The 72,089-nt window shown below is 37.4% G+C and overlaps 1 protein-coding gene across 1 annotated transcript; it reads right to left on the bottom strand.

The window, feature by feature from the left end:
• Positions 1-43,197: 43,197 nt before the first annotated feature.
• Positions 43,198-46,078, bottom strand: LOC141617250 (uncharacterized). The gene is made up of 3 exons (XM_074434435.1): positions 45,762-46,078; positions 44,609-45,612; positions 43,198-43,844 (listed from the first exon to the last, which is right to left on the bottom strand). Exons 2-3 carry the CDS (start codon positions 45,420-45,422, stop codon positions 43,213-43,215), a joined length of 1,446 nt encoding a protein of 481 aa, XP_074290536.1. The 5' UTR covers positions 45,423-45,612; positions 45,762-46,078; the 3' UTR covers positions 43,198-43,212.
• Positions 46,079-72,089: the final 26,011 nt, after the last annotated feature.

Below are 72,089 nucleotides of genomic sequence, written 5' to 3'. Positions count from 1 at the left end.
TGGGCATGTTCATACATATTATAATGCTGCATTTTATTTATGATTGTCATAATTTTATTTTATGTAATTTTTGAATTATGTAATTTTACTTAGTATGGCCTTAGTTTTAATTGATATTAACCGAAATGTATGGGAATATCGATTTGGTTGTAATTTATTGTGATCTCGTATCACCGTTTTGTAATTTAATAGATTTATTTTATTTTTAATTTCAAATGTATAATAGGAAATTATGTAATTTGTTATGTAATTTAATTATTCCGAAGTTCCTTGAAGACGGTGTCACTCAAGGAAGACGATACATAAAGACGGTGTTACCTCGAGATGTGTGCCTAAACCGAAGTTCAAGGGACCAATGGAGTTGGTTTCCGAATATGTAATAGTTAATTAGATTTTCTATTTTTAGGAAGGCCATACTAGGATTTAAATTTATGCTTTGCATTTTATTTATATGTCGCATGCATCGCTAAATCGCCATAACTAAAACATGCATCATCTTTTAATCGAGTTTATCGACCGTGTCAATTACAATTATCGCAGTTCACCGCTTTAGTTCACTTAAAACGTGATAGATAATAAATTGACATGACCTCTCGCTAAAATAAACAATTGAGACTTAGTCTTACCAAAAATTAGAAACCATGAAGTACCAGTTTCGCAAGGGAGTTGAGCCGGCTTTATCGTAAGACAAACCTTGTTACGTTGGTGAAGTGGGTGATAAATGTCTATCCACCGAATTCATGTTGATGAGGGTTTCATCGGCCACACCGTGCCCAAGTTAATGTGGGTTTGGATCATGGACACATTTATTCGAAATTTGGATTGAACTCAACAAAAGTTTTTCGATAAGGGTTTCACGGCCACACCGTGCCCTTGTTGAATATGTTTTGGGCTAAAGATAAATGTTAATGTAATATTATCGACCAAGAGTTCTAAAAGTAGAATCGATTAAAGCGTTAATCCACCGAGTTATATTGATAAGGGTTTTATCGGCCACATCGTGCCCAAGTTAATATGAATTTGGATCTTGGAATCATTTATCATAGTTGGGTAGAGGTCACTATGTAAATGATATACTTGTTTACAAGTATTATTATAACGATGAATGTGTTAGTTTTCATTATTCCGTTATCATTTTGTTCTATTTCTTTACCACAATTCATATACGATATCATTTCGTTTTTTATTCAAATCTCCATTATAACATCGTAACTAAAGACAAATATGAATTTGCTTCTAAAACCTCAAATGAACCATTGCTTAGGATCTCTTGTAAAGAGTATAGATTAAAGTTATTCATTATCAAACAGGTTTTTGAATCTTGACTAACACATCTACTTACAATGGATTGTCTTTCATATACTTAATTGAATTAAGTACTTTGAAATGATAAATTGTTTTGGTAATTAGATTTGTTGGAATTCGTAATTGACCAAAATATCGCAACCACTTCAATGAAAGTTTTAAGACTAAAACGAACAAATGAAGAGTAATCTTCATAAATTCAATTTTGCTTCTCAAAGCAAAGACTCATTGAAATGAGTGGGAGCATTCTCTTAAACCGTTAAGATGAGGACGAGGTTCAAGAAGTAAAGATTATAATGAAATTGATACAAGGTAATGTTAAAGGTAAAGTTGTTGAGAATGACGATACTAAACCTATCAATCACGACCGATAAAGTTTCCATTGTCTTAAATGTTGGACACTAGAAAGGAAACTACCCCAAATTATTGAAGCATCAACAAATTAGTTGTGGGACATCTAATAGGATCTTCCTCTTTAAATGTTTATATGATTGACATAAATTTTGCTGGCACCTTTTTCGTCAATATTAGAAACCGATGGTGGTTTTCATCATTGTATGCGATACATAGGATGATTAGAATATGACGACTAGCAACAATCATGTTGAGAGATAGAGTCATTGTGTAATCAATCTAGTTTTGGGTTTATAGTTGTACTTAATTATGACTATTAAGTGCATAAACTCTAAATAAGAATATAAACCTGTTAAGATACCAAGAGGTTTCACTTTTGTGGCCCTACACACCACAATTTGATGTATGGCTAGCCCATTATCAAGGTGATTATATTCTAAACCAAACTAGAATGATATATCATGAAGATGATGCAAGACTCAAATTGGTAACCTAAGATTAAACCTTAGATTCTAGAATGATGAACGCAAAGAGTTATCGAGTACTCTTGAAACCATTGACAATTGAGATTGCGCATGGTTTCCGACAAAACCATAATCAAAACACATTAGGATGGTTAAGATACCATTGTGGCTATGTTATTTAAGAAATAGATTTCTGGAATCGTTCTAGGAAATAAAGAGCAATGAGAGAAATTTATAACGGAAATTGAGTACACTTGCAATCATGAGATGTGCAAGAGGATGAGTCCCGCACACTGTGAAAACAGTGGAAGCTATTCTTAGGCTAGAGGACCTATGTCTTGATTGGATCTCGACACGTACTCAGAAAGTTTTGTGATGCAAATGTATACATTACAAAGGAAAACGAATATGTAGTAAGGTTGAGTAAGGTACAAGAAGTTGATAAAACCTACTAACCAAAGCCTTTTCATAGTCATGTCATTTCAATTGAATTGAAATGAACAACTACATACAAGATCAAATTAGATTATAGAACATGAGATAGTAATCAGGCATTGACTATTCATATGTGATAATCGCATTTGTCGTTCGAGTTTTTACTTTAAAAAAAACTCATTTTATACTTTGTTACATTCAAACGGGTTGTAGAGACAACATTGAACCCCATTAAAGTGAACACGGATTAGCATTGTATTCGCCCATAGTCACTTGTATGAGGTGACGTCTCGAAGTGACTAGAGTGTGATGCGATTGATGGCAAGTTCAAGTGCCATAGAGTCATGTGAGATGACTAGTCGATCACATAGGCAGACTGTTAGGAACACTTTGTCGGGCAGTGACCGCTTATAGAGTTCTGGCAAATTTATAAAGCCTGGTCGTGGCGAGAGCTATTATAGTATTCTAATGAGTCGATTCTTTTGACTAAAGACTGTTCGCCTAAGATGGCACAGTTTCAGATTAACTTTGATTTGTGTTTCTACGACCTTCGTAAATGGGGTCAAATGAGCATATTTTGGGTTATGATGGTTGTGGCTAGTCGAAGGGAATAAGTGCGATAGGAATTGTCCACCCCTTTGTCAGGATTAAAATAATATCTCAGGGCCACTCGAGGAGTAATGAACTGGAAATGCGTGGCCACGCTCGGAAGGTATCCATGGTGGATAAATTCCGGTCAATCAGTTATTCTCCAGATCGAGGAAACCACTCTCGATATGATCACTTGCAAGTACGACCCGAAAGACACCTTGCATTGAGTGGGAGATAGTAATAGGACAAGAGAATTGGTGACGCATACTTGTCGAGGACAAGTGGGAGATTGTTGGGAAATGTGTCCTCAACAATAGTGCGATCACATGATTTAAATATCATTATTAAATCTCATACCAAGAATACGAAAGGGATGATACATTACATATATAATCAATTGGTCCACACATATCGGTAATGATTGGCTGGCTAGAGTTTGACATTACTGGCGTGCGACGGTGGTGATCAGTTGATCCCTTGAGGTCACACCTAAAGGACGATTCCCTTAATTGAAAAGGTTAATTAATTGTATACCGATACAGATTAATTAATTCCTTAAAATTGAACAAATTATTATCATAAGAGAGAAAAGTGACATCTTATTATAATGTGATTAAATGAGATTTTATTTAGTAATTTAAGAAGTTATATTACTAATATTAATCGGTGTTTGCGAAACACGCGAGATGAGAATGATAAGTTAGTTATAATTACAAGATATTGTGAATTATACTAACTAGTAATTAAATGACCATTTTATGAGAAAGTAATTTTATATTACTAGTCAATTGTTAAATGTGATTTATTTAATTTGTAAATGATATTTAATTTGTTAAATATGCATTTTAAATTAAAACATGACATAAGACATGTCACATGTCTCATGACATACAATTGTACAATTGACAAAAATAAAATGGACTCCATATTACACTACATAAACCGAAATTGGTGGACAAAGCTTAAGAAATTTTGTCTTGTTCATTTGTCTTATTCATTTGTCTATGACACTTGATAATGACTTGACCATGACAAAGCCTTACACCTATTTGTCTTGTGAAGACAAAAAGAAAAATAATTATGGTCTATGGACACTTGAGGCCACCGGTTTTGTGAGGTAAAATAAGAGAGGATTTTTCCTCTATTATTCATTTTTACATTTTTTATGAAAATACCTCTCTCTCTCTCTCTATCTCTCTCTCTCTTGTTCTTCATAAAAATCCCTTTTATGAATCTAATTTGTTCATATCAATTACTAATATTACTAGTAGTAGTATATGAGTTTTGGTAATCAATTTTAAGGTAAACCACATTACAAATATCTAGTACATATTAGTTTGTGGAATTAAGGGATAGTTTTGGGTGCAACTAATTGGAGGGCTTCTATTTTGAGGTCATGTATGTTCATCCAATATTGGAAAGCTCAAGAACTAACAAGAAGGAGATCTTGTTGTTGCCCATTTGACCGAAATTTATTTGGTGAGAAATTGATTTTCTTATCTCTTTTATTTTAGTTTGCATGCATAAGATCTAGAATTTATTTTATGACTAAATAAATTTGAAACATATAAGAATATGTTGTATAATGAGATATATATTTCTAACATATTTGCATTATAGTTCGAGTCGAGCATCGCTAATCGATAAATTAGTCCTTCTCGTTTCGTCAAACATGTAAGTCTAAGGGTGTAAATCTCTCTTTTATTATTGTTCTTTACTTTTTGTATCATTATTGTTTATGTCGAAAATACCTCTTAAAACCGATTTCTAAAACCGTACTTTAAAATCTCTTTTTTGCGGATTTCCAGAAGACAGGCCGTCGAGAAAGGACGCAGCAACTGCTGCGCCTCTTCGAAGGAGCGCAGTGCCTGCTGCGCCTCTTCGTGAGGCTGCCGCAGTTCCTGCTTCCTTTCTTCTTCCTTCGTCCTCTGTAATTCGTTCATGTTTATTTGTTTCGTTTGTTTCCTGTTAATTCTTTGACATAATAGCTTATCATCTCACATGTATATTAATCATCATCATTAACATGTTTAATTCGTCATTAAATTCGACTTAAATCCCTTATAATCTCATATTTGCGGGTTTTCGTCATTAAATTCAATCCGGGTTGTAGGAATTCGGTTTGTTCATATCGGATTTCTGGAATTCGATCCTTGATATATTTTCCACTTGTTATTCATGATATTCGTCATTAATTTGTCATTAATTCATCATGTTTAGTCTATTTTGTTCACTCATGTCATTAATCAATCATTCTTCCATGTAAATAATCCGTTTGCATCCGTCTCATCCATGTTTTGTTGCTTTTATGACTATCAACCACATGTAAATAACCTGATAATCACTTTCGTCTGAGTAAGTATCATAATCAATCCTTAAATTAACCAATTAATATTAACGATTTGCAGTTCCGGCTTCACAGCCAGAACTCACCCTTGGAACAGACGCAGTGCCTGCTGCGCCTCTTCCAGAGGGCGCAGTCCTGCTGCGCCTGTTCCAGGTTGAGTTCTGTCTCTGAACTCTGTTGTTGCCTGACCTAGTTTAATTAGCTTACGTATAATTAACTATTAATCGTATTATCACCTTCTGATTTGTTCGTTATTTCTCTCTTTTATTCGTTTTCTCAAATTATCCGTTTTAAAGGTATTTTCGACATAAATCGCTTAATCCATTGTAATTATTGTAATTTTATTTTATTGTATTTATCATATTTCTTGTATCATTTGTATGCCTTCACATATAATCAATTTAAATCCTACTTCGACATTAATTGTATGTTAAATTACGTGTCCACCGACTTAGTCTAATTCTCACATGTTAGGATTAAAACTTGGATGTTGCATTGCATGCATATAATCGACGATATATCGAGTATAGACAATTTCCCTAATCATTAGTAGAGGCCGTTATCGAGGCGGGCGGCATTAGGTGTTCGATCAAAAGAGCTTCCTAATACGTACCCTCACCCCTTACTCCAGATCTCTGTGAACATCCGTGTTCATTGGCATCCACGAGAGTCATTCTAGACATAGAATGCTAAGGGTAACGATTGCTTGGTGTTCATGTCTCTACTTTGTGTCTTGACATGGCACGAGGTATTCGAACGGTTCCAATTTTCCATAAAAATTGGTGGCGACTCCAACAAAATGCAAACGCTTGTTGTCTTCTTCCCAAGCGCCCCCGTGGGCCCCTGCTGTCCACAGGAAGAACAGGATGATCCCGTCGAGGATCGACTACCATGGGATCTTTTTCAAGCTTTAAATAATAAAGATTGGGATTGGCTCACCCGACCCTATACCATAGCGGAAATCGAGAGTGTAATACATAATATGGGCTCGTTGAAAACTCCTGGACCAGACAGATTTCAAGCGCTTTTCTATCAGAAAAATTGAAGTTTAATCTCACAATCCCTGTGTGAGATGGTAATCAAAGCTCTTGAAGGAAAAGGCCTCCCCGAAGGCCTTAACGATACTCACTTGGTCCTAATTCCCAAGGTAACGAATCCCGAAACAATTTCTCAATTTAGGCCTATTGGATTATGTAATGTCTCTTACAAAATTATTAGTAAGATTCTAGCCAATCGAGTTAAGAATGTTTTGCCCCACTTAATATCTGAAACTCAAAGCGGATTTGTACTGGGCCGACAAATTACCGATAATATTGTGGTGTTTCAAGAAGCGATCCATTCTATGCGTAAGAAGACGGGCCGAGTTGGTTTTATGGCTATAAAAATTGACCTCGAAAAAGCCTATGGTCGTCTAAGGTGGTCGTTCATTAGGGATACCTTACAAGATATGCAATTCCGAATTCTTTTAGTGGATGTCATTATGGAATGTGTGACTTCTACACGATTACAAGTCCTCTGGAATGGGGAAGCGACAGAGCAATTTACCCCAACTAGAGGGGTTAGACAAGGGGATCCTCTTTCATCCTATCTCTTTGTCATGTACCTCGAAAAATTACAACAAGCTATAGATGTCGAAGTTTGCAATAAAAACTGGCGACCAATCACACTGGGACGAAATGGACCATCGATAACTAACTTGTTTTTCGCAGACGATATGGTTATCTTTGCTGAAGCTACAGAGGAGCAAGCTCTAGTAATTCGTCATGTTATCGATAATTTTTGCGCTGTATCCGGTGAAAAAGTCAGTGCATCAAAATCAAGGGTGTTTTTCTCAAAGAATACGGATGAGACTACTAGACAAGTAGTCGGTCAGGCCTTGGGATTCGATGAAACTGACGAGCTTGGGACATATCTCGGAATGCCTACTATAAATGGTAGGGTTACCCGACATACTTTCGCACATCTAGAAGAGAAAGTACATAAAAGACTATCAGGGTGGGCTACTAAACGACTTTCTCTTGCGGGCAGAGAGACACTAGTCAAATCAACCCTAACTACTCTGGCTAATTACAGTATGCAGACAGCTAAGCTTCCACGAACAGTTTGTGACAATATTGACAGGAAAGCTAGGCGTTTTTTATGGGGTGGTACAGATGACAAGAAAACTATTCATTTGGTCAATTGGGAAACTATCCAAAACCCAAAATCCCGAGGAGGACTCGGAATAACTTCAGCACGGCAGGCCAATGCCGCCTTTCTCACGAAGCTCGGCTGGAGGGTCATCGCGGAACCGCATAGTCTATGGTCCCGAGTTTTACGAGCCAAGTACTGTAATAACAGGTGCGATATTGATATATTTCAACCTAAAACTAACATGTCAAATGTATGGGCCGGCATCTCGTCACAAGCTAAGACAATTGTTAAAGGATCGGCAACAGCTGTGGGCAACGGTCGGCGTACCCTTTTTTGGGATCACGCGTGGGTGGATGGAATTTGTCTAGCTGACCACGCTATCACTCCTATTCCCAAGTCTAGCTTGTCATCAACCGTAAGCGATATGTGGATCGAAAATCACGGATGGAATTGGGACTTATTCTCTAATTATCTCCCTGGAAATATTCTTCAAAAAATCGCCTCTATCTCGCTCATTCCCGACCCCGACTAGGATGACCAGCTTTATTGGCGCGGAACGAACTCGGGTAAATTCTCACTTAATTCTGCTCTTGGTTACCTTCAAGAATCTGATCTCGCTATGTCGGTAGAGACCTCTTGCTGGAAGACTATTTGGAAATTACCCGTACAACAACGTCTTAAAATGTTTTTATGGTTGGCCGCTCATGATAGAATTATGGTTAATGTGAATCGGGTTAAGAGAAATCTAAGTGATAATCCTACTTGCCCGAGATGCGAGGATGCGGAAGAAACAACTGAGCATTTGCTTCGAAGCTGCCAAGTTACACGATCAATTTGGTCGCTTATTGGACTCGATCTTAATAACGCTTTTTTCTATAATTCTTCGTTTAATGACTGGCTCCTCCGCAATGCTAGTAATGACGTCGAGGTTAGTATTCCTGACTGGCCCATTTATTTTGCAGTCACTTGTTGGTGGATTTGGCGATGGCGTAATAATATTGTTTTTGGTCGTGAGAATGAGAACCTGATACATCCCCACATTTTCTTATATCAACAATTTGAAGTTACTAAAGAAGCCTTCGACAAATTCGATATTCTAATTCCAACGCCCCGGTCTCGCCATATGGAATTGTTTATTCGTTGGACTCCGCCACCACACGGATGGGTGATGCTTAACACGGATGGTGCTTCTAGAGGCAATTCGGGTCCAGCAGGTGGAGGTGGTATTTTCAGGGATCCGACTGGGAATTTTATTTCGGCTTTTTTCTTGTCTTGTGGGAATTGCTCTTCCATGAAGGCGGAGTTGATAGCTCTTCTTACTGGGTTAGAACGGGCTAAGGAATTACGCATCCCAAGGCTATTAGTACATATGGATAATTCACCTTGTGTGGAGATTATTAATGGAGATCAAATGATAAGTAATAGTCTTCAGTTCATAATCAAGCGATGCAAGGAACTTATGAATGACCCTTCGTGGTCCGTCAAGTTGGAGCACATCTACAGAGAAGGAAATAAAGCAGCCGATTTGCTGGCTAATCGAGGGATAAAAACTAGTACTATTCCTACTTATTTAGATACTCCGTTTAATAGTCTTCGTTCTATTCTTAGGGATGATGTTTTCGGAGTTACTACTCCTCGTATTGTAACGATTAATTGATTTTAGGGGCTTTGCCCCTCATGAGCACCGAAAAAAAAAAATTTAACTCTATCTTTAATTTATTTTTTTTATTTTTTTGAATTCTTTTTAGTTAAAATTATTTTGCATTAATCCCTTTGGCTTTCTCTTCTCTTCTCATTCAATAAAATACTCTTCACATATACTCCCTTCATACCACACCAAAGGTAAGAGTTATTTGATCACACTTGCCGATGCACATTTTGCAACATGAATATCTTTAGTTATACATTATTAAAAATTATAAAAATTTGATATTTTTATTGCATTCATGACGATGAATCAAACAAGATTTCACATGACTATATTTTGTCTTATAAATTAAGAATAATATCAAAGATTCCGCACGACCATGAATAGTGCCAAAAGCAAATGTTACCTTTGGTGTGGTATGGAGGGAGTAATAGAGAAATGAGAATAAATTTATGTCTCGAAGGAGTATTTATTAATGGTTTTTTTTTTTTGCAAAAAAACCTCTAAGGATTTTAATTTATATCACAAATGTCAGTCCCGGCGACAGTAGCAAATTCTGCCGGCAAATCAGACAACCAAAAACGTCTACCAATAACCCATGGCCTAGCATGAGCTAAAGAATGAGCTAACATATTCAACTTCCTACTAACATGCTTAAAAACAATTAAATCAAACGACAAACAAATCAGCCTAATCTCATTATAAAGCACAAACAACTCGCTTCTACCATAGCGCTTCTTCGTCAGATCTTCAACAACTTCAAGAGAATCACTTTCGACAATCACACGCCTCGGCCCCATTCTCCTAGCTTCTTTAAGGCCCAGCAAAATAGCCTCAGCTTCAGCCATAGCCACCTCAGTACATGCTTCCCTCTACACCACACACGCCCATTCCACCACACCCTTCGAGTTCCGGCTTACAGCCCCCAATCCCACGCCCACACCTACCATGACACCCGCATCTGTATTAACCTTAGATACTCCATCCCGTGGCCTCTCCCACCGACTACGCCGAGCTTCCCCTACCAATATTGGACCTGCCGTATCCCGAAGGCTATCCATCTCCCAAACTAGCTCCCAAATCCTACTCACAATCTTCCCAATAACCCATCTCTCAACTTCAAATACAAACTTATTACGCTTTTCCCATAACACCCAACAAGTTGTTAAGAAAATCACCCGCTCCTTCTCCCCCAACACTCTCAACCCCAGTTCAACCCACTCCCTCACACTCACACTTCCCCCGCCATCACCTACCTCCAGACCTACTTCCTCCCAAACCTCATCACCCCAACCACACCCCTTAATAGCATGGAATCACGTCTCCGTACAATGGCACCAAGAGCAGCTATCATCCCCGTGTCCCAGTCGTCGTGCTAAATTTGCCCTTACAGGGAGAGCATCATGACAAAGCTGCCACATAAAAGCCTTGATCCTCGGAATGACAGGCACACGCCATATCGACTTCCACAACCATCTTTCCTTAGTAAAATCCGACTGCTCAACATCCGACCCACTATCCCCCATAAGCAATTTATACCCGGACTTCACCGAATATACCCCACTTCTCTCCCCATCCCAACACCAAACATCATCTCCATCCTCCTCACTCAGCCGGATACTTAAAATTCTACTTACTTCAAATGGCAGAAATAACTCAGAAACTTTAGATGCATCCCAACGACGCTCACCCACAACCATCAAATCCGCCACCCTCAAGTCGATCTCACTATCTCCACGCGGGGAAATGACACACCGCGACCTCATTGCTGGAATCCACGGCTCAGTCCATATCCTCGTACCCATGCCCGACCCTATCCTGCGCCTAATACCAAGCCCCATAACCTCCTTCGACCCATGTATACTCCTCCATGTATAACTCGGATTAATTCCAACCTCAGCCTCCATAAAAGAACAATCCGGGAAATACTTACCCTTTAACACACGGCCCATCAAACTACCATCATCACATAACAACCGCCATGCCTGCTTAGCTAATAAAGCTTTATTAAAACTCTCATAATCCCGAAAACCCAATCCACCCCTAACCTTCGGCCGGCACAAAGTTTCCCAAGCCACCCATGACATCTTACGCTTCCCATTACTCGATCCCCACCAAAACTTCGACACAAGAGAACGCAACTCATCACAAAAGTTAGCCGGTAAGCTAAAAACACTCATTGCATAAGTAGGAATAGATTGGGCAACCGCCTTTATCAAAGTTTCCCTACCCGCTCGGCTGAAAAGCATACCTCACCACCCTTGCAACTTATTGTTTAGTCTGTCCCGAATAATTTTGGTAAGAACCTGTTTCGAATGACCAATCACAGTAGGCAACCCCAAATACTTATCATACACAGCCACTTCCCTCACACCAAGAGCCGCCCCCACTCCCACTCGCCTACTATCCGTCGTTCCTCCACTAAAAGTCACAGTAGTCTTCTCCTTGCTGACCAACTGACCAGAAGCAACTTCATACCTCTGAAGAATATCCATCACGTAAGTAGCCTAAGTTATTTTGTATTATTTATTAATTTGAGGTGTTTTGCTAATGTTGGAGACTTTTTAATCGCTCGAAAAAACTTTTCTTTAATAATATAAACAGATAGATAGATATTGATGGACGATCAAAGTTATGAAAATTTAACCACAATACTATATTTGAAGCAGTTGTAAAAAAACTTCAATTTTGACCTTCTTCTATAAATATAGAGAGAGAAATTCCCGCTTAACCCAATTTTCAAATGCTAGAAACAACCACTGGTCTCCCCCCAGAGAACAATACCCTTTGCAATCCCCGGACTCCCATCGATACCATCTCCGATGTTAATGGTGCATCAAATCAGGGGATAACATCAAAAAATGCTAAAAGGAAAACTATGCATCTGCATGAATTCCTTGTTGGTTCATCGATTCCGATAGTGGTTAACTCTCCCCAAACCCAGGACGCTAGCGCCAAACAATTGGAGAAAGCCAAGGCTCTGACTCTGTCTTTCAGGGAAGCGGTACAACGTTTCGGATCTGAATATAATTCTATTGAAGATCTCTTAATCGATGAGAATGAGGACGATTCAGAAGATGATGCAAAGGAAGATAGCGAAGAGGAAGACAAATTATGCCCTCGTATAAGCCTAACTGAGAAGGAAAAAGCGATAATCCGCAAACCATGGAGACACTCCCTCATTATTAAGATGTTTGATAAGAAGATTGGGTACCTTTCGCTTATGCGAAAATTGCAATCCAAGTGGTGCATCAAAGGCAAACTAACATTTACTGACCTTACGGGATCATACTATGTCGCTCGATTTTCATCGAAACCAGATTATGAATTCGTGATCACCCAAGGTCCTTGGATGATTGATGATCATTATTTAACTATTAGAATATGGGTTCCAAACTTCGTCCCGTCTGACGATAACATCAAGTATTTAACAGCTTGGGTTAGAATTCCAAACCTCCTTGTGGAATACTTCAATGAAACGTTCTTGAAAAAGATAGGGTCAAAAATAGGCAAGGTTATTCGAATAGACAAGAATACGGCATCCGCCGAGCGAGGCCAATTTACCCGGTTAAGCGTTGAAGTGGACATCTCTAAACCACTTCTATCAAAATTCAGAATGTACGGAAAAGTCTATCGCATACAGTACGAAGGATTGAAAATGATATGCTTTAAGAGTGGTAAATTAGGGCATAATTCTGAGGCGTGTGAGAAAGACGGTTCTAAAGACAATACTATGGATCATGATGGTCAGAGCAAGAATGCGGAGTATTCGAATCCAAATTCTAACTCTATTGAAGATGGCCTTCGACCCGAAGAACATGATGATTTCGGGGATTGGATGATGGTCAAAAAACACCACGATGAAAACAAGCTACGAGCTCCGGTAACAACCTTCGACCTCCACCAATGGTGAGTCTCCGATCTTCAATTTCGCAACAACGAAGAATCAGGGATCGAGATTTGATATTCTGTCCAATAATACTGATTCTACAAGATCTTCTATCTTGGGACTCAATAATATCAATTATTCTCCAAATAATCGAGAGAATATCCCGGTACAATCAATGCCCATTATTACGCCCCCAAATAATACCTCTATAAATCACAATAATACTAATATTTCCTTACCTTTATTCAAAGATTCCAATTTGGATATCAATCACAAGAAATCTCAAAATTATAGGAAAAATTTACAAAATAAAAAATCTTACCAAAAGAAATCAATTACTATTCCTTCCCAAAATCCAATAGATCTTGCACTCCGTAATATTACCAACACCATCTCTAATGAATCCTCTCCCATTAATCAAACTCCCAGTCATATTTTCGAGTCACCATTAGTCACCTCTATTGATCAAGAAACCATTTTCATCTCGTTAAACAACTATATAAATGTCGATACTACCACCAGCCTTGCTTCACGCGCGCTTCCCCCAACCAACGTGGCTACCAGACCACCCTCGAGCTGCGTGGATTCCTTCCACCTTTTTGACACCCCATACTCCAAGTGCCTTACCAGGACCACTCAGGTATATGAACGTCACCATCTCGGTTACCCGAATCAATGATATTCATCAGACAATAAAGAAACATACTTAAATAGTAAATAATGTTTAACGTGATTACATGCCAAAAACCAAAACTGATAAAGAGATACAAGTTCTCCAAAACTGTCTACTATCAAAAGACTATAAGACTATCAGACACAGCGGAAGACTTCTAAACTGCATCGTGGTGACTCCTCCCAGTTATCCCATACGCATCATATCATACCTGCTCAATAACTGCTCACCAACCCCGAATGGATCACCACAGTTTTTAAAACATTTAAACGGGGTCAGTACTGATTACGTAAAACAAACACCATAAAGGAACAATATCACAAACAGCTCAAACAGTTCAAACAAATCTCCAGTCTCCATCTCCAATCTCCACACAACTGACTACACACTAAAGTGTGTAGCCCTGCCAGAGTACCCATCGCAACAAGTACTCCACGCCGCCAGTGGGGGACCGCAGCCGTACCCACTAAATCCCCGCTCATCTCCATCGAGCAATAAACCCAAGTTCATTAATGTGAACATCCCCTCTGTGACGGGTTCCACAGAGGGCGAATCAAGGGCGTGAAGCCACTCCCGCAAGTGACTCCACTCAGCCAGGGACGCGCCCCGAAGAACACAGACAGTTACACAATCAATCAACAATATACAGCCAACAACCGTCAAAATCAACCAACAATATAATTAACCAATAACCACAACAACAATCACCACACATTATGTAGCCAATACTGAGTAGGGAAACCCTACCTGGAAAAGCAATCACCACAGACGGTCTAGCAGCTAATCAAAATCGTTCTTCAATGAAATCACCTCCTATCAAACATGCAATCATACAATCACCATCTAATAAACACAATACTCCCAAACCCCCCAATTTACCCAATTAGGGTTTTAACCAAACTCAATGAAACCACATAAAAACTATACAAGGATCTTACCCTCGACACGACGAACTCAACGGTGTAAAGAACGTGACGATCCGACAACCTTAGCCTTTGGGATTTGATAGTAACGCGACGACGGGGACAACGTAACTTCTTTTCTCTTGGAAGGGTTCTTAGAAAAAGTAAAAGTGATGAATAAAGTGACGGAAACCTTTAAATATGAGTCACGCGTTATTAACAAATCTCGTCAAAAACAACCCGTAAAAGTAACTTACTCGATCGAGTAAGTAAGTTACTCGATCGAGTGCCCCTTACTCGATCGAGTGCCACACATACTCGATCGAGTACCCATCAGAAAGACTACTGTTTCGTATAAAAACATACTTACTCGACAGAGTAAGCCCCACTCGATAGAGTACCCATAGACATATAAAACCGTAGTATTACAGCCTTCCCTCCTTAAAAGGAACTTCGTCCCCGAAGTTCAACTCATACTCAAAAACAAACAAACATACTAACTCGATCAAGACACAACAACGCAACTAAGAACTCAAAACAAAACTCCAACCTACCAAACATAAACTCGTAACACCAACTCCACCAACTATTCCTACCTCCACGACATGGCTCACGATATCGTATCAACTCCATTATATCTCTCTCGACACTAACTCCATACACTACCAACTACCGTCCACAAACGCTGCTAGCTTCGTAATATATCATCCACTAGCAAATCTAATATCAAGACACTCACAAACATCAAACGGAATGTTACATTCTACCACCCTTAAAAGGAACTTCGTCCTCGAAGTTTACTCCCACTCAACATCATCATCCAACTGTCAACGCTATCAAACTCATAAACATCCTCGCCCAACTGTCAACACTATCAAAGAATTCTCACACTTCTGGACATCACACTACTACAAGCACGGCCATGACCTTTAGCAAAATCAACCACAACACAAATCAATCTTTTATTCTACATCAAGACTCAAACTTCCAATTCTACTACAACATGTACAACCATTAAACTTTTTTTGTCGCATCCTACTCCTCTTAAGATAAATGTTACGTCCTCGTAACTCTCTAATACTAAATCCTTTGTCATACTTCCCAAATCCTCATCACCATCGCATGTGAAAGGTAACCGCCTATAATCTAAACACTCACCATTCCTATATCCTTGGTTCTCTTACTTAAACAGCTCTCGTACCTCAATTCATCCGGCACACCACCTAACCTATACCACAAAATCCTTAGCTTAACCAAAATTTTAATTCTTCCACATTACCGCAACACGACAAACCTCTCTATATAAACTATATAAAACTCCTATGGCCAAACGCCTAACTCACGATCCACACTTGTTACGTACACTCACACTAGATCCTCAAGTTCTTTTCTTTCATTACCGCCAAACCCATACATAACTTAACATGACACTAATTCCCAACACCCTACACTCACTGTCCCAAAATCTTATTATGAACCACCTGCAGCGTCCAGATCAGTACAACACATGTTTCACCAATCATTTACCATGAATATGTCTATTGCCTCATCTTAAAACAAGATCAAAATTATTGTAACAACCTCTCACAACTGTGTGCCATCAACAGAAAATCACTATACCATGACAACAACAGAAACATTCATAACTCTCTTCCATACCATACTCTACCCTCACTCCCAAACTGAAACTGGTAAGAAACATCAATAAACAAAACAACCGTCTATCTGTACAAATCGAGACTCACAGGAAGCATCAGCAAACAACACAACAATCTATGTATAACTGGTATGTACTTTTGAGAACTCGTATCATAATCATCCCGCCAACTCCACCACAACCGATGACAGCATCACAACACCTTCACCAACAGCCGCACCGCAGCGCGAAAATACCCGCATCAGAACACGAAGTATCGTGCCTGGATCACCACCCGAGGCACAACAATCACATCGATAAACATCACAAACACATACAATTCCCATAAACACTGACTCAGTATAACCTTCCGGACAAGAAAACTTACTCAAAACTGCTTTACTAGATCATAACACAACATATTATACGGAATAAATAGGTAATAACCTCATGAATATCATCCCCTTACCATATCACGGAATAACATATATCATGAATACATACAAGTATAACCAGTCATGCCAGATCACTCAAATTATTACCTTTTTAGTCATCATTCCACTAGGTTACTGCATCCAACATATATTACAGAACATTCAGATAACAGCTTTATAACTATCACACTATACCACTTCTCGTGAGGTCAGAACCTCACACAAACATTTATATACATATTAGACCCGTTATGACATCCAACCAGTCAATCCTGATCATGTAAGTTACCACTCGATAAAGGTTACCTGTCGCCCGAGCTTAACTCATTGCCCCTCATAACACATTCTCCCGTTCGCACAACAATCATTTCCTGCCAAACGTAACCATAACATTAATACTTAACTACTAGCAACCGCCTCCTATAACCATATCTTATGCTCCCTCACAACCATACACATCAATCATGTCTCTACAAAATCAACCTCTTTAGAATGGTCATCTTTCCTATTTATCATCACCCTTAACCACTAGTGACAACACCTCAATACTACCATTGTTTGGACATCAAGCCTCTTACACTCATCTCTAAACATCACAGTTTCTTTCCTATCTTTGGTTAACATCCCAAATAACGAACATCAAACCCATCAACCAAATTACCTCAACATTATTTCCAAATCCATACTTGATTGTATCGTCACCCAACTCAACACCAAGATCTCATATCGTGCAAATTATTTACTCGGCTTCTTACTTTCCTTAATTCCCGAAACTCATGACTAATCATGTTGTCCTTAAACTTCTATATAACTGTTAACTCAAATCCTCATGATAGTATCATACATCTCGACGATTCCTTACTTTTATATTACATAACTCCGGTGAACATTTTCCTAGTTTTACTCCCCTCATTCTTTTCTTTTTACACTCTACAAAATCAATTAACCATTCAACTCTTTATTACTTCTACCTAACTCTTTAGTACTCCGGTTACCTTCTCATTGCTCCAAAACTCACATCTCATTATTTCATATCAGTATCCAGACCATCTCAGGCTATCACTCACACTAATCACCAATCACCTTTTTTTTTCATCTAGAATCCCAAAACTCATTTTATATCGTTACTTGCCCAAGGAAACCACACATTAGTTTCAACTTTTGATAATACAAATTCCCAAACTCACTCACTATCTGCAAATCCACATCGCGACATGTCTCCATTAAGTTCACTATATACCACTCTTCTCTATCCCTCTACAACGATCTTTCATTACATACATTCTTAACCAACACAATCTAACCATCTCCCTCCATAATTCTTTACACATCTCAAGTTTCCACTATCCAATCCTTCCTTTCAATCTTTTCATTCTCACGTTCCTTAGACTCACATCATCCCTTGCCCACCTTCACTTACTTTTACATTACTCAACACACAATCATATCACTCATCTAATCTCACAAAACATGCTTCATGCCTCAATAAACCTTACCAATTTTCCTTTTTCTTTTTCCACTATATACTACAATCACATATAACTCATGTCCTCCCACCGAACTCATACTCACCACAGGTGCCACTCCTTACGTCATAAGATTGGGAAACTTACGCATCAGGACCAACATATACGTGAAATAACGCATAAAGAAGCAAAATAACACCTTTGAATTAAACATAATAGGCAACGAAGTCAAAAGATCAGCATATGACCCGGAACAGGGGTCACTAGATCGAGTACAGGCCACTCGATCGAGTGAGTGACTTACTCGATCGAGTAGGTGAAGGTCAGAAGTACGTAAAACAAATTACCAGGGCTACTCGATCGAGTAACCGAGTAAGTATTACTCGATCGAGTAACAAGAGGTGCACTCGATCGAATGAGGGTCACTCGATCGAGTACCCTACGCATTTCTCATCACTGTCCAGTTTTCGTAAAATAGTCATAACTCACTCGTTTCTTGGTCGTTTTGGGCGTGTGACCTATCGTTAGAATCGTAACAGAACAAGCTATCACCTCCAATTAGAATCACATCAAAATCATATATACATATCAAGTTACAACAGTTTAAAGATAACCTCTCTATAATCGAAAACACAACTACTTGATTTTACTTCCAAACAACTTAAACGACAACAAGGTAAACAAAAACAACTCAATACTCATAAGACCAGTATCCTTAACCACATGTTACTATCTTCAAAAAAACCAAGCAACAACATCCATAGTACACATACATCATTCAACTTACCAAGCATGTATTACTTACATGTTTTTATTCTATAAGTTTACGTAAACAAAATCACAAATATATAACATCAAGTCTCCTATTCACATGTTACTAGAATAACAACATTATAAAATCTCTTCCATCATACAACATGCTTTATCAGAAATCATATTATCATACAACGATTATTCATCTTTTTCCACCAATTCATCCATCATACCATATATTTATCCACCATATTCGTTCAACATATTCACCCAACACATGTTCAATTCACACTCCCAACTTTCTATACTCTTACACAAAATGACAACAACAACATATATACTTACGCATTGCTTTATATATATAAACAAAACAATTTTCTTTTCATAATTCTAACATGCCACATTATATATATATATATATATATATATATATATATATATATATATATATATATATATATATATATATATATATATATATCAATCATTATACTTTCATGATTTACAATCAACCAACATACAATTAACGTCATCATCATCTTTCAACTCAGATCTCCCATCCTCCACATGCATCCATCAATTCATACAACATACTACTAAATAGATACACAAAGCACACGATAAGCACATAACGATCCCGACACATACCTCATGGTGACCGGTTCAAAATTGTAGGGCGAGTTCGCGACTTTAGGACGTCTCCCAAGCCTTTGCATTAGCTCCTACAACTTCTACCCCGGGTTCATTTTATTTTGACTCCCTATGTTCATTAGGTTCATTGGTTACAGGTTTCAGGATCGTCGCTTTGATACCACTTTGTGACACCCCAATACTCCAAATGCCTTACCAGGACCACTCAGGTATAAGAACGTCACCATCTCGGTTACCTGAGGCAATGATATTCATCAGACAATAAAGAAACATACTTAAATAGTAAATAACGTTTAACGTGATTACATGCCAAAAACCAAAACTGATAAAGAGATACAAGTTCTCCAAAACTGTCTACTTTCAAAAGACTATAAGACTATCAGACACAGCGGAAGACTTCTAAACTGCATCGTGGTGACTCCTCCCAGTTATCCCATACGCATCATATCATACCTGCTCAATAACTGCTCACCATCCCCGAATGGATCACCACAGTTTTTAAAACATTTAAACGGGGTCAGTACTGATTACATAAAACAAACACCATAAAGGAACAATATCACAAATAGCTCAAACAGCTCAAACAAATCTCCAATCTCCATCTCCAATCTCTACACAACTGACTACACACTAAAGTGTGTAGCCCTGCCAGAGTACCCATCGCAACAAGTACTCCACGCCACCAGTGGGGGACCGCAGCCGTACCCACCAAATCCCCGCTCATCTCCATCGAGCGATAAACCCAAGTTCATTAATGTGCACATCCCCTCTGTGACGGGTTCCACAGAGGGCGAATCAAGGGCGTGAAGCCACTCCCGCAAGTGACTCCACTCAGCCAGGGACGCGCCCCGAAGAACACAGACAGTTACACAATCAATCAACAATATACAGCCAACAACCGTCAAAATCAACCAACAATATAATTAACCAATAATCACAACAATAATCACCACACATTATGTAGCCAATACTGAGTAGGGAAACCCTACCTGGAAAATCAATCACCACAGACGGTCTAGCAGCTAATCAAAATCAGTCTTCAATGAAATCACCTCCTATCAAACATGCAATCATACAATCACCATCTAATAAACACAATACTCCCAAAACCCCCAATTTACCCAATTAGGGTTTTAACCAAACTCAATGAAACCACATAAAAACTATACAAGGATCTTACCCTCGACACGACGAACTCAACGGTGTAAAGAACGTGACGATCCGACAACCTTAGCGTTTGGGATTTGATAGTAATGCGACGACGGGGACAACGTAACTTCTTTTCTCTTTGAAGGGTTTTTAGAAAAAGTAAAAGTGATGAATAAAGTGACGGAAACCTTTAAATATGAATCACGCGTTATTAACAAATACCGTCAAAAACAACCCGTAAAAGTAACTTACTCGATCGAGTAAGTAAGTTACTCGATCGAGTGCCCCTGACTCGATCTATTGCCACACATACTCGATCGAGTATCCATCAGAAAGACTACTGTTTCGTATAAAAACATACTTACTCGACAGAGTAAGCCCCACTTGATAGAGTACCCATAGATATAGAAAACCGTAGTATTACAACCTCGGACTTCAAATTCTTGACCCAGACGGAGATGACATTGCCATCCTTGGGGATATTAATCCCGGAATCACCAGTGATGGACCTCGGCTTTGACCTAATACCAACAGGACCGATGTCTCTACAAGTAGAGATGTCGATTCCATGGAACATTAGTGAAGTACTCTCTCTCGTAAGTAGAGCTTATATAGCATCGCTACCTTTCATACCTTGTTATATGGCTGAACGGATTCCTAATTTATGTCCTAATTTACCACCGATAACCTGTATGGTGTGGAATATACAAGGCACCAAAAGTAAGAATAAGATTAATGCTTTGAAAGATGTGGCCAGAACCTATAAGCCCTCTGTACTTGTTTTAGTGGAAACTCATATGGATGGTGTCCATGCCGAAAAAATCCGCAATATCATCGGTTATTCTGGTCATTCTTGAGTCGATGCGATAGCTTTTAGTGGTGGTATTTGGTTATATTGGAGAGGTGAACTTGTTACGTAAACAACAATTAAAGAGCATCATCAATTTGTGACAGTCGAAGTCTCACGTAACGATCAAGTTCCATGGTTCTTTTCCGTTGTTTACGCTAGTCCGGATCCTACTCAAAGACGAGCTCTATGGGTTGAATTAGAAGTATTCGCTCGTGCAAATAATCATCCATGGATGATTGCGGGTGACTTTAATAAAACCAGATCCCTAGCAGAAAGACATGGTGGGGATGCTAATATGGAAATACGATGCCAGAATTTCGATAATTGGATTAATAATTGCGAGCTCTTGGAATTAGAATTCTCAGGCCCGTCCCACACTTGGGCCAGAGGGAATTTAGTCACAACGAGGCAAAGTGCTAGACTCGATCGAGCTTTATGTAACGGAGAAAGGGGAACAATATTTGAAGATGCCAGTGTCAAACATCTTCCGACCATTCAATTAGATCACTGTCCCCTCCTTATAGCTCCGAATGGTTCAGACCGTTCATATTTCAAGCCGCTTGGATGACTCACGAGCAATTTAACTCCTTTATCACCGATCATTGGCCGAAGGTAGGTAGCTTTCCTAATCGGCTGAAGGGGGTGTCAAATCTTCTACAGGTCTGGAATAAGAATGTATTTGGAGATATCTTTCGAAGGAAGCGAATTCTCTTAGCCCGCATAGAAGTTTGCCAAAAACAATTAGCCATAGCGCGGGAACGTCGTCTAATTAAATTAGAATCACAACTTCGTAAGGAACTTGAGGAAGTATTGGAACAGGAAGAGCTATATTGGTACCAAAAAGCACAAGTTGAATTTATTAGAGATGGGAATCGCAATACGTCGTATTTCCATGTCGGTACTTTGGTGCGTAGATGGCGCAATAAAATCCGATCATTGCGAAATAATGAAGGAGCATGGGTTGAGAATGACGATGAAGTGAAGGAATTGGTTATTAATTATTTTCGAAATCTCTATACTGATGACCTACCCGAAGACCATGCAGCTGATATCCCCTACGACTTGTTCCAGAAATTCACTAATTCCGACTTTGGTTGGCTCACTAGACCGTTCTCGCTGGTAGAAATAGAATGAATTATTCATAATATGGGCTCTTTAAAGGCACCAGGACCAGACGGATTCCAAGCTCTATTTTACTAAAAGCATTGGGAAATTGTCAAGGACTCTCTTTTCCTATGGTTTTGAACGCTCTTGAAGGTAAAGAATTCTCTGAAGGTTTGAATGATACTCATATCGTAGTTATTGCAAAAGTTGAAACCCCGGAATACATATCCTAATTCCTTCCAATCAGCCTTTGCAATGTGCCTTATAAAATCATTAGCAAAGTTCTCGCCAACCGCATAAAAAAAGTCCTACCTCATTTGATTTCTGAAACACAAAGTGGCTTCGTTCCGGGCCGCCAAATTACAGATAATATGGTTATTTTTCAAGAGGCAATTCATAAAATGCGCAATAAGAAAGGTCGGAAATCTTATATGGCAATTAAAATCGACCTGGAAAAGGCATACGACCGGCTGAAATGGAGCTTTATCCGTAGTACAATGACAGATATGTGTTTTTCTATTCTCCTAAGGGACACGGTCATGGAGTGTGTAACTTCTACGAGAAAATATAGAGCTTGTGATATGCTTATAAGGGATTCCACCCACCACTTAGTAACAAGGCCTTGTGCTTTTGGGCTTAAGTGAGGACAAGTAATGGGCCCAAAAGTACATATCACATCTTATTGGGGTTGTGTTACGACCGTGGTGGGTCGGGTTGTTATAAATGGTATCAGAGCAACCTTGCGACCGTGTGGTGAGCCTGTGGTCGGGAGTACCCGGGTCACACACCTAGTGGGGGAAGATTCTGGGCTTGGTTGCGGTCAGCCTCCGGGAACAACGAGGACGTTGTGTTATTTAAGTGGGGGGGAGGGGTTTGTAACACCCCAAGAGATGATTGCAAGTAATTTGTCCCACATCGGGAAAATATAGAGCTTGTGATATGCTTATAAGGGCTTCCACCCACCACATAGTAACAAGGCCTTGTACTTTTGGGCTTAAGTGAGGACAAGTAATGGGCCCAAAAGTACATATCCCATCTTATTGGGGTTGTGTTACGGCCGTGGTGGGTCGGGTTGTTATATAACCACCACAAAGCACCAACAATCCTAATTTAATTAATTAGATAAATAAAAATCGACAGACCCTAATTTCATCTTTAACAAATAAATAAAATTTGGTTGATTAATTAAAACTAAACAAATAATATTAATAATTTATAACAAGTAAATTAATTAATTATTTTAAAAATTAGAATTCATCTTGTAAGTTTTAAGTCATTTGAGCAATTAAATTAAATTTTAGGGAAAAATATTGATGTAAGAGTTCACTTGGTTCAGTTTGAGGTGAAAAGGGTACAGAATAGAACGTATGAAAAAGTGTGTGTGAAAGAGTAAAGTTCGTATATGAAAAAATAATTAGGTATTAATAATAGTAATATTAAAATTAACAATGTTATTAATAATAGTATTATTAATTAATATTCATATTCATATTCATATTAATGATAATAATAGTAATAGTATTAATTATATTAATAAGAATATTATTGATTTTAATAACCATAATATTCATAATAATAACAATAATGAGGATGATTAATTAATAATAAATTAATGATGATGATGATGATAATAATAATAATAATAATAATAATAATAATAATAATAATAATAATAATAATAATAATAATAATAATAATAATAATAATAATAATAATAATAATAATAATAATAATAATAATAATAATAATAATAATAATAATAATAATAATAATAATAATAATAATAATAATAATAATAATAATAATAATAATAATAATAATAATAATAATAATAATAATAATAATAATAATAATAACAAATAAATAAATAATAAATAATAATAATAATAATAATAATAATAATAATAATATTAATAAAAACTATTAAGTTTAAGATTCGCAAAATTGAAATTGGCTGAATTTAGTGGAGCTGAATCAAGTGAGCCGAAATAACCGAATGGAGCCGAAATGAGCGAGGACTAAACTCGAATAGAGTCAATCAATCGAATCGAAATGAATCTGAATCAATAGAGTCAAATCGAATTGAATCGAGCTAAATCGAATCGAATAGAGTGAATCGAATCAAGTGAGTGAAAATAAGCCAGAAAGAACAGGGCCTTACTTCCAAAGTTTTACCGAAACCCTAATTCCTCCGTGTGATTAGTATAAATAGGGACCTTCGTTCCTCATATTTCTCACGCGAGTGTCCGCCCTTCTCTTCTCCCTTTGCATTCTAAGACCGCGCTCTTTGCTTATTGGCGTCTACGTGCTTGAACTTTCGACCACGTAAGCTCAGATCCTTCTGAGTACCAGCCTCGTTTTGCATGACCGACCAATTTGACCAACTCCACTCAATCAATTTAATCAATTTAGTTTAATTCCTCTTACAAGGGCACTTTTGTCGTACATTCGAGTCGAGCAATCACTAATCGTTAACTTAGTTAATCTCGTTTCGTCAAACATGTAAGTCTGAGGGTGTTAATCCCATCTTTTATCATTGTATTTTATTTTTGTACTAATTATTGTAAGATTTACGTCGAAAGCATGTTTAGAACCGATTTATAAAACCTTTTATTCAAACCTTTTACGGATTAACGGGAGGCTGATGTCGAGAAGGAACGCAGCAACTGCCGCGCCTCTTCGAAGAGCCGCAGCATCTGCTGCGCCTCTTCCTGAGGCTGCCGCAGTTCTTACTTTCCTTCTTCTTCCTCCGTCTTCTGTCAAGTCGTCTAATTTGTTCCATCTGTTCTTGTTTATTTTTTATTTCATCTGTATGATAATTTTAATACATGATTCATTAATAATTTATCACTTTTAATTTCTGATTTAAATCCCAAGTAATTAATATTTGCGGGTTTTCGTCATTAAATCAAATCCGGGTTTTAGATATTCGATTCATACATATCAAGTGAGTCTCTGGAATTCGATCTTTGGTACATGTTTTCATCTGTTTATCGTCATCAGTAGTTTGACATTAATAAACCTAATTAGTTTGTTTTAATAAACTTAATTCGTAATTAATCTTGTAATTAGTCTTTAATTCGTTCTAATTAATTTGAGTCTGTCCTTTATTGTTTTTATGACCCTTTCATATGTAAATAATCTGTTAACTCACTTTTACTTGAGTCGAATGTCAATAATCGAGCATTAATTCACCAACGAACATTAACGATATGCGATTCGCTTCACGGCTAACTCACCTCGAAATGATGCGGTGACCATCGCGCTCTTTCTAAGGAACGCAGCTCTGCTGCGCCTGTTCCGGGTTGAGTTCTGTCTCTGAACTTCCGTTGTTGCTTTGACCTAGTTTGATAATTTACGTATTAATCTACTATTAATCGTATTATCACCGTTAATCTGTTCTTTAATTTATTTTCCCTTTTCATTTTTCAAATCATCCGTTTTAAATGTATTTTCAATGTAAATCAATCATTAATCATTGTAATTATTGTAATTATTGTAATTTTCAATTATTGTATTTTCTCATACTCTTTATTATCGTTTGTTTGTATGTTTTCACATGTAATCAACCTTAAATCCTTACTTCGACCTATTGTATGATAAATTACATGTTTCACCGACTTAGTTAATTCTCACATGTTAGGATTAATTTATTGGATGTTGCATGGCATGCATATAATCGACAACATATCAAGTATAGATGATTTTTCCTAATCATTAGTAGAGGCCGCTATCGAGGCGGGCGGGATTAGGTGTTCGATCAATAGAGCTTCCTAATACGTACCCTCACCCCTTACTCCAGATCTCTGTGAACATCCGTGTTCATTGGCATCCACGAGAGTCATTCTAGACATAGAATACTAAGGGTAACGATTTTTTAGTGTCTATGTCACTACTTTGTGTCTTGACATGACGCGAGGTATTTGAACGGTTTCCAATTTTTCACAATAAATTGGTGGCGACTCCACAAATGCAAACGCTTGTTTTCCAAGCGCCCCCGTGGGCCCCGTGTCCACAGAATGTTCCTATGAATAGCAGCCCATGATCGCCTTATGATTAATGTTAACCGAGTTCATCGAAATATGGGGGAGGATTCACTTTTTCCTCGGTGCCATGCCGAAGAGGAAACAACGGAGCACTTACTACGCTCATGCCCGGTTTCTATGCCAATTTGGAGTCAAGTGGGTGGTCTGGCTCTAACCTCTTCTTTTTATAATGAAAACTTTAATGATTGGTTATGTAATAATGTGAGCAACAATTATTCGAATGCCCCGAGTGATTGGTCGTTATGTTTTGCGATAACGTGTTGGTGGGTTATGGAGGCGGAGGAACAATGTAGTCTTTGGGCGAGATGAAGAGAACCCGACATTACCTCGGGAGATTCTTTTCAGACAATTCGAGCTCTCTAGAAAAGCTTTCGATACATTCTCACTATTCATCCCAACCCGAAGTTCGGGCAGCAAGGAAGTTTATATTCGATGGCTCCCACCGCCAAATGGGTGGTATTTACTTAATACTGATGGCGCGTCGAAGGGTAACTCAGATCCGGTAGGTAGTGGTGGAATTTTTCGAGACGAGGTAATTTCATCTCAGCTTTTTATTTCTCGTCAGGTATTTGCTCTTCAATGAGAGCCGAAATCCTAGCACTAGTAGCCGGATTGGAAAGGGCTAAGCAGCTAGGAATTGGAAAATTAATCATCCATATAGACAATAAAACTTGTGTCCAACTAGTATTAGAAGACCAACTTCTTAGCAATGATCTAAGACCGGTGTTTAAAAGATGCAAGGACCGTATAAAAGAAAGAGACAAGTTTATCAAGCTCGAACACACACATAAAGAGTCGAATCGTGCTGCGGATTGGCTAGCTAATCGTGGAGTCGACACCGAAATACAGCCTACCATTCTAGATATTCCTCCTACGGAGCTTCGAGTCATTTTGCGCGAAAATATTCTTAGAGTAGCTATTCCCCGTGTAATAGCTAACTAGTTTACGGGGTTCGCCCCTTTTATATACCAAAAAAAATATTTGAAGCAGTTGTTTGAATTTCTTATGATATGCAATTAAAACAAAATCTTGCTAACTCCAAAAAAAGGGATTGAATGTAGAGGCTATTCTTACTGTATTTGAAGCAGTTGTTCGAATTCCTTATGATATGCAATTAAAACAAAATCTTGCTAACTACAAAAAAGGGGATTGAATGTAGAGGTTATTCTTATATTACCTGAGTGAAGACCAACTTCTTAGCAATGATCTAAGACCGGTGGTTAAAAGATGCAAAGACCGTATACAAGAAAGAGGCAAGTTTATCAAGCTCGAACACACGTATAAAGAGTCGAATCGTGCTGCGGACTGGCTAGCTAATCATGGAGTCGGCACCGAAATACAGCCTACCATTCTAGATATTCCTCCTACGGAGCTTCGAGTCATTTTGCGCGAAGGTATTCTCGGAGTAGCTATTCCCCGTGTAATAACTAACTAGTTTACGGGGTTCGCCCCTTTTATATACCAAAAAAAAATATTTGAAGCAGTTGTTTGAATTTATTATGATATGCAATTAAAACAAAATCTTACTAACTCCAAAAAAAGGGATTGAATGTAGAGGCTATTCTTACTGTATTTGAAGCAGTTGTTCAAATTCCTTATGATATGCAATTAAAACAAAATCTTGCTAACTACAAAAAAGGGGATTGAATGTAGAGGTTATTCTTATATTACCTGAGTAATTTGAATTAGCGCGGGCCGATCGTATTTCTCGAGAGATGAAAAAAAGATTGGAAATCTTTCTTTTCAGAGTTACGGTCCCAATAAAAAAATATTCTTAAGATAAGTCCCACATAAGATTCTAATTTTATACTTACTAGGTTTTGTGCCTGTGCGTTGCACGGGTTATAATATTGGTTCACCTCTAATTATTATGGTAAGTAATAATTCTTCGATAGATACAGGTAACCTAATATAGTCTTGAATATTTGAGCTTCCAAAACATTGTTGGAGATATTTATTAATTAAAAAGGACTTGGTTACAAACTTACTTGAAACATTTACTTGCACGGGTTTCCTATATTGTCTTGATTTATCAATTGGACAATAGTGTTATTATTGTATATTTTGACTGAATTTTGCATCGTGATAGTGTAAGAAAACATCCATCATTATGAACATATTTAGGTTATGAAAATAAAAACAAAAGAGAAAAAAACAAAAAACCATAGAAAAAATAAGAATGAAAGCAACTCGTAACCAAAAAAATCATACTCCCTCATATTCACTATATTCTTCCTCTTTCCTTTTTGCACAAGAAATAAGAAAGTGATTTTGGACCACACAAAACACACTACCCCACATGTAATTTAATTTGGACCACACAAATTAACCTAAAAAAGAAAATAGGGAAGAAAATCCGAATAATCCGAATAAGGAAATAGGGAGAAAAATGGTGAATATGAGGGAGTACTAAAAAGTGAGTTTAAGGAAGGAAGCTGAATTGTTTACATACATCGTAATGATGGAAGTCACGATCAGAAAGTTGAACCAGAAAATGATTAGCCCTAACAACACACTTCATCCCTATCCGACCGAACCTGGGTCTCGGCGGCGGTTTAGTTACTGAAGACGATGCCGGAGTCGACACGGCTAATTATTCTATCTTAGAATAAGTATAATTACTATTTTATTAATGCAGAAAATAAGTATATAATTTAAACAGCTTACTTAAATATTATTTGTATTTTTTTTTATATAGTTTAGGTAGTTCTGGAAGTCTTCTCTAATCACACCTATGAAACAAACCCATCATATAACTATTGATTATTTGTAAATAAATAATATCTACTGGGAAGCCGGTAGAGTTTAATAGCAAGATGACTAAAATCAATAGTGATTAATAGCAAGTGAGCTACACTATATAATAAAAATATGTGTACTCCACGGAATACTAATACCAATTTTATTGTTTGAAAATATGGAATCGATGAACTTAAATTTATAATGTATACAAATATGCTAAGGGAATAAAATTTTAATAGTTAGAAAATTACAGAACAAAACTTAACCAATATGAACAACTCTGTTAAAATTAATTTACGCCTCCCTAAAGCTTGTTAATCTAAACCTCACAGCGCCGTCAATATATAATACAATAATACTAAAATATGCTCGTTGAGATGAAGCCTCGATATTTGAACAAAATTTAACGATTTAAGCAAAAATAAATGAAAAAATAAACTCAATATTTATTTTTATTGACGGTGCTATGAAAAAATAAATTCTGAATATAATAGTTTAGATAATAATTGTACTACAAATACGCAATAATATAAATCTACGTATCAATTATTATCACAAGCCACCGTCAGTGTACTCACCACCTGCTCCAGTTTACCACGAGCCTCCACCAGTCTACAAATCACCTCCCTATGCATACGCTTCTCCTCCTCCTCCCCCTTACTAATCATCATCATCGTAAGCTCTTCTTTTAGTTGGATTATTATATTATATATTTATATAGCACATGCATGCAAAAGAGATTGTGTGACGTACGTATTACTGGAGAATCATCTCGTTAATTTTTCATGCATAGTTGATTGCATGCATGCTATACAAATATTTGGTTAGATAAAGATATAAAATATACATTAAATATTTTACTAAGCATTCTATACGCAATAATTTGTTTTAAAACAAAATCATATTAGAATATTTGTGTGTGAAATTAAATATCATCTAGTACGTTGCTATAAAACTCATTATTATTCAAAAACGCAATGGGTAAGAGAGACACTGATCCGAATTAATTACTAGGGGCATTAGCCATTAGATATAGATAAACATGGAGTACCATAAAATATCAGTTTCGCCGAGTCCAATTTCATGCACCTGAAAATACGAAGGAAAACAATTAGCGATAATTAATCTGCAAGAAATTATACAAAAGCAATAGAATAAAAATAAAAACACATAATAATAATAATAATAGACATAAAATAGAATGGGGAAGGAAAGCCGTATTTGTTGTTGCTTTTTATATGCATGTTAAAGGGTGTTTGTTACAAATGTAACTCTATCATATTAATAAGATAGAGTTTGTTTTTTTATATAATATCTGATAAATAAATATAAAATTTTGGGGGATAATTTACATATTAATATATCTGTTTTAATCTCTATCTTATTTAAATTTTATCATTAATATTTTTTTAATTTCTCTATTATTTATCTATTTAACGTGTTTCATTAAAGTTGGAGTCTCTAGAATTGCCTCGAAAAAAACTTCTTTTTTATATATATATATATATATATATATATATATATATATATATATATATATATATATATATATATATATATATATATATATATACTAGATTTAATGCTCTGTATGCGATGCACGAGCCACTTGTAATATATGTTGATTAACTACGTGTCCTAATGCATTTCACAAATTCTTATGAGAGGCGGTCTCTCATTAATGTTAGTGAGAGACATCTCTCATCATAATAGGTAATTATTATTTTTATTTCATTTTTATCTTTATCTTTTTAATTAGTTTTTAGTTATTTATTAGTTGTCTTTCAATAATATAGTGAGAGAAGGTCTATATGAATATATGATATCGCTTAAAAGTTGATCATTAATGTAGTAAAGTATAAACATTAACTCATACATTGTAAACTTGTAAAATGGTAAATATTCAGTCCATTTAAAACCCTAGCTCATAGAAGATGAACTATATGATATCGCTTAAAAGTTGATCACAAAAGTTCGCCTCTTCATTATTGTTTGACCTTTATTTAATATTATTTTTTTTAAACGTAGTTAAACTTATTGGCGCAATACAAATCCTATTAGTGTACCGTTATAAGTTTGCAACGGGTCAAGTACTATCAATATGAGTAGATAAAGATAAAACAGATTGCTACTCTTTAGGCACTTTGTTTTTATCTTTTCTACCCCCACATGGATAGTATTTAACAAGTCACAAGCTTGTGATGGATATGCCTATCATAAATGAGAATTTGTGCATTTTTATAGTACTCCGTAGTTTGTAAGTTTGGTACTAATGAGTCTTATTGTCCTTGTATGAATTCCTATCATTTATTTTAAAGCAACGTATAATAGATGGAGTTCTCTATCCAACTGAGTTAATATTGGAATCGTTTTTACTTTAAAATAAAAATAAAATTGTATAATATCTATGAAAATCTCGACTTTAATTTTAATGAGAGTTTTAGTAGCTTGCGATTGATAGACTATTTGTAATTATTCAAAATAAACCTCGATGTATATTATATTACTAGGTAGTATCCCGCGCTTCGCGCGGCCTGTTTTAAAATTTTATTATTTTAATTGAAGAAAAATAACATAATTTATATATGACCTTTAATATTTTTAACTATAAAAAAATTAAATTAATTTTTCTCAAATTTAATATTTTTAGCTTTAACTTCAATGTTTTAAAATAAAATACATAAGAGGTTTAATTAAAACAAAATAAATGATAATTAATTATGCATGATCAACGTTTTATAAATAAATTTGTGACTGGTGAAATATCATATTAATCAAAATAAAATTTATTCGAATAATACAACAATCAACAATAAGTTCTCAAATTATATCATTTCACGATACTTTATGTCTCAAATCAATTAATATTTATTAATGATGTGAACATAACTTTATGTAATTTTTAGTTTTTTATGTATAACATGTGACATTTATCTATCAAACATATAGAGTTCAAACTCAACTTATTCAAATGTTTTGATTGGGTCTTGTATGTGATATGTGTCAAACATATCTATGAGAATTTTGCACCTTTTGTTTTTTTAAACAATTATATATAATGATGTTTAAGAGTTCATTACCTGTAAATATAATAGGTTGAACTTTCTCAAATATTATTTTTTGATGTTTAACTTCAAAGTATGTAAAAGATAACATATAAAATATTTAACTAAAAGTAATACGAAGTATTTGGTTAGTCATAATCAATATTTTATATTTGAGTTATACATATTTAATTAAAGATATTAAAGAAAAATGTAACGTGTTTTCTACTTTTTCATATCGTTTATAATACTATATTACTTAATAATCATTATTTTGTTTTGATTATTCAAATGTACTCGCGATCACTATGTACATACACACTCGTACACATACTCTTTATCACACTAATGAAACCTATCAAAATCTCATATGTATTCAATTTGTCCAATATAATTTTTTTCATTCTCAGACTATAAAAACTTATCTCTTAGTAGTTTTTTAAAATTTGTGTTTTTAATATATACAATGACTCTTCCAAATATATTTTTCTTAATGGATTTAATAGTCTAAGTTTTATAACTTTTTCAAAATGTTTTTTTTACGTAAATGTAAAACATTGTGAGACACTCACTTTAATTATCTCTACATATCAAAATAAATATTTCAATAAATATAATGTAAATTATACTCAATTGAAAGCATTTTTCATAATGAACGTAATTATTTACATTTTAGAATTTTTATCAAAATAACTTTTTAGTAAACTTAGAATCAAATCATCGTAATTATTTAATAAAACTTTATAATAAAATTTATTAAACTATAATTAATAATTTGCTGAGATTTATACAACATTTATTATGTTTATATTTACTTTCAGGCTTCAGCTGTAATTAATACGTGTATTTAAAGCTGGATTGACACGTGACGCATCCACAGCGTTTCGACTTTCAACCCGTTTATATATATATATATATATATATATATATATATATATATATATATATATAAATATAAATATATATAAATGGGATCCTATAAGTCCTCCTTATTTGGGTGAGTCCTTGAGTCCTCATCTAAGCCTTTGGATTAACATAATGGATGGCTAGGATTAGAGCAAAATAAAGGACTGTTATATAAATACTACAAAACCCTAATCTCTCACAACCCTCTCATTTCACTTCCTCACAACACAAAAACTCTTACTTCTCTCTTCTTCTCTCACATCTCTCTAAACTCCGGTCACCTCGCCACCACCGGTCCACGCCGCCACACCTTGCCCCCGTCACTCCAATGTCTTTGTCATGCCGCCACCACCATTCCAACGCCGCCGCACTGCAGACAACAACCCTACGGAGGACTCCTCCACGCCGCCTCCTCCTTTTTCCATTTTTTTTTCGGATCGAGAAGCCATAACCACCGCTCTTTCTCCCTCACGCCGACGTCGCCACACCGCCTCCACCATTCCATTGCCGCCATCACTCCACGCTCCTCTTCCCCTTTCTTTCTTTCTTTCTTTCTTTCTTTGTCCTCTCGTCTTCCATTGCAGATTTTTTTTTATTTGTGTCAAGTATGGCGGTTAGGGATGGCAGTGGGTCGGGGACCCGACCCAGACCCTGAGGGTCGGACCCTAATGGGTCGGGTATGGGTCTCATTTTTTCAGACCCAATGGGTATGGGTCGGGTATGGGTCTTAAGAAAATATTTCGGGTCCGGGTCCGGGTCTAAGTTATGAGACCCATACCCGACCCTTAGACCCTTTATTAAAGAAAAAAAATCAAAATTACAACTTTTCCGAATTCATACCGGCAGATCAGAAAACCCAACTAAAGTCTCTTTCTCTTCCCTCATCCCATAAAGTGATAAAACACAACCAAACACTTCTGACAATACCACCACTCCACCGCTGACACAAGAAAACCACCACCACAGTACTGATACGCGATTGGAAACCACCTCTCTAATAGCCGTGACAAACGACAACCACCATTAACGCATTAATAAACTCATAATGTTAAAGTAGTATGAATTTTTTTTTAATATTATAGACCCCATAACTCGTTAATCTTGTTATTAAAGTGGTGAAACTCGGACCCACGGGTAGACCCCACCTACCCTTACCCATAAGGTCCGGGTATGGGTCCTCAAATTTTAGACCCTTGCGGTCCTGGGTCGGGTACGGGTCCAAAGGGAAAATATCGGGTCGGGTCCGGGTCTAGGCGGACCCTACCCAGACCCTACCCATTGCCATCCCTAATGGCGGTTGTTGTTGCAGGCGTGGGTTGGTGGTGGTGGTTGGAGGAGTCATCCTCCACTGCATATCTTTTTTTTTTTTTTTTCAAATTGTATTAAAATTGGCGGTTTGTTGTTGGTGTTGTTGGAGGCGTGGGTTGGTGGTGGTCGTTGAAGGAGGTGGGGAAGGTTAACGACTTTTTTTTTAGTTTGTTATTGGTGGTGGTGAGAAGGCGTCAATGGTGGTGGTGGTCAAAAGGCGTGGTGAGGCGCGCGTGTTGTGGTGGTGATGGTTGTTCACCCTTATCGAAAAAGTTACACACTTATTAGACTAAAGTTACACTCTTATCGGACTAAAGTTACACCCGCATCGGACTAAAGGTACACTCTTATCGGACTAAAGTTACACCCATATCAGAGTAAAGTTACACTCGTAAATGACTAGAGTTACAGAAACTTAGAATTAAAATTATATAATTCAACCTATAATAAAAATCACACAAATTTAAATTTTAACGTAAAAAATGACTCTTAAAATAGTAAAGTTACACTCTTAAAATACTAAAGTTACACTTGTAAAACAGTGAAGTTACACTCATAAAGTGTTGAAATTACATAAATCGTTAAAATTACATAATTTTAAATTTAAATATTCAAAATAATAAAAAAATAGCCATGAATTCAAATTTTTGTATAAAAAATAGCCATAAATTCAATTTTTATATAAAAAATAGCATTAAATGATTAAAGTTACACTCGTAAAGTATTAAAGTTACACTCTTAGACTAAAGTTACACTCATAAAGTACTGAAGTTACATCTAAAAAATGAGTGGCTGAGATTAGGACTTAGGGACTCAACCAAAATTGTGGACTTATAAGAACTCATCTATATATATATATATATATATATATATATATATATAAGTATTATATTCGCACGGTCAGGTTTTATATTTAGTTATTAAAATTCTAAAACATATTTCTTTTAGTATAACTATAAACTAAATTTTATATACTTTTCTACATTGAACACCTGATCATACTAAAACAGTAAAACTTAATTAAGCCCACTACCCCCTCCATGTTGTTCTACAACCTATCACCTATTATTTTCTTTATTTAATTAATTTTCCTTATTTTATGTTATCAAAATTTAATGTATATTGGAGAATATTGAAGGGTCTCTACTCGTTATTATATACTTCGTCATTGCAATTATAATTGTTATCGGGTTTTTTTTCTTTATGTGAAGGAATTTCAAATAAAAACAACTATTAATTAAAATGCAAAGAGTATTTTATATTTAAATATTTGAACTTAAAAAATTAGTTATATAAAAGATTAGTTGGTAAGCTTCAGTTGATTTCTGTCCACTTCTTATTATTTGGTTAACTTATTAGTAGTTGAATTATCATATTATCACAAATTCACAATTGACTGTTACGGCATCATTTTAATGAACATACCATGTACGTAATATTTAAAACAAACCCTTCCTATTATAAAAAAAAAACAATTATACACGCATATTCTCATTTTACATTAATTTTTATGGGAAAATATAAAATTAAAACAAATTTAAATACTTTAATAATGTCATCTAGGTATCTCCTTGCCTACTGTGTCACAATCATATATTTATCTTGCTTTGACTATAATATCACTTACAAAGAATAACAAAGTTAAATTAACAATTTAGACGAAGAAATATATTTTCAACATAAATTATTAAACAACGATCAACTTAATCTCATAATTATATAACTATTCTAATTTTTCGATTTTTCTAACATGTGCCCTAAGGATATGCATTAAAAGCCTAAATAAAGAAAAAATCAAATGAATATTTCACTAAATATGGAAAGAAATGAGTTGATACTTACATTTTCATGATATATTCCTTTGGTTCTTTCTTTAATTAGACTCTTAATGTGTGCCCTAAGGACACACATTAGAAAAACCGTTTTTCTTATATTTCTTATGATTTATAAATGAATCTCATCATGATTAAATCTTAACGCAAACCAACTTGTGCAAGGAAACTTAATAGCAGCTACGGAGTATGAACCAACGTATAGATACCACTGAAGTGATAACAATAATACATATCCCCAACGCTACCACATCATGTTTAAAAAAATCAAAAACATAACCTCTGTATCTTATACTCTTTAACACATCTTCTTTTAAACAAACTAATATCGGCCTCTGAACTGTTCTCGCCAATCGCAATCCTAATCGCCCAAGAACTCCTTTCATTTGTAAGTAGCACATAGCCTTCCATATCATATACTCGCACTATTATAAGTCAAGAAAGGTTTGCTGCCTTAATATAAATAACTTGCCAAGCCCTCAAGAAAGGTTTGTTGCCTTAATATTCCAAAACAAAATTCATTCAAAATGAATCAAAAGCATCATGGTTTCTTTGTGTTAAAAGTTATCTACGCTCCTTATTTCTTTCTTATGAATCGTACTTGCACAACTTTTTTCCATTCGTATCAGTGTTATCATTTCGTTCGACAATATCCCAAAATATTGAAACTTGAGCATTTCTTCCACTCATCTTTCGAATAGAGAATTTCTTTTATGTTTGTAAACAGAGTAGTAGAAAAATCTCTTAAATTTTTACGTAGTTGTCTCTTGAAAATGTGAAGAAGAAACTAAAGTGCTGTAAAGTGTTGTAAAGGGTGGAAAGAATTCTATATACATTTATAAGGTGAATGCTTTGAGAAAAAATACACCAAACATTGAATGTGTACAACTGAAATCTATGGAGTCTACATACTCCTTGTTTTACTTTTTTCTTGGAAATATATACTCCGTATTTGGTTTTTTTGGGGGAATTGCATAAATAAAAGGGTTGATATGTATCGTTGACCAATGGTTGAATTCAAGGTTTATTATCTATCTTGGGATAGTAGGAATAATACAATCACACTGATAAAATGTTGATTAGCAAAAAAAACATTGATAAAATGTCAGTATGATATTTAGGTAATTTAAGAGAGAATAAAAAAGTAAATGGTAGTCTCTAAAATGGTGCTAAAATTTATACATTTATTTAATTACTTAATTGAAATAAATGTTTGTATTTAAGACTGGGTTGACACGTGGCGCATCCACAGCGATTCAATCCAGTTTTATATATATATAAGATAAGATTAAAACAGATGGGTGTCAAAGACATTTTTAAAAGCGGTAGCGTTGAAAATTGTCTTTTTTTTCCTCATATTTATCCTTCAATCCGTCTTAACCGTTGTCTGGAAAGTGCCATTACGCTAAATAACTCGTTAATTACCAAACTGTCCCAAGTATGATCATAATAAGCATATAAAGAGAATTAGTCGACTACAATTATATTCAAGTATGATCATTGAACCGATCTGACATTATTTGCTTTGTAACAATTCTGACCATATTAATCTCGTATCCTAATTATATCTGGTTTAGCGATTGGTTTGTGGTTGCGTAACCCGTCATGTACATCATCTTGTTTTTAATATAATGTACCAAAAAAAAACTTGTTTTAAATATCGCTCAAAAGTTAAGAACTCAAGATCAAGAGAATAATGTCACACTACTAAGAGTATGTATAATATTGTATTTTGGAGGTTTGACTATTTGGAAAAACAATACTCCGTATTATTTATAAATAATTTAGATTATTACCTTCACATCTTTACTCTTTTCAGAAAAGTCGACTTAAGTCTCGATTGGTACCGCTTTATTGTTTCGTTGATGCCCTGCACATGAAGTAAAGCCATAGATTAAGTTTCATCAAATTAAAATTATAAGGAAATAAATAAATAAATTAACATTGAACATGATGAAACTAATATGAAATAATATACATGGTATTTTTAATCTAATGCAATAGGAAACCAAATACATTGGGTGTATACACTGCTAACCAAAAACAATAACTAAAGCCAAATACGAAACCAAAGGAAAACCGAAGTGAGAGCCACCGTTTACACCTGCATAAAGGTTATATAGAGTTGGCATAAAATAAATAAAATATTACTCCATAATACAAAATTCACTTGCAATAAAATTATAGCATCATTAGAATTATACTCCACCAAATTTGCGTGGGTGTATCTTTAATTCTAATTAATTACATTAACAACTTTATGATAGAATTTTATTAGTTGTCTACAATTTTATGATAGAATTTTGTTAGCTTAGTATTATCTCCAAATATATTTTTATCTATAATGATTTTAGGTAGTTTCAAAAGGTTGGAGTCTATCACATCGCTCGGAAAAAGCTTCCTTTATTAATATAGATAGATAGATATTAATTGATTGTTTATCCCAATAACCAATTTGAGTCTTAATAACAATAAAAATATTATTACTTTATTTATAAGACTCGGTTCAGACTCAACCATTTTACGAAATTTATTTTCGCAGTACACATTTTACTTATCTCAGTACTTTTTACACAATTCTTTTCATTTAGTTACCCTTAGTAAAATCAGAAAATAAACTTAATTCTCTCTAATTGAATCCACGCCCCTCTCAAATCTATCAGATTATGAAACTTAAATTAATTGAGGAGCATGCAAATAATTCATAAATTACAAATTTACAATCTACTTCCTCTGTCCCGGTCATTTGTTGTCCTTTTCCATTTTGGGGTGTCTCAGTCATTTGTTGTCCTTTCTATTTTAAGAATGAACTTGATGAGTAATTTGATCATTCTCATCCAATTTGTTCCACTTGTCATTTAGTTATTGGCCCTATTTTCTTTCCTTGGTCTTTGTGCCAAAATCAAAGGACAACAATTGACCGGGACGGAGGGAGTATTAATCAAATTAGTTGTTTATTGTTTCATTTTATAAGAGTATGGTTGTTCTATTAGAGTTTGAGATTAGTTAGATTTTTATATTAGTTGTTCGATGTTGGTCAGAGGGTAACACGAGGAGCGACGGTGGTATGGTGGGCTTGAGAGGAAGGGCAGCACGAAGGTGTAGAAGGAGGGAAGGCGGCGCACATGGTGGCACGGACAGAGGCTGACATTAGAGGCAACGAGTACGAGTGGCGACGCTCGATTGTATAAAAAGACGTACGCCGGTAAGGCTGTCGGAGGTTGGTGGTCGTTGTGGGTCGAGTTTCGTGGTTGTGGTGTCGTGGTGGGTAGTGGTTGTGTACACTTATTTATTGTTAATTGGTGGGGATATGGTGTAGTCAGATGTCGTCGGGACATGGGCATGTTAGCCGACGAGAAAGACACATGTGTCACCGGATTCCGGTCGACAAACTGGCGAGAAGAACGACTTGACGGAGGGAGAGGTGCGGGAAGAGAAATGTTAGCCGGCTAGTGCTGGCGGGTATACGGCGAGTGGCTGACGGTGGTGGTTGTGTTGTGGAGGTTGCTCAGCTTAGTTTGTGCATACACAATGGCTTGAAACTTCAAGGATTTTGTTTCAATGTAGTACTTTACACAGTACAAGTAATTGCTTGATTTTTTTTATTTTTCAAATGTAAGTTATGACTTATGAATGCAGTTTTACTGTTTATAAAATTAATTCATTAACAAAGTGTATAAATTATAGCCGTATTACATGGAGTATTCATTAACAAGTATTTTGTTTCAAAGTAGTTCGGAGTACATGATTAACATAAATTTTGTTCATTAACCATAGGGCATGTGAAATTAGAGAGAATAGATTAGAGAGAAGTTAGAGAGGGGAAATGAGAGGGGTATAATAGTCAATAGTATACTACGATGAGTAAAATGTGTACTGCGATGAGTAAAATCCTTTTTCTAATTACTATTACTATTACTATTCACGGGTCTTAAAATTAAGTCTTGAAAACCCACGACTCAACATAAAACAAGTCTCAACTCATGCCACTTTATCCCAAATATGGTGCTAAGACTTGAGAAATCTCAAGCTCATACCCAAGCTTAAGACCCCGTTAAAGTCAGCTAATATACCACTTTGAATTAGGGTGATCAAATTTAGGTCTGGATCGGAAAAATGAATTAGACCGGACTATTTTGTCTAGACCAAATCCGGATCGAATTATTTTGGTCCGGTCCTCGGTCCTCATTTTTTCATGTTTCGGTCTTCGGTTCGGTCCGGTCCGGTCCAAAACTGGTTAATTTAGGTCCAGACCGAATAGACCAAATTTCATATTTTTTAAGACTAATTATTACTTCCTCCGTTCTCATATGATCTACCCATTTCATTAAAATACTACACTCATATATTCAACAAATGGGTAGATCATATGAGAACGGAGGAAGTAAAATATTATGAATTAAATTAACATTTTATCTTGAAAAGAAATAATAAATTAGTATTCTCAATGATTTCCTAAAACGAGTCGTCTAATTATTTAAATGTATTTTATTTAGCGGAATTAAAATATAGTTATCGTATACGAAAGAGTGAAAAAACTAGTTTAGGTCTATTTCGTTCCAAGACCAGACCTAACCAAATAAGTCGGGTTTGGTCCGGTCCAAGACCGAAAGTTTTAGGTCCGGTCTTTGGTCCACTAAATTTTGATTTCCGATCTTGGACCGATTCTCAGCCCTACTATGGATCATTCAAAAATAGAACACCAGATTGAAGAGAGGTAGATATACACATTATGGTAGTGGGAGGCGTGAGGACCAAAAAGACATAAAAGCAAAGCAAAATCTCAGAACTTCTTATAACGAAGTAGTATGCTATTGATTACTATTTTGAAAAGGGACCTCTACAAACTTACTTGTTATGAGAATCTGGGAAAGATAGGGTGCCCTCCATCATGGGGTACCCTTCCCAAGTGACCTTATTGTCCAATGCCATATTGTCACAGGCACATGTCCATTTCAACCCAATATCAATTCAATGCTTCAGTTCAAATTAGGTTTTGGCAAATTGAAAGGCAAGACACTTTAAACAATGACATTAGTTTTATTCTTTTTTGGGTCAATGAGTCATTAGGCCAGTATAAATATAAAGGGGACGAGTTTGACGGACGAATATAAATATTTGTCCTATAGTATTGTCCATGACATTTGAAATCATCAATACCAATAGTGTGTTTGAATGTTATAGTAATGTTAACTCCGACATAAGATGACCCTGGGATGGTTCCATAAAGAATCTAGGATCCAAAAATTAGATTAATTAATGCAGTATAGAAGGTTTGGTTGAAAGAGTGCGCAGCTGGGAGCACATGGTGGCAAGGTGCATTCAAAATGGAGCCTTAAATGACCTCAAATCTTTCAAACATTTTAGGCAGGTCTCAATAACTACATACGACTACTCTCAATCAACAGTTCAGACGCTCCTGTCTTTGATGCGAAAACTCAAAAACGATCATTGTACCGCATACAACAGTCTCATTTTATACAGTCCTACATAAGATCAACAGTGTCTTTGATAAAGTAAAGAGATTGTATGTCCGCAACCTTAACCATAAATAATTTTAATCGTGTCGACTGAAATGTCGATCTTTGCCTCCACTCTAATTAGTACGGAGTAATTAAGGGAAAACCATGATATCTCAAAATAGAATTACAGTTCAGAAAAGTGTTTAAATGGTTTTGAGTTGTTATCTCCACCTACCTATCAGTTGTGCATTCAGTGTAGTGAAGTTGAAATTACACCCACCACTTCAACTAACATCAACCACTTTATAATATGTCTTACCAAAAATGGATTGCTCCAGTACTACTGTCAAATCCCTTTGTACTTCTAGATTCTCATTTAAACTCACTTAATTCTCACTTTTCCTTTCTGCATTTTACTTATTCACTAGATTAAACCATGCGATTTTCACTAACAGGCCGCTGCAAAACGGTTTATATGTTAGCAAAATAGGAACAAGGTTATATATCAAACCCTTGTGCCTTACCACGGCTAGGAGCTTTTGAGACACTGAGATAGGCTCAATCACGGAACAAAAAAAAAAAAAAAAAGGCACAAAGATTGCGGCATGTTTTTAATCATATGTCAAAATTACCATTACGATACTACATTTTTAGTAATAATGGTAAAAAAAATTTGAACTTGCAATCACTTAGGGTTCGTTTGGATTGAAGGAATTAGAGAGAAGGGGAGGGGAGGGAAAGGGAGGGATTTAATTTCCTTTGTTTGGATAAAAAATATGGGAGAAAGGAAATGGAAGGGGAGAGAAATGAGATGACTTATTTTCCCTTCTATAGAACAAACTATAATCTTTCCAATGGTGGCAAGATTTGGAAAGAAAACATTATTTGGACTCTAATTATACCACCAACATCCTTCAATCCTCCATCCATTCTTCATCTCCCTCCTTCCTCCTCTTCCATTTCCCTTCATATTTTTTGTTATCCAAACACCCACATCTCATTTGCCCTCCCCTTCTCTCCCCTCCCTTCACCTCCCCTCACTCCCCCTCCCCTCCCCTTCCCTCCTAAAATTGTATCCAAACGGACCCTTAAGGTTTGCAAATTACCACAAAGCAAGGGAGAAGAGCCCTAGGATTCAGCAAAAACAGCTCCTCAATGTTGGAATATAAACCGACTTTACCTGCCAATGAATCAAACCCGGTTTGCCCAGCAAGTTCTTGCAAGTTTTCCAATGGCCTGTGAACCCTTCCGGCAATCACTCGGCACACTATCAATGCCTTCTTTATGGTCGGATCATTCTCTGGAAAATCAACCCCCTCAAAAGCCCTTTCACTCGTCGAAGTAGTAAAAACACCAACTCCACTCTTAATCTCCTTCTTGGTGTAAAACCCGTTTCTTATGATCCTACAAACACAACATTTTTCCGAGACACATAGGCTAGACGAGCCATCTAGGCCCAACGAACAGCCCAAGATGGTCCCGTAAAATCTAAGTAGCTCATTTCCGTCAGCCAAGCACCGTGGGTGCTTTTTAGGGAGTTTACTGGCTTTGATCTTTACCATTTCTCGGTATTCTTCAAATCGAGCAATTGTTTTCTGTGTGTTGTGGACTTTAAGTACCCTTTCTATTCTTCCACAATGGTTCTCTGATTTTAGCCAGCTTGTCCTGCATATTATCTCTACTATTTTTCTCGACGAGTCGCCTTCCACTAGCTCAGTTACTGCATACAGAAATTGCGAGACATACGATTTGTAAATTCTCTGTTAAATGCATCTAAGGGTAATTGGGTCGTCTTATAAAGAGTATTACATGATAACGTCTTTTTGAGATGATGTGATACTTTTAGATTCTAGTTAAAGAAACAATATTAATCAGTAATTAGTTAAATTAAATTGGTCATAACTGTCATACATTTCTATTCCATTCTTATATGATTTGAATTGGAGTAATGATCAGAAAATTGCAATAACAGGTAAATAGCTGAAAACAGGTATTGTTAATGCTTGAGGTATAAAGGAAACGAGGAGGGTTTCTCTCCATTTCCTAAAAAGAAATGGAGAGGACATTTCCTTTCGGTGGTCCAGATCGTATTCTGGCATCATCGAACGACTCAAAATTAATGGGTAAAAATAAAGGGATAATGAGGTTTGGTGGAAAAAATATTATTAAATGAGTTTAAGAGAGGAAATGGAGAGGAAATGGAGAGGATCCATTTTGAAAGGGAATCAATGAGCAAAGTGTATTCAACACAAAATTAATACTAAGATAAATGTCTTGGACCTAAATGAAGCAAAAGTGAGTTGCTTCATTTTGCAATCAGGGTAACATAAGAAATTAGACAAGCATCACAACCAATGTGGAATACGATTAAGCTACCAACATGGTTTAGGAAGGTCGAGATATACGCAACCTTAATACTTACTACGCGTTAAAAATAACACTCTATAAATAAGATACGGAGTAGATTGATAGTATTACTCATACCAGCATGATTTGAAAGATGATGAGCTTCAAGTGCATCCCATTTGGTAAATTGTTCCCCACATTTGTGACAAGTCAAATTAGAACAACCACCATTAGAATCAATCTCCAAGGAAAATCTCTTCCTTGAACTAACCCCACTTCCACCGCCACCGCCGCTACCACCACCAAACAAACAAGACCCTTCCCTCCCTCTCTCCAAATTAAATGACTTCCTAACACCTGAACTCCTTACAAAAGAAGGGTTATTAAAATAATGCATTGAAGGATGTCCTCCAGGTCCAGGGGTACCTGGCCTCAAAGTGCCAACAAATGTAGACTCTTCTCCATCCCCTCCACCTCCGCCACCACCACCGCCACCATTTCCACCCCCATTTAACCCAACCCCATCATGGAAATTAGCACCAAAGCCAGTAATTTTAAGCTCACACTTAGAATTACTCAAAATAACCTCATGGGTAATTGGGTTTAGAAATTCACTACTACCTATGGATCTTGGACTACAACTTGGAGGTTTCTCAATGTGCCTTTTACTCCCATGAATTACATCCTTAAGATTTGCTATTGACCTTGAACACCCTGACCTCCCTATCTTTCGAGTCAATATCGAGTTCATATTACTATTATTATTATTATTATTATTATTACTATTACTATTACTATTACTAATATTATGATGATTTTTTCGGGATGACGATGTAGGCTCATGTACATCAGAAGGCTCTGATTTACAATGCAAGGATTTCTTCAATGAGAACCACACATTTGGTTTGCTATTCTCCTTACCTCCACCCTTCCCATTACTTTTACCTTCCATTGCTTCCTCTCTCAAGAACTCCAAAGCTTCAAACTTCACTCAAATGATATAATATGCAATACTAAGATATACGGGTTTCGCGATGGGCAAATCATCCAATAAATAAACTTCCATTTACTTTCATGTTGGACTAACATATAAATTTCACCACTTTTCTTCAAAAAAATCAGTAGTTTCTTGAATGTGAAAGCTGAAAACAGGAAATTTGCAATTAATGTTACACTTGAATACTATACTTGACTTGAAATGAAAATGCATGATTTTTAACAAAATAATTGTACAGAAAAACTTCCATTCTCGTGACCAACAATTATTCCAACAAAATAGACAGGCACCCACCTGTATAAATTGAATTTTGTTTCAGAAATTGAACATGCAAGATTTTGAATTCCTGAATTTATTGAACATGAATTATTTACCCCTTCATAAAGGAGTAAATAGGTAAAAAGAGGTAGAATTTGAGTGAAAGTTGAAGGAAGGTAGTATGAGAATGAATGAAGGGCATTTAGTAGATATACTAAAAGTGAGGAGGAAGAGTAGTAGAGTTGAGAGTAATGAAATGAAGAATTGAAGGAAGGAAGTGTAATATTAGAGGATAACATTAATGTGTTAACTGACAGCAGGGACTTGGCGTTGCATTTATTTTTTAACCGGCCAACTCAGAGTAAATGAGGTGAAAGTGACAATCAGACAAGAACAACACATATTACACACTTAAATTAAACAAACAAAATTACTCTTATATACTTATATACAACGAATTTTGGGAAAGACGGTTTCTCACTTACCATTATAATGAAACAGAGAGACTATATTTGAATTTGGATTGCTTTTATTAGGTGATTTATGTAATTAGCTTATTCTTTGTATGTAGAAGTGCCAATTTTTTCAACTTATATTTCCGTTATAAACTATGGTAATAATAGTAGAATTATGGGAAATTATGGTACATTTGTCTTTTATAAATTTTGGAAGATCTTGATTTAGACCTTTGTTGCACAAGGTTTTTGGTGATTGAATAGTTACATGAGTTTTTGGTTTATATTAGTCCAAAACTTTTAGAATGATTTTTTTTTTTTTTTTTTTTTTGGTCCATTTGTATTTCACATGTGCAATGTAAAGGGTTGTTTTTCTATAAAAAAAAGTAAGCATCGTTTAAGTTAAACTCATCTAAACTATCTGAATATAAAGTAAATTATTGAACTAATATAAGTTCAAATTAAGTTTAAATGACTAAAACATAAAGTCATCCGAGCTTTTCATATGAGACTAATATAAATGTTTTTTTTTTATAGTGTAAATTTTTAAATCACTATAAAAACAGGTTCAAACGGTTGCGATTTTCTTGTGTAAGCCTTAAAAATTAAGGACTTTATTTATTAGTCTAGCTTATTTTTCATTTACTTTTAGTTTGTTAGTACTTTGGGTTTTTCCCATCTGAACCCCTATGATTTTCACTTTTTTTCAACTGTACCCCTGCGTCTACCACTTTCCCAATTGTATCCTTAAACTTAGTTAGTTATTCCCATATGTAACCAATCTACCCTAAACCGTCTGTTTTGCTGTTAAGTGCCAACATGAAATTGCCAACATGGCTTTTCCTTTCCTTTTTTTTCTTTATTCCCCCCATTTTATTCAATATTTTCCTCCATAACTTTCCCTCCATTACTTCCCCTATATAATCTACTAATCCCTCAATTTTATTTCATTAATCCTCCAAAATCCTTCACCCTACTTTTTTTTCCCTTAATTATTCATAATTGTTGTCCGGATCCTTCAACCTCCTTTTTTTTCCCCCTTAATTATTCATAATTGTTGTCCGGATTAAGGGAAATTAATAAAATTAAATTGAGGGATTAGTGGATTATATATGGGAAGTAATGGAGGAAAGTTAGAGGGAAATATTGAATAAAATGGGGGGAATAAAGAAAAAAAAAGAAAGGAAAAGTCATGTTGGCAATTAACGGCAAAATAGACGATTTAGGGTGGATTGGCTACGGATGAGAATAACTAACTAAGTTTAAGGGTACAATTGGAAAAGTGCCAAACACAGGGATACAGTTAGGAAAAGTGAAAACTACCGGGGTACAGATAGAAAAAATCCTCGTACTCTTCTAACCCAAAGAAACGGGACTAAAATATTGCCAGTAGGAATTGAGTACTTTATTTTTGTCTCTAAGAAGTTGATATAAATTCATCACGTACTTGGCATGATACTTGAACAAACTATTTTCTAATTGGGATTACATCACTTGATCACTATGAAGTTGTAAATTTGTAAGAGTTGACTTTCTTTAGTGCAAGCTTAACAGTAGGTAAAAATGTTCCCTGTACAAAACGTTGTAATATTATTTAATGGAGTAGCCCGAAAATGATGCGTAATGCTAAAACGTGTAAATAGTTTTGGTACGTACTTAATCGCCTAAAAATTTAAACCGCGTCTGATTAAATTTTCAATCAGTTCAATTTATTTAATCTTTGTATTAGCGCTTAATACTGTGCTTGTTTCAACATTAACAAGTGTTAGGTGATCACAGTAGTGGGAGGATTGACATATAATTAGTCCTTCTAACATTGTAAATCTCATTATAAAGTGAGAAATGTACTCAACTAGATCAAAATCTAGAATGAGAAAAGCGGGCGATCATGGTAAAGGTCAAGACTTTACAAACGCTGAAAATACATTCTTACATAAAGTATCTCGCAGTGATTCATTGGAGACTACCCATGAAGGGAACTTGGACAACCCTCGTTCTAGGTGTACTTCTAATGATGAATTTCTTAATACATATAGAGAATATGGACAAATATGAAGTGTGACAGATGACATAGATGATGTGAATAAACATTATCTACGCAAATTACATAAAAAATATGTAGGATCCTTGAATAATGTGTTGGTTGAGATTAGAGAAGACTTAAGATATGAGATCAATTGCTCGAATTTTTACAAATATTATGAGATCAATTGCTGAAAACGTTAAGGATCGATAACCAATCAATGGAGTTAGTAAGAGTGTTGCAAAAGATGAAAAGTCTCTTAACCACTACTCGAAAGGCTTTATCAAAAGATTTAGCCTAAGAGGTCATAAACCATTTAGAGTCATTGATAGATAAGCATAATAGCTTGAATGAGCGTATATGTAAGTTATTGGATGATGGATTTTAAGAAATGAATGCTAGAATCAATAGAGGAGAACATATTAGGGGTTATTCTAGAACTATTCATAATGGTTGTAGTGAGCCTAGATCAAGAAATCCTTTACCTACTCAGTTAAGAGTATATAAGGCACCATATGTAGAACCCGGTGTTAGAAACCGAACGTACGAACATGGTGAGTCATCAAGGCCTATGGGTAATAATAATAATAAAAGTGCATCTGGTTATCAGCGCTATGTGTGTAATACCCGGATTTTTAGGATTGACCTTTGGGAGTCCGCAGTACTAGTACTTAGACCATATGAGAACATAAAAACCCCTTAGTGAGTGCCATTGTGGGAAACAAACCTTGTTTGGAGTGTACACGTGGTCTGTACTAGACCGAGTGATGGATACTCAGCCGAGTATAGACCATAGTCGACTGAGTAGGGTGCACTTGGCCACGAACAGTAGATTACTCGACCGAGTGGACCGGTCTGAGGTGTAATTCGCACGGTTTGAGTCCTATGAGTATATATACCACCTATTTAACCCTCATTCGTCATTCATCATTCATAAACTCATTAAAAACCTCCTAGGTCTTTCCATAACCCTAATTAGAGGGAGCTTAAGCCAAGATTTGGGGATTTGCATCACCCTTTGCCAATTTTGCTTTTGTAAGTCATCTTATAAGATTTAATTAAGTTTATGATTGCTATAACCCTAGAATTTGGGGGTTTGAGTATTTCGTTAATTAGGTTGTTGTATTTTGGGATTTGAGTAATTAAAGGGTAGTAATAGAGGATTCCATCTATTAAAAGGTTATAGAATTTGTTGTGATAGTATTTGTTATATTAATTCGTAGGAAGTGATATTATAGAAGACGGATCCTAGCATTTATCAAGTCGCTTGCAGAGTTGCTTCGAGGTAGGGTTTCCCTACTCAGTTTTGACAGTATATTTGCTTGTTTATGTGGATTATTGTGTTAATTATTGGAATTGGGATTATATATTGGAAATTGGTAAAGGCACTTGATACTCATGTTGAGGATTGCTACTAGTGAGTTGATATTCATGTTTATTGTTGAGGCAAGGTGTTGTGGCATCATTGTGATGTTATAATACTTGTTTATGTGAATTAATTGATAAGGATATCATGTTGTGATTTTGTATGGTGGTTGTTGGGGGTTGTTTTGGATGTTGGTGATGGTTGAGTGAGTGGGACGGTTTGGGAGAACCATACGCACGCCCGGATTGCTCCTTGGGGCAGCGGTCCGGTTGACTTCACGGGGTGCGACAACAGAGATGTGTGTGGTGATGATGGTTGATGCGACAAGATAAGATGTGGTGGTTAGTTGAGCCGGAGGGTCGAGTTGTGACATGATATTTGAGTGGTACTCATATTGCATAATGTGAACATGCACATTATTGAGACTGACCCTTTATTGTTTCAAAACAGTGATGATCCTTACGATATTTCTGGTTATATTGGGGAGCAGCTAGACTTGCAGGTTTGGTTTATTGAGACATATGATGAGCTGCATACATCCGGAGTCTAGTTGAGTAGTCAAATTAAACTAGAGTTGATGTAGTCTTGATTAGATTTGGTTGTTGTAATTTGAGGCATTGTATATTATGTAATTCAATTTGTATTAATCACTAAACTTGAAATTTAATAAATGTTTCTTAACCGAGGTTTTGATGCACTACCTCGAAAAACCGAGATGGTAGCACCTTTGCTTACCTTAGCCGAGTAAGTAGGGGCGCTACAATATGTTTGAAGAGCGAGGTGTTGAGGGAGTAAATCCTTACAATGGTACTCAGTCGACAGGGCCAACGCTTGATGCTAATAGGATGTCACCTAATAGTCAAGGTGGGTATCGTACACTGAGCGCACACCTATGAGGAATTAAGGGCTTGAACCTCCATGAGGTTATCCACCGAGGGTTAACTGCGCTGAACCTCCACCGTTTATGAACGATTGGATGAGCAATAGGTGGACCTAAGAGCCTCAGAATTTCAGATATCAGGCGAATGTTGGTAATGGTTGAATACAACGATCCTTATTTCCAAAGGCAAAACCTTAGCCATGCTGGTATCTATCCATATGCCAGAGCAGAAGGGAAACCAGGAAACCAATTTAACCAATATCACCCGATCAAAATCCTGATCAAGGAAAAGCCTATAACAATGTTTCAATGACATTTATGACGCGGGTTTGTGGACAAGGCCCTCGGGAACTGCGTCCGCGGGATCCACACTAGGCATAATCGACTCGAGGTTCTTTCGAATCGAATTAAGACAAATTAGAGTCGCCACCAAGTTTTATGGGAACTTGGAACCGTTCAAGTCAACTTTACACCTTTCATCGAAAAGCATAAAGCCAATCGACTACGAGTGATTAAAGATAAAGACTTGTACCCTATATCACTCGATTTGAATGACTCTCGTAATCCAATGGTATTTAGACGGATCCACAAACCATAGATCTTGAGTAAGGGGTGAGGGTACGTGTTAGGAAGCCCATAAGGACACCTAACCCCGCCCGTCAATAACGGCCTCTACTAAGTCAAGTGTCGGAGTTCAAACAAGGTCATAGCTACTACGATATATGATATGCAAACATCGTTTTAAACCCTAACATGTGACAACAATTTCTATGTCGTTTTAGATGCAACTAAACTAACTTTGTCAAAGTTGTAATTTAGCATGTGGGTTGATTAATCTAACAACATACAAAACAAAGCAAACAAGGCTTAAGGGGGAATGGGGGAGCCGTGGGATCTACCTATTACAAACCAGGCATTTCATGCCGACGCAACGATAAATTAAGGATACAACTCGATCTAAATACAACGCTATACACAAAACCGTACACGACACATCACACGGCCATTCGGCCTAGAAAAACATGCACAAGAGGGGTGGCCCACGGCTTACATGACTCACGGCCTTGGGTCACTCCTCGTGGTATGTGCTTTCACTTAATCTTGTCGGATTAGACATTGGGTCACGCACCAAAGCATGCATTAGCATAAATCGGGCCATGTTGCTTTAAACAACATGCGATTTACTACGCTCTTACTTGCATTGGGGCACAACCATCTAACCAAACAAGACTAAGGTTTTTGAAAGAGGTTTTGACTCGATAAAAGAAAACTAACTTGAAAATTACAACTCGATGAACAAACGATAAATTACAAGCGACAAAACAAATAAAGAACGAATGATGCAAAAACAAACGAAACCAGAAAGGCCAAAGGCCACGGCCAAACCTAGGTCCTAGGTCAGGTGCATTAGGTTAGATAGATTGATTGCGAAACAAGTTCGAAAACGGGCTAGAAAACAAGTTAGAAACGACGTTGATCGATTGAAAGGATGTCGCGCAAAGGTGTATTCTACACGGCCTAAAAGGGGTCAAATTAGGTCAAGTTTGCTAATTAATTTAACTCATCGAGTGTTAATAAGAAGGTGCTAATCACGCACTCTTATACTAACAAGAAATTATGTGAAAGAGAGATGCATTCGATTGAATTACAGAATTGTTAGTTGATTTTAAAGCTTATGTCGAAGCCACCTATCGTGTCTAATTAGGTTATTAAATTGATCTAATGTCATCTAAATAGGTTATATGTTACCAATCAGAAGTCATACTAACATGAAACGGGTCCTAAGGTGGGTCGAATTGGCCGAGACAACAAAGGGTCAAAAGCGAGGAACGGAAGTTAGAAATTCGTTTTATTTATGCCCTACCTTGAACACGAGGATATGTAAATGAGACGGGGGTGTACGACCGACTGATGTAGCGGTTTCTTTTCCCATCTCAAGTCAACGCGGGTGTTCATGGTGGTACTTTAACTCATACTCGGACTAAACTAGTTTCATAGTTAATTTAAACGATAAATAAAAGCGATAAACAAACAAAAAACAAACTATAAGAAAAACAAACATAAAAACGAAATAAAAAAGGAGAAAGAGGAGGATTTGATGCACCCTCAATCTACATGTATCGTTGACACCGTCTTGGGTCGTAATCGATGGTAGATTTTATCTCGAGAGGCCGTCGTCGACAAAGAAACAAAGCAAACACGCGTTTTTGGCAAATCTGGACAGCAACTTTCAAACAATGATTTCTCCCTCGTTTCACGATGAAAATTCGATTTAAAAGATGTTTTGAAAACTAGAAAGAGAGGAGAACAGAGATCTTAAAGAAACCCCTACTTGTTTTGAGTTATTGGGCATGAAAAACGAGCACAAACAGAACTGGACAGACAGAAAAAGCGCAAAAACAAGAGTGTATAACACTCTTTTTTCGAGGGAATTCGTGTACTCTCAAGGGCAATTTGGCTCGTAAATCTTTGTCTAATGTGTAGATGGATGTTATGTGGTTAATTAGGAACAAGAAACTCGAGTTTTGATGGAGGTTTGAAGGAGGAACGAATTGTTTTTCGAAGAGGACACACAAACTGTTTCAGTTTGGATGTTGGTTTTGTGGAGGGTTTTTGAGAGGCAATTAGGGTTTGTTTCTGAGGTTTAAAGCTTGTGAGTGAAGGTAGGATGTATGGAGAACTTAGAGGAATGAATGTATGGTGAAGGGGTGGTATTTATAAGGAGTTAAAGTAGGGTAAAAGAGAGGGAGAGGCAGTCGGGCCTGCTCACGCATAGCTGCTGTCCAGCAGCTTTTGTGAGGGTTTGAGAGGGGTTTTCTTGGTGATTAAGCTAGGTTAATATGGTTAGGATACTAGGGTATGGGTTAAGGTTAATGGGTACGGGTTTTGGTGGTATTTGGAGCGGGTTTTGGGCTCGGGATTTGAGCTGCAAAACAGGGTGGGCTGCTCGTGTATATGCGGGCTGTTTGGGGGGTGTTTGGGATGGAATTTGGGCCGTGGTTATGGGGGTTCGAACTGGGTTGGATGGGTAGAGGCTTAGGTTGGTTAGTGTACTCGATATTCGTGCCAACTCGTAAAGAAAACGGGCTCAAAAACCGAGCTAAAATCGAGCTCAAAAACACATGTTCAAAACGAGTTCTTTTCGATTTTCAAATCGATTTTTCAAATCAATTAACACATTAAAATAAATGATTTTTCAAACCAAATATACTCACAAAATGATTTTTCAAATCAATTATTTATTTTATTTTCAATAAAATAAACTTGGGAAAATAAATTCAAAATAAAATAAATTAAATTGAAATCACCTAAAAAAAACCATAATTTAAATATCATTTAAATTAATAAAATTGAACTCACTTAAAAAACATTAATTTAAATATCATTTAAATTAATAAAATACTTCATCGACGACGCCCATTCTACATCGTAAAACGAACCCAAATAATGACAATGACAACTAAAGAATACATGTGTCCTATCATCATCGGGTGTTTGTCGGGTTCTCTATAAATTCCAATATCGACGGATACGGGTATCTACAGAGCCCCCACTTTGACTGAGGCTTGGACAAGGCGAAAGTCAAAGTATACCCCAGGTCCCTCTCGACCTGAGGATTCTTCGGGTCGTTTATAGTCCATTAGACTTGCGTATATAAGCTCGCCAGCCATAAGAAGAGATCATACCTGAAACTTCGTTGGGGATTGACTCTTGCTTCTGTTGTGTCAAATTATCGTCATTGGTCGTCGACCCATAAATTGCATATATGGTGGGTTGAGCCTTATCCTCGGGCGGCTACGTATCCGTTTCTGACGGAATCAAACCCGCGTCGTAGTTCGGAATCCGACACATGCCCAAAGTTTATCATCTGCTGGCATTTGTCCAAAATTCATCATCTGTTGACATTTGCCCAAAATTTATCATCTGCTGGCGCTTGTCCGAATGGGACGGGACTTTCCGAGGAGGTTGCCGCCACTCTCATCATTTGCTTTCAGCTACGGAAATCTTCCATTTCATACTCTTGTATTGAATTGAATTCTTGGTGGATATCATCCTTTACATCTTGGTAATGGTCTCTGAAACCAACGGCTTCAGAGCCCCCAGTTTGCAATGGCTCTAAAGTCGAAGACTTTAGATCCTCCAGTTGAAGCATATCCTGCTATATTTGAAACATAGAAAATGTACTAGCAATAATCATCACATAAGCACATTTGGATCATCGATCCTAAAATTAGATCATTTGAAAGATTGGGTCATCGACCCGAAAATTGAATTTGAAAATTTTGAATAATTGGGTCATCGACCCGAATTTTGAATTTGACATCACTTGGAATGTTGGGTCATCGACCCGAAATTTGAGTTTGAAAGACTGGGTCATCGACCCGAAATTTGAACTTGTTGAAAATTTTGAATAATTGGGCTATCGACCCAAATTTTGAATTTGAAATGAATCACTTGGATGTTGGGTCGTCGACCCAAAATTTGATTTTGAACTTTGAGATTTGAACCTTGACTTGAAATGTACCACTACTTGGATCATCTATCCCATAATTCGCAAAAAGTTTTTGAAATTTCGGAATTATGAAATCTTTGGCATTTTGAAATCGAACCTTGACGGGTGAGCATGAAATACGACTCAGACACTCTGTATGACCCGTAAACAAACGTGGGCGTAGCCCGCTACCGTAAAACAAAAAAGGAAAATAAAACCGTAAGTGTGCACGAGTTTTAATTCAAATATGGACTTGCTGGGGGTAAAAATGTAAATTGGCCATTCTGGCACCAAAAGATGGCAAATGGGAATCACAAGGTCGTCGGACTTGGGACGGAGATATCGTATGGCATGGCGTGCTCCCGAGGGCACATGGGAATCAAGATCACTTGGCATTGACAAGGTGGATTAAACTCACAGAGCAACAACGTTGGCTTCGCCCAGACACTAAACACAAGACTGATTTTATGAGAACACTTAGACATCACATATCACTCTTGTTGGGAACATTCTGTCACTCTTCTCCTCGCCTCCGTTCTTTTCAGCGAGTTTTCATCATTTCTTGCCACCGCCTTCTTTCTTTTCAGCGGGCTTTTACTATTTTTCTTCCACGCCTTCTTTCTTTTCAACGGGTTTTTCATATTTTCTGTTCCTAACACAAACCCACATCTATCTGACTCAGCATCTTTGCCTACACCGTTAGATAAAGCTCATTCCGAGACTTGACATTACTCATCTGAACCTATATCCTTATCCTAGCCTACATCGAGTGCTAAGACCGACTCAAACAAAGGTGGCTTCATTTGGACTTGGTTAAGACCCGTAAGAAACCGACAAGATGACAACTTGGTTGATGAGTGGATTGAATCCCTTATTCTGAAGGACTGCCTACGTATTCGCGTGGAGCGAAATCAAATCCGACGTAGTTCGATCAAGGTGCATTAAATTTGGCATATTGATTGTGTGTACACACTCGAAGGTTTCACCTAAGCTATCATGTCATATCCCATTCTAGCCTGTAAAGTACCGTTAAATCCCGTGTCTAGGGTTGGTACAAAAGGTTGTGGTTCTTTGGGATGTGGTGCTTGGTAAAAACAAGTTGGAATGGTTAACCATCATTCTGAAGGTTTGTTTTGTGGTGCTAAGGCCAAGGGCTATGGCTGCTGATGTGGTTGGAATGGGTGTCTCGGGTTTGATGAACCACGAGTGCAAATGGGTTGAAAAATGATGTGGGTTCAAATTTCCATGTCTGGACCCTAAAGGCTAGGTATAACAACACAAGCGGAATAATTCTCACCGACTATCCCTTTGTAACTGTCTCAGGAAGGACTTAGAGGGTAAATAGGTTACTACTTAAGCTTTTGGGCTTCGCCCATTGAACTTCAACTATGGGTACTTGACTTGAATTCTGGCTTCCGTAACTTCGACATTCAACCAAAAAGCATTCCGCAATAACTTCAACATTTTTTTTTCTTTTTCTTTTTCTTTCATTTTTCTTTTTTTTTTTTTCATTCTTTTTTCATTTTTCCAAATTTTCTCTTTTTCTCATTTTTCATTCTTTTTCATCTTTTTTTTTCTCTCTTTGATCTTCTATTCATTCTTAGTCATAAATGGATACATCTTGAAAACTGGGCTTCGCCAACTAATTTGGGTAGGAACTAACAATTCCTTGTTAGAACGGGTTGATATCTTCTCTCTTCGAGATGGGATGATTTTGTTGGGGAAAAGGCTTGCCTTCCATCATCGATAGGGGAAACAAGGAGCTAGTCCGGGTTTGTCATAGAATCATCTAAAAGCTTGTCACAAACATTGGTTCAGATGGAGGTTTTCTACCACCAGACATGGAATAGGTAAAGGAATCAAACACAGGATCCTAGTGTACCTTACATTTTGAAACGAGACATATTTCTACCCCAGGGATGCCTTTGAGTGTGTTGTGCGTTTTATCATGCTTCGGAATGATTGAGGATTGGAAACAAGACATATTTGGAAACGAAACTGGAACTTTTTATTGGAAAGACAGATGCTTAACAGACTCGAAGGAACGATTCCTAGGACACACCCTAGGTCATCGCGGAACAAACGACTCAACTTCAGGAAAAGAAAGTCCTAGACTCGACTCGACTAAGATAAGAAAATAGATCCCGACTCATAATTTTTCAAATCCGGTCTTGAGCTTTCTCTTGTTCAGCTGTCAGCTTAGATGCTCGGTTCTAGTCCTTGATCCCCGTGATGGTTTGCCTCCATCCCGAGGTAGTCCTCTGAGGATCTACGCCAGTGATGAAGGTTGGTGAATCGAATTGTCCTTTATTAACTTCGTTAATGAGAGGAGTACATTCTAGAGCAAGACTCCCGACTTGAATTTCATTCTTCGGGTTTGGCAAGAATTCAAAGCAATCCACAAATATTTTCCCGATAAACACCCCTTTCAAGTGACATGGGCGGATAAGATGGGAATAATCGGCATTGTCTTCGACAGAAACAAAGTTGGCGTGATCGCCAAATGGATTGGTGATGTTATTGGGTTTAACACTTGGGATCGGGAGTGTTCCATTCTCAATCATGTCTTGGATTTCGTGCTTCAGTCGATAGCACCTTTCAGTATCATGGCCTTTCCCTTGATGAAAGGCACAATAGGCATTTGATTTATACCATTTACCTTGTTGATCAGCAGGAGGGTCCGAAGTTGGGCCAATAGGCTTCAGCTTTCCTTGGGCTATGAGCCTTTGGAGAGCGTATGTATAAGTGCATCCGATATCGGTGAATGCCTTAGGTGTTTGGCGCTGCGACTTCTTCGATTGCCCTTCTAAGAGCTTGATGGCTCCATCAATATGGGTCGTTGCTGGGGCCTTGGCCTTAGACGATGAGGCCCCTTGGTACCCTTTCGGCTTTTCAGCCTCAGCCTTTATGACATCATCTTCTACCCTTATCCCGATTCTTATCAATTCTTTGAAAGAACCAAAATTCTGGTATTTCAGAGCATTACGGTAAACAGGTCGTAAATTCTTTACGAACTTATCTACCATTTCAACTTCATCAGGCTTCTTGGCTAGTTTCACGCTTTCAGCGAGCCATCTTGCGAGGAATTCAAAAAGCCTTCTTTTTCCTTCTGTGTCATCACCTCCAATGTTCTTATGTTGGTTTGAATCTCGACATTGTCGGCATAGTGCTTGCTAACTCCACCGTGATATCTTCGAAAGTAGGGAAGTTCTTAAGGTCCAGTTGTAGAACCACGCCTTCGGTGTTCACCCGAGATTGGGCGAAAATTTCGGAGAGCATGTCGGCAGTACTCCCTTCAGTGCTAAGTACCCTTTATAGGCCTTAACATGGTGGATCGGATCTTCTGTGCCCTTAAACTTTGGGATATCGGTGAGTACCATGTTTGTGGGCACCTTATCCTGAATCGGGGCATAAGCCCTAGCATTTTCGTAGTGGATGTTCTTCCCCGGAGAGCTTCGAGGCGGTCTTCAATGAATTTGAACCGTTTCTCTAGATCGATCGAGGTGGGGTAGATGAAGAGGAATCTTCACCCAGCTTAGATTCGATCGCATCCATTCTAGTCATCATGAGGTTCACGGCCTCGGTGAGCTTGTTAACACATCTTCCATTGCTTGACGTCGGGTTTAAAGCGGCCTTTCTACAAGAAAACCCCGTACTGAGTCAATATTTAAAGTAAGAGCCCCTGCACACTTAAGGACACGACCCCAACTTGACTGAAACAAAGACTCGACTTGAGATTGACTAACCAAAGGTTCAACTCACGGTTGGATCTAGACCTTGGTTCATTTTAGACTCGACAAAACGACATGACTCAAACTGTCATAAATCGGTTATAAACCGGACTCGGTGTAGCCAAACCCGTGATTGGACTAACATAGCCCATAGGTTCGGGTGAAACGCCCTAAATGGCCTAGCTTGGGCGTTTTTGTGGACTATCCTAGACCAAAAGGTCGACCAACATGACTCAAGGCCCAAGAGGTGAGCTTGGGTGACCCAACAAGGTCGTGTTCTAGACTCTTAGAACGAAACACTCCCGGCCTAACACGGCCATGACCCGGACACGACTTGACGCATTTCATGCTTGGTTGAGGTTCGAGAGGCACTTTGGATTGATTTTGAAAAACGAAAGATTGATTCGAAAATGAGATTTGAAATGGGCAGCATGCCGGCTATAAAAGCTCATTTTGGGCCGAAAATCCTAGTCCTATTTGGGCAGCATTCCGCGTTTTTAAAACCATGCTATTTTGAAAGTAAGTTGTTCAAAAGTTCGGTTTCGAAAAGGACATGGAAAATTTCGAAAAGACTCGGGAAAACAATTTGCACATTGTCATTCTCATGTTATAAGGATGTATGCTCCTAGACATCTCTAAGTCTCGGCAAGTCTTCTACAAGAAGGTATATGCCCTCCATCCCTTTGCGGTCTTATAGAGCAAGGTGTCTTAAGGTAGAGTACCTAGAAGATCGTCCCCACCATCAAGAACCACGCGAGGTGAAGTGGAAGCGAGCAATGTGCAGCTTCCTAGCATAGTGGGACGTCGCCCCCACGCATCACGAAGAAACGCTGGGACGGCCCGGAAAATCCTTAAGGGTTTATGCATGAATCGTAGCACTATGAGTAATGTTTTACTTTCCAACACTTTCTTTTCAAGTTTCACCTCGGAGGAAAAGACCCTAGAAACAAAGTGTAACTAGTCCTCTTTTCCCCAGGAGGCGCCAAATCAGGACAAGGCCCTCGAATCTGCGTCCGCGGGATCCACACTAGGCATAATCGACTCGAGGTTCTTTCGAATCGAATTAAGACAAATTAGAGTCGCCACCAAGTTTTATGGGAACTTGGAACCGTTCAAGTCAACTTTACACCTTTCATCGAAAAGCATAAAGCCAATCGACTACGAGTGATTAAAGATAAAGACTTGTACCCTATATCACTCGATTTGAATGACTCTCGTAATCCAATGGTATTTAGACGGATCCACAAACCATAGATCTTGAGTAAGGGGTGAGGGTACGTGTTAGGAAGCCCATAAGGACACCTAACCCCGCCCGTCAATAACGGCCTCTACTAAGTCAAGTGTCGGAGTTCAAACAAGGTCATAGCTACTACGATATATGATATGCAAACATCGTTTTAAACCCTAACATGTGACAACAATTTCTATGTCGTTTTAGATGCAACTAAACTAACTTTGTCAAAGTTGTAATTTAGCATGTGGGTTGATTAATCTAACAACATACAAAACAAAGCAAACAAGGCTTAAGGGGGAATGGGGGAGCCGTGGGATGTACCTATTACAAACCAGGCATTTCATGTCGACGCAACGATAAATTAAGGATACAACTCGATCTAAATACAACGCTATACACAAAACCGTACACGACACATCACAAGGCCATTCGGCCTAGAAAAACGTGCACAAGAGGGGTGGCCCACGGCTTACATGACTCACGGCCTTGGGTCACCCCTCGTGGTATGTGCTTTCACTTAATCTTGTCGGATTAGACATTGGGTCACGCACCAAAGCATGCATTAGCATAAATCGGGCCATGTTGCTTTAAACAACATGCGATTTACTACGCTCTTACTTGCATTGGGGCACAACCATCTAACCAAACAAGACTAATGTTTTTGAAAGAGGTTTTGACTCGATAAAAGAAAACTAACTTGAAAATTACAACTCGATGAACAAACGATAAATTACAAGCGACAAAACAAATAAAGAACGAATGATGCAAAAACAAACGAAACCAGAAAGGCCAAAGGCCATGGCCAAACCTAGGTCCTAGGTCAGGTGCATTAGGTTAGATAGATTGATTGCGAAACAAGTTCGAAAACGGGCTAGAAAACAAGTTAGAAACGACGTTGATCGATTGAAAGGATGTCGCGCAAAGGTGTATTCTACACGGCCTAAAAGGGGTCAAATTAGGTCAAGTTTGCTAATTAATTTAACTCATCGAGTGTTAATAAGAAGGTGCTAATCACGCACTCTTATACTAACGAGAAATTATGTGAAAGAGAGATGCATTCGATTGAATTACAGAATTGTTAGTTGATTTTAAAGCTTATGTCGAAGCCAACTATCGTGTCTAATTAGGTTATTAAATTGATCTAATGTCATCTAAATAGGTTATATGTTAACAATCAGAAGTCATACTAACATGCAACGGGTCCTAAGGTGGGTCGAATTGGCCGAGACAACAAAGGGTCAAAAGCGAGGAACGGAAGTTAGAAATTCGTTTTATTTATGCCTTACCTTGAACACGAGGATATGTAAATGAGACGGGGGTGTACGACCGACTGATGTAGCGGTTTCTTTTCCCATCTCAAGTCAACACGGGTGTTCATGGTGGTACTTTAACTCATACTCCGACTAAACTAGTTTCATAGTTAATTTAAACGATAAATAAAAGCGATAAACAAACAAAAAACAAACTATAAGAAAAACAAACATAAAAACGAAATAAAAAAAGGAGAAAGAGGAGGATTTGATGCACCCTCAACCTACATGTATCGTTGACACCGTCTTGGGTCGTAATCGATGGTAGATTTTATCTCGAGAGGCCGTCGTCGACGAAGAAACAAAGCAAACACGCGTTTTTGGCAAATCTGGACAGCAACTTTCAAACAATGATTTCTCCCTCGTTTCACGATTAAAATTCGATTTAAAAGATGTTTTTAAAACTAGAAAGAGAGGAGAACAGAGATCTTAAAGCAACCCCTACTCGTTTTGAGTTATTGGGCATGAAAAACGAGCACAAACAGAACTGGACAGACAGGAAAAAGCCGCGAAAACAAAGTGTATAACACTCTGTTTTTCGAGGGAATTCGTGTACTCTCAAGGGCAATTTGGCTCGTAAATCTTTGTCTAATGTGTAGATGGATGTTATGTGGTTAATTAGGAACAAGAAACTCGAGTTTTGATGGAGGTTTGAAGGAGGAACGAATTGTTTTTCGAAGAGGACACACAAACTGTTTCAGTTTGGATGTTGGTTTTGTGGAGGGTTTTTGAGAGGCAATTAGGGTTTGTTTCTGAGGTTTAAAGCTTGTGAGTGAAGGTAGGATGTATGGAGAACTTAGAGGAATGAATGTATGGTGAAGGGGTGGTATTTATAAGGAGTTAAAGTAGGGTAAAAGAGAGGGAGAGGCAGTCGGGCCTGCTCACGCATAGCTGCTGTCCAGCAGCTTTTGTGAGGGTTTGAGAGGGGTTTTCTTGGTGATTAAGCTAGGTTAATATGGTTAGGATACTAGGGTATGGGTTAGGGTTAATGGGTACGGGTTTTGGTGGTATTTGGAGCGGGTTTTGGGCTCGGGATTTGAGCTGCAAAACAGGGTGGGCTGCTCGTGTATATGCGGGCTGTTTGGGGGGTGTTTGGGATGGAATTTGGGCCGTGGTTATGGGGGTTCGAACTGGGTTGGATGGGTAGAGGCTTAGGTTGGTTAGTGTACTCGATATTCGTGCCAACTCGTAAAGAAAACGGGCTCAAAAACCGAGCTAAAATCGAGCTCAAAAACACATGTTCAAAACGAGTTCTTTTCGATTTTCAAATCGATTTTTCAAATCAATTAACACATTAAAATAAATGATTTTTCAAACCAAATATACTCACAAAATGATTTTTCAAATCAATTATTTATTTTATTTTCAATAAAATAAACTTGGGAAAATAAATTCAAAATAAAATAAATTAAATTGAAATCACCTAAAAAAAACCATAATTTAAATATCATTTAAATTAATAAAAATGAACTCACTTAAAAAACATTAATTTAAATATCATTTAAATTAATAAAATACTTCATCGACGACGCCCATTCTACATCGTAAAACGAACCCAAATAATGACAATGACAACTAAAGAATACATGTGTCCTATCATCATCGGGTGTTTGTCGGGTTCTCTATAAATTCCAATATCGACGGATACGGGTATCTACAGGGTTGAACATATGATAGATAATTATATGAATGCCGGAAATCGTAGGAATCAAAGGATTCAAAATGAAAAGCCTTATCTTGAGTGGATTGATAGACAATATCCATATTCTCCAGGTTATAAGATTCCTGACTGTACTTTATTCTCTACAGATAGAGAAGTTTCTATTATGGAACACCTTACTCGTTTCACTAGTCAATGTAGAGAAGCCACGGTCCGCGGATACTGACTACTTGAAACTGAGATTGTTTCCTAACTCTTTAACTAAGTCGACATTTAGTTAGTATGTCCATCTAGCGCCAAATTCCATCCCAGATTGGGAAACGATAAAAAGTCAATTCGATAACCATTTTACTAGGATTGACCCTAGTATAACCTATGGATAGTTACTTAACTAGATTCAAGAATGCACATAAGATGTCATTTAATTTTACCCGAACGAGAATTCATTAGAATTGTTCAAGACGGGTTGGCTATTTCTTCCAAAAAGTGCTTTGTTGGCACCATTTTTAGAAATTTCATGGAATTAACCGAATCAGTTACTAAGTATGAACAAATGTTGAGCGAAGAAAGCCAACAGAAATATAGGGCGTTCAACTATGTTAACATTGAGGAAGAGGAAAAGCAGTGTGAATTTGAGAAATTCCAAAAGACCGTTCTTTCCAGTATGCACCACTCGGAGAAAAAAGAGATTTCTGCCACTAGGGATTTGAAAAACACTACAAAGAGGCTCTACCCCTTTGATACAACCAAAGGAGAAGACATCTTTAGTCACATACATACTAACAATATTATAAGAATTAAAGAAAATCATAAAATTCCTTCAGCGCAAGAGATTAAAGGAAAAATGTTCTGTTTATGGCATAATGCTAGATCTCATGCTACCAACAATTGTTTTGTGTTTCGAAATATTTTACAAGATTTGATTGATAGTGGCCAGATCTTGTTCTCTAATGGAGATAGCATCAAAACATAAGATTATCCATTCTTAGTGTTAAACTTTGAATGTAATATGTTTGATGTGAACGTTGTACTAATCAATTCAAAAGTTGATCTACAGAAAGCAAGGGCGCAACATTTGTTTAATCATTTGATTGACAAACATTTACTAGTTTTCCCAAAGATTGATAATGAAGAATTGGAGGGTGTTTGCAAGTGGCATATGACAGAACTTCATACCGCTAACAAATGGCAAATATTAAGGGCTTTTGTGGCAAAGTTGCTCTAGAAAGGCAAAGTTACACTACTTCCGGGAGATGAAGAAGCGTTGGACTTAGTAGGAGAAGAGAAGATTTAAGACGCCGTGAAAGGAAACTCTAATAAGGAGAACTTAGGCTCAAATTCCAAGACTTATAAAAAGGCATTGGAGACTGATCCTAGTCTTGTGCGTCTTGTTCATGGCATGAAGGATCTTTGGACAGGCATGTGTTTCAACTAGCAGATTTGTTGCACTTTAAATTAGTAAGGCTGCAAACTATTCCTAATGATCCTACATGGATCCCGGCATATCAGCACCGGGAAACTAAGAAGATTGAAGAGGTTGAAGCAACAGGTCCTAGTAAGGGATCAAAGGGGTTGCAGACTCTGGGGTGGTAAGAAATTCGCTTGGAGAGTTAAGGAGTCAACAAAACCTCCCTGTAGAGAAGGGGCTTACTAAGACTCGAAAGAAGAAAAATGCTAAGGCTCTTGGAGTAAGAGCCAGGGTAAGGTGGAGATGCAGTTGATGTAAGAGACCATGCTGGCTGAGATTAGGGTTCGGGAAAAAGAAGGTTCAAAGAAGAAAGAAGCTGAGAAACACCCGGAGGATAAAAGCGCTAAGGAAACAACGAATGCCATCGTGCAAGCTTGTGTTAGTGCCATTGATAAGCTAAGTGATCAGGTGATGGGAGATGACAACCAGGATGAACATTGACCTAGGAAATTTTTCAGAATTTGAGTTAGTTCTTTTGGTAACATATGAGGATTTACAGCCAATCTAATTTGGGTCGCTAGATCAAGAAACGATGGAGTGTATGATGGTAACCATTGATACCCGTCGTTGTGAGTACCAAAAATAAAATTTATATTTCCTATTAAAACTAACCTAGGCTAGTGGTAACAGGGTCGAACCACAGAGAGGCGGGGGAGTTTATGTTGTTTAATATTTTAGTCTAAGGGTAGCAAATGTGGGGGTTTTGATATGGAAATAATCTAAGTCTAAATGCGAAAATAAAAGAGCAAATAACAACAATAGATGTAAACTAATGATAAAAAGGAGCTAGGATGATCGGGTCACTACAGCTACGATGGCACACAAGTCTAGGTAAGTCTCGAAATATAGTCGTGGGTGATGGGGAAAACAAGTCCTCTCGGTCCATGTTAATTAGTAACTACCTCTCGGCCTATGCTACTAATCCCTAGGTCTCATTAATACTAACTCTCGTTCTTAACTAATGATTCCTAATGCAAACTAAATTACATTATCTTTCGATCTAGCAATCTAGCCGTCTTAAATCGTTAATTTAAGTCCTTCCCTATCTTTCGATCTACGGGTTGGTCAAAACTAAGCATCTAACAAGTCTCCGCTAGGTCTCATTGATAGATATTGCACTTAACGATTCAAACGAAGCAAATCAAACACGAAGTCAGTCGATCGACCAGCTACTCCAGTCGATCGACCAACCGACTCAGTCGATCGACCAGCTACTCCAGTCGATCGACCAAGCCCTAATCCGAGGGTCTCCTATTCGTATGCCATCTTCGCTAAGTTCGCCTACATCCTAGCAAAGGTATTTAGCTAGACATAAAGGAATTAATTACGAAAACTAAATTGATCATAAGCACAGAGAATTGCATAATTGAAATATCGAATGGATAAACTCGCATAAAACTATAACTAAGGCTTTGGGATTCTATCTAGCAAGAATAAATCTAACAGAGCAAAACTGTAAATAAAAGAATGGTAATTACCGAAGCAAAAGGCAAGAATTGAATCCGTAGCCAAGAACTTTATTGAAGAACCAATTTGATAAAGTAAACTAATGTAGCGAATGAATTCCGATCTCAACTAAGCTAATGAATCGATGGGATCCCTAAAGAAACAGGAAGAGTTATGTTATATAGAAAAATAACATAACCTAAACTAAAACCTAATTACAATATGGGCTTCCTCGTATCTTAAATTTGCGTATCAGACTCGTTGTTCAGTCGATAGACCATAAGCATCAGTCGATCGACTAAGTGGCAGCGAACAGTAGCTACTGGAACCCGTGGGGTGGTCGATCGACCACTTGGACCAGTCGATCGACCAAGAGTCTTTGTCTGAAATAGCATTCGACGATTCTGCAGCGCACACGATCTTAAAACAGCTGCCATTTCTTCGTTACTTGGTCAAATCAGGCTTTCTACACGGCGTTGGAAAGCTAAGAGGATAAGCTTTCACCTCCACTTGGAATCACTTGATTATCTGCTATAGAACTCGAGATATGGCCATCTGAATGGGGCTGCAATATCGTGAAATGCTTCTTTGCTCGTTAAACTCGTACGCACCCTTTCTTTTGCTATCTTTAGGCCTTGAAACGCGCACCAAGTTCATTCCTCGAGTCAATACTTCATGTCAAATGCAATGTTAATTACTTAGGGACGGGTTTGGCTCGATTTCCGCTCAATTCTTCATATTTCTGCAATAATAGACAAAAACACAAAAGTAGAGGAAAATAGGGAAATAACGGCATATATTGCACATTTGAGCTCTGAAATGCGTGTAGAATAAAGTGTGAAACATCATATTTTAGACACGCATCAAATCTCCCCAAACCAAACCTTGCTTGTCCCCAAGCAAGAACTAGACTCGATCTAAAGGAACGAGTTCAATCTCAGAGCGAATTGACAACTGTAAGCCTAAACCAGTTTAATGCAACAACCAACAATCAATTAGCGTATGAATCATGCAAACGAGTTATGTAGTCGTTAAAATCTGAACCATCAATCAGAGACTTATCAAATTGGACTCTCACGGGTCGCTCAAATCACTCAAATAAGCACAGGTGAATATATGTAAAGATAGAAAGGAGTAAACATGTAATGACGCTCACCTAACTACGACCTATAAGAACATGCCTGCAGTCTAATATGAAAGTAATCTCTACAACCGTACATATGCATTCCAACCAAACAGATGACCATGACACATGCCGAGGTAAATATGGATATGTGAGGAAAAGGGTAAGAAGGGGCTAAAATGAATTTGGATATGAGGAGTAATAAGCCAAGCTAGTAACTTCAATCCAAACTATAAGCGAATCCCAACTTCAAACTCAATGTAAATGTTACAAGACGGTGCCAATTCAAGGCACAAAGCTCACAACCTCCATAAAAGTTAACTCCCCAAAGAATATAAATGATAAAATGGGAGTATAAATCACCAAATCATAACAAATGAAGCATGCGATTTTTCGAACTTTCTTTTTCTCGGGATGCAGTCGATCGACCATAAGGAGCAGTCGATCGGCCAGGATTCTACAAAGACTCGTTTCTTCTTCTTTTTTTTCTTTTCTTTCTTTTTCGAATCATTTTTCTCTCTTTTTTTTTTCAATTCTATTTTTTTCCTTTCTTTCCTTTTCATCTTCCCAACATTATCTCAAAATGAGCATATAACCAAATTCGCAATAAAACATTCCCACAAATACAAGTACTAGCTCGGATAAGGTAGGCTAAATAATGGTATGTAGCTTATGGGACAAAAAGGCAAATTTGGCTATGTGAGGCTTATGGGTAAAATGAATAAAGGGAAACCTCTACCACATGTGTCAACAAACCAGAAACCGAATGCATACAGGTATTAAGCAGATTAAGTTCATATTTATGCATAATAATGTAACATGTCTCATAAGGAGTACTACTCACATTCCTAGATAAACTGGTCATGAATGTCACCAGTTATAAGCTCTAAACCTCAGAAATATGATGTAGGTTGCCAATAATCCAAGTCAAGTCTCAAGTTCAGCAAGAATGTAACGAAAACTCGTAGATATGCACTTATGATTCTACTAATAACATGTCAATTAGCAAGGCTTAGGCAAAAACAGATGCAAATGCAATGTCATCCTTGAAATACTACCGTTCCGACTCGACCTATATGCTAAAATAAACGTGCATTTTATGGAATTTTTTGAAATTTTTCAATTTTTTTCAATTTTTTTGGATATATAAAATGAAATAAACAATGCGAAATGAAATAAACAATGCAAAACAAAAATGTAAACGTGAATGCAAGCAAATGAAATGCAACGCAAAACCCTTCCCCAAACCAAATCGCACAATGTCCCCATTGTGCAAAATCATGTAATGAAGAAAAGAGAAATGGGAATTTGCGGGAAATTAAAACAAACAAGACATGAAGTGGAAATCGGGAACTCACAAGACTTTAAGCGCAAAAAAAGGAAACCTCCCCAAACCGTGAGCTAGGAGGTTTCGATGGCAATGATGCTACCAATAGGTGCACGAAAAGACAACAATACCACGCATAAAACCAAGAAAGCAACGTGGAAGCGGTAGTTATGTGCAAAAGATGAAGAAATGGAAGAAAACGAGAAAAATGTCGGAAAATAAAAGGGAGGAAAGACTCCTCAATTCCGCAAAACGACCAAACACAGCAGGGGAATGATCGACAATAGGTACAGCAGCGGCAGTGGTCGATCGACCACCTAACCCAGTCGATCGACCAGGTGAACAGGAACAGAAGCTCCTGGAGATCGCAGCTCAGTCGATCGACCATACTAGCCAGTCGATCGACTGGAATAGCTGCTGTAACTTTCTGATTTCTTCGAATTAGCTCGATAAATTGAGCCAGCAAGGTCTATAAACCTGCAAAAGCACATAATAACGCGCCCAAGATTGCGCAAAACCCAAAGTAACAGTCTAAAGGTTTTTAAATCCTAAGCAAACCAAATTAAAGAGCGAAATTTCGCGCACACAAAAGCAATAAAAAGTCTAAAGCAGGAAAAAGTCTTGAAAAAGTCTAAAAAAAACGCATAGATCAACGAAAACTGCGGAAAATCTCCGACCAAGGCTTCTGTCTACATGAAGTAGCTTCCGCAGTACTCATCTCAGAAGCTGGACTCCACTCTACTCCAACTGGGATGCTCAATGGATCATCTCTAGCATCTTCCCAAGCATGGCCATCATCTCCCAGCTCCTCACACTCAAGATCCGACTCTTTGACTGGCTCCTTCTTCTTGGGCTCCTCATCTGGCTCCTCGTCAGTTGCATAACTCAGACATCCTAGACCGCCTCTCTGAACAATGGGCTCCTTCGCAGCTGGAGCAGCGAGCGGCTCCTCCTTCCCCAAACCGGTTCCTGCAACATTCAAAACAAGAGAATTGTCCTCCAATTTGCTCCCAACCTGAGGCGGAGGTGTCATAACAGGAATAGGAACAGGTAAGGAAGTGGGAATGTCGAAAAGCACAAAATAAGATTTCTTTTTCGAAATCATATTACAAGTCATGGGCCACATGGGGTCTTTCTTCCTAGGGGACTGGGCAAACATAATAGAGTGCTTCCCTACCTTAAATTTCAAAGTTCTTTCCCCTACATCAATTATTGCACCAGCAGTGTGCAAGAACGGTCTTCCCAAAATAATTGGGGTGTTGACATCTTCAGGAATATCCAAAACAACAAAGTCAACAGGAAAAAAGAACTTTTCAATTTGAACAGGCACATTCTCTAAGACCCCTCTTTGGTCGAATGAGAACGGTCACCATTTGTACGATCATGTCGGTAATGGAAAATCTAGTTAATCCCAACTTCTTAGCGGACTCAAAGGCATAACACTGACACTAGCCCCTAAATCACATAATGCCTTCTCGATTGAGAAGGTACCAATATTGCGGGGACAGAGAAACTACCTGTCGGACGGTTTATGAGTAGCGCAAAGTGAGTTAAGTACGAACTAGACTCTTGATTAAATGCACTGACTCCACAACATTCAAAGACCTCTTCTTAGCTAGCAACTGTTTCATGAACTTCGTATATGCAGGTATTTGATTAACTAGCTCTAAGAAAGGAATTTGCACGTTAAGACTACGCACGACATCTTTAAATTTATCGAATGTTACCTCATCTTTGGTCGGCACTAGTCTTTCTGGATAAGGGGCTGTCAGAAGTAGCTTTGCCCTCTCCTCTAGGTCTCTCACACCGGCATCAGTGGACTTAGTCTGAAAATCCACCACTTTCTCCTTGTTATAGCTTGACCCTTCTTCAGACCGTCTCAGATATGAACCATTGACTGACATCGGGTCATATTTCGGAACCGGGACTGACCCATCAGCATTCGGGTCTTGCCTCAATATTGTCGGAGTTGTAGTACCCCGAAACAAGTGGTCCATCAAGTTGTCTGGCATCGGAGGACGAAAAGACTCACCCACAGCAGCGTCGTCAGTCGATCGACCATGAATGTCGATCGATCGGCCCGACATCTACAGAATGTGGCTGATATGTCGCGGGATCGGTCGATCGACCGGGTGAAGTGGTCGATCGACCATGATTATCTGGCTGTCGCCTTTTTCTCGCCCTTTTTCTTCTTCCCCTTTTCAGCAGCTATCTCGGGCCCATCGAGAGCAGACCCGCTCCTCAGCGTCATTGCATGTACGGTCTCAATACGCTGATTCAGGGAGTGGAATTGACTCGGTATCTCAAATTTGCATTCTTGTCTAATGTGGCAATTTGAGATATCGGCTTCGAGATTAGGGCTTGATTCGCCGCATTGCTTTTCCTGTACCTCCACCATAAGCAACACTAGACTCGTCAACTCCGCAACTTCGTTTTCAACTCTTCTTTGTGACGGAGTGGATGGTGGTGGGGCTTCACAAAGAGGCTCATATGGTTGATGCGGTGAGGTAGAATCGTAATTATACGAATTGTCGAGCTGGAGTTGGTGAAAAGCGAACATCTTCTCCTTAGGGTGCCTGCATGCCCCAGATGTGTGTCCAACTCCGCCGCATCTCTCACAAAACAAAGACTTCTCCCGAGAATGGAACATGGGTGCACCCTTAAAATCTTGTAGATAGGACTGTAGGACCTAACAAAACAACACTAAAGAAGATGGTAAGAACTGCCTCAAGGTACTCAGTCTTCCCTTGAGGCGAAAAACAGACTAAAAAGAAAAACAACTAAAACTAGCGCTGCCTCCCCGGCAACGGCGCCAAAATTTGATACCCGTCGTTGTGAGTACCAAAAATAAAATTTATATTTCCTATTAAAACTAACCTAGGCTAGTGGTAACAGGGTCGAACCACAGAGAGGCGGGGGAGTTTATGTTGTTTAATATTTTAGTCTAAGGGTAGCAAATGTGGGGGTTTTGATATGGAAATAATCTAAGTCTAAATGCGAAAATAAAAGAGCAAATAACAACAATAGATGTAAACTAATGATAAAAAGGAGCTAGGATGATCGGGTCACTACGACTACGATGGCACACAAGTCTAGGTAAGTCTCGAAATATAGTCGTGGTGATGGGGAAAACAAGTCCTCTCGGTCCATGTTAATTAGTAACTACCTCTCGGCCTATGCTACTAATCCCTAGGTCTCATTAATACTAACTCTCGTTCTTAACTAATGATTCCTAATGCAAACTAAATTACATTATCTTTCGATCTAGCAATCTAGCCGTCTTAAATCGTTAATTTAAGTCCTTCCCTATCTTTCGATCTACGGGTTGGTCAAAACTAAGCATCTAACAAGTCTCCGCTAGGTCTCATTGATAGATATTGCACTTAACGATTCAAACGAAGCAAATCAAACACGAAGTCGATCGATCGACCAGCTACTCGATCGATCGACCAACCGATCTTCGATCGATCGACCATCTACTCGATCGATCGACCAAGCCCTAATCCGAGGGTCTCCTATTCGTATGCCATCTTCGCTAAGTTCGCCTACATCCTAGCAAAGGTATTTAGCTAGACATAAAGGAATTAATTACGAAAACTAAATTGATCATAAGCACAGAGAATTGCATAATTGAAATATCGAATGGATAAACTCGCATAAAACTATAACTAAGGCTTTGGGATTCTATCTAGCAAGAATAAATCTAACAGAGCAAAATCAAATAAAAGAATGGTAATTACCGAAGCAAAAGGCAAGAATTGAATCCGTAGCCAAGAACTTTATTGAAGAACCAATTTGATAAAGTAAACTAATGTAGCGAATGAATTCCGATCTCAACTAAGCTAATGA

This window comes from Silene latifolia, chromosome X (assembly GCF_048544455.1).
Source record: "Silene latifolia isolate original U9 population chromosome X, ASM4854445v1, whole genome shotgun sequence".
Taxonomy (NCBI): Eukaryota; Viridiplantae; Streptophyta; class Magnoliopsida; order Caryophyllales; family Caryophyllaceae; genus Silene; species Silene latifolia.
Note: the sequence above shows the minus strand (reverse complement) of the source record. Positions and strands in the feature narration are given on the sequence as shown.

Bases quoted from the DNA above. Each gene is read 5' to 3' on its own strand.
- LOC141617250 (XM_074434435.1), bottom strand. From the start codon at position 45,422: ATGGAAGGTAAAAGTAATGGGAAGGGTGGAGGTAAGGAGAATAGCAAA. The intron at 43,845-44,608 runs GTATGAGTAATA...TTCTGTATGCAG, and splicing joins TCATCTTTCAAATCATGCTG to TAACTGAGCTAGTGGAAGGC.